Here is a 72089-nt window from a genome sequence, read left to right on the forward strand (position 1 = left end):
AACGAAAGCCTCTAGCTGGGCTTGTGTCATGCTAATTCTTCCAGACATGATCTTCATAGTAAAAATAATGTAAGTGAGAGTGGTTCGCGAGTAGGGCGATGACAGAAAAGAGTAAGCACGTAGGTGTTCCCAAGCAATAACAAGTAGTGAGCAAAGTAATGTAAGCATACTACGAGCAAAGTTCTATGCAGTTCTAGCAAGCAGGTAATAAACATAAACCTTATTACCTAGGATGTCGAGTCTTGCACGTGGAGCGAAGCGTCGTTGTGGATCGTTGAGAGCACTGTTCTGGTTATAGTCTGGTTTTAATAAAAACGTTTTCCCATATTAAAACCAAGTTCTCTATAACCAATGGCTCTGATACCAATCTGTCACACCCCCGAAATCCACCTGCGGAGTATCACCGCTTGGGAGCGTGACTGACCGGGATCAAGCCACCAATCATATCGAACATGTAGTTAATGTCAAGCATAATAAATGTAAACCAATTATTCAATACGATTGATGTTTCAACAAAACATAATTTAAGTAGCGGAAGCGTAATAATGATATCCAATGTGTGTAAATAGTTCAAGTGTTGTAAGTTTATCAAAACATCCACGATCCATGCACCACAACGACCTGCTCCTCCCTGTGCAAGCTCCATATGTACCTAATGTCCTGCAAGGCATGCAGCAGAAAGTCAACAACTAGTTGAGCGAGTTCACAGTTAACAGTTCAGTAATAGTATGGCGTGAGCAGTAGTATGTTCGTTCGTTATGTCAGGTATCGTATTAGTTTCCATCGCGGCCTCCCAGGCAGGTATGCGAAGATATTAGGGGATATCCATCCCAAGTATTCTAGACTAGGTTTATCTGTATCGCGGCCGACCAGGCAGGTGTGCGAAGTTTAGTAAATTACAGTTCGCGGCCTTCCAAAGGCAGGTGTGCGAAGTTAGTCATAATATCGCGGCCAACCCTTGGCAGGTGTGCGAAGATCAGTTCAATAAGTGTTACTAGTCTAGTCGTAGTTCAATCAGCGGAGTATGTACCATAATTCATCAAATCACATCACTACGTTCCAATATAGATAAGTACCAGTAAACAATCAAATCCCATTCCCACCCTGGGAACCCCATGCCTTGGCTGTGTGAACTCACCTTGGTTTGCTCGGTATGCTATGCTCTAGGGTTTATCAAATGTCTAAGTCCGTTACACACGACCTAGGATATAATGCACATGATACGATATGAGTGTTTGTATCCAGTTAGGGTTTTGCAAGTCATTGATATTCAAGCGATTGTGTATAGTGTGCATATTGTGTACAGGATGATATCACATAGACCGATTCATACATGTAAGATCATACAGTTGTATTCAGTATCATACAATTATATACACGGAATCCTACATCATGTAAACAGTTAATCGTATTCATATATCTCATGCGTCGCGTCTTGTATTCCACAGTTTAGTCTAACGTGAAAATTAACCTAATGGCCAACGTTAACATACTTATCATCTTCACATCGTTATCAAGCTTAATCAAAGTTTGCGGCTAAACACAGTAGTATAAACATCTAACAGATCCAATCATGACTTAAACATACAACACAGGGCCTCATATTAATCATACACAAAATAGACAGGGCCTTGCCCTTCTTAGAAGCTCGGACAAGTGTTGGGGGGGGGGGGGGGTTTCCCCTGTTTAAAAGTCGGCTCATGAGTAACCAGTCACCAAACTCAGACAATGACACACCCCTCTTGTGAAACTCGGACATGTGAGTGGGTTTTAAAGAAAATTGGATATGGATGACATGGGATAAACTCGGACCAATATAGCTATATATATATAAAGATCGGACAAAAGACTTATGGTCACAGAACTCGGACCATAAGGGCATAGGGTTAAAACTCGGGCCCTAGATCAACAAACTCGGACCTGATCAACAAACTCGGACCTGATTCATAAACTCAAAGACTTGTTTCATAAACTCGGACCTTGCTTATCTCACATATTCGGACATAATAACATATAAATAACCTCGGACATGCAAACTCTATAAACTTCGGACCCTTAATTATAACCTAAACTCTGGCATGATATATGGTTCATAAAGGTCGGACATGGGCCTGTTAAAAGAAATCGAACTATCGGGCCGAAGCCCTCAACCTATGGCTTTTGGTTAGCCACCCAACCTAACCAATCAAGATACTTGGCCGCCCCAAAGTCACATGACTTCTTGCAAACATCTGACAATTGACTTTGAACCCTACACCACCAAATACTTACCAGCCGACAATCACATGCACATTCACATAATCACAAGCAAATTCAAAAAGATGATGGCTGACATATGTAAACCCCTCAAAAGCTTATTGGACCAAATTATGGACATGCATTATTTATTAAACAAATTTCGATACTCATCACTGAATATTGGCACATGTATAACATCACAACATTCAAGAATAATTTACATATTGGCCGACAATTGAAGATAAGTTTCAAGTTGCTATTTGACCAACATCAATCCCTATTATAATTCTATAGGACCGAATTAATGGATATGACACAGTTGGCTTCACTATGCAACAACTATTAAATAATATTGTAGAGTACAATTATCATGACAATACCAAAGCAAGAGATGCTATTTGACCGAAAGCATCAATGAGTTCACATGTGAATTGGATAGTTAAAATATCATCACTGTACTTGTTCATCGATTAGAATAATTATATGAAACCAATATATAAAAATCATCACTGTATAATCTAATTATTTAACATCGAACCATCTTCGATTAGAACAATTATTAACAAGAAGAACATGCTAACATCACATATACTCCACATCAACAGTTAATTGACAAATAAAGAATAACACTAACCAATAATGGTGATCCCAACCGGGGGTTTTTGCTACTGCCGTTCACCTCTTGCCTAGGGTTTGCGAAAATATGATAGGAGTTGTGTATTACTCCTCTAATGTACGTATACATAAACACAAAGAAACAGTTGGGCCGATTCCAATGATGTTGAGGGGATTGGCCCGATTCTAGGGACTTATTCTATGCTATACTAGGCCCGATTTGATCCGGGCCTATGCAGGTAAGTTGGGCTCGACTAAGTTTGTTCGGGTCGGAATAAAGTGTAACAAAATTGCTAACATGGCCCGATAATTTGCGGCCCATACGCAATGCTAATAATATTAGTTCGGTAAAATTGTCACGCACACTAAGCAGATTAATAGGCAAACATAAACGCGGAACATATAACACATCCGGAGTGGAATAATAAAGAATGTTATTTAGAAAATTAGACGTTACTAACCTTAAAGGTTCGGGTTGTCACATTATCCCCAACTTGAAAGAAATTTCGTCCCGAAATTTAGTACGCACTCACTGAGGAAGCTAGGTAAGCTGAATTGTTCACTGGTTTTCCTGGGGTGTCACAAGGAAAAAGCAACACTTTAATTTTGTGTGAAAGACAGCTTGCTTGCTGCAGTCTCTATAATATATCAACACTCTTCCATACACTGTTTGAAAGACACCATGCTTGAAAGACAACATGCTTGCTTCAGTCTCTATAAATAATTCAGAGATATCTACACTCTACTCACACTTTACAAACTCTCAACTACACTCAACTGAAAGACTCAGACATGTAATTGAGAGATGAACACAACTACGGGTAAAGCCATGGCTGCAACACACGGTTGCAAAGTGAGAACTATGCAACCTGGATATTGCCCCGCCAAGATGCTACTCGGATCTTCTATGTACCCTCAAAATACAATCATCATCACAGTCTATTGTGTTATGTAACCCCGCTTTAAAGCATGATGTACAAGAGTAATTTTCCACTAAACTTAAACAACCTTTAAAGCATGATGTACAAGTGTTTTAAGCACAAGAAACACATATGTAACCTCACAGGCTCAGCTTATGCATCATAGCCTTAACAGTTTCAGTTCAGACATATTAAGAACAAAGCTCAGCTTATGCATCATAGAGTCGACAGGCTCAGCTTATGCATCATAGCCTCACAGGCTCAGCTTATGCATCATAGCCTCACAGGCTCAGCTTATGCATCATAGAACACTTGGGAAATGAAAAAGTATATCAAAACATCCCACAGAACAAACTAAAATCAAAAGTACATAACAATCTATCTTTTCACTATTCCATATCTAAAATTGACCTAACTATCATAATTTTCATTGAACTACAACACTTATCATCCCCAAAAATGACCTAAATATCATAATTATCACAAAACCATGACACTTATCAGTCCCAAAATTAAAGGAAAAGATCAAAATATAACAGAACAAAGTAAAATCAAAACTACAAAAACAATTTATCCTTTCACTATGTCATATCTGAAATTAACCTAACTATCATCACCAAAAATACAAATTCAAATATCACAAAACTTTCAACCTAATTTGAAATAACCGCATCTACTAACAAATCCACATCAAGATTAAAGATAAATCAACATTTAGAACCTAACCTGAGTCGATTCATCACAAAACACATGCGAAAATCCTTCGTAAACCTCAGCTTTCGTCCTTCGAACATCCGTCAAACATATGTGAAGGACAAGATGGTAATTGAACAAGGTGTTGAAAAAACACTTAATGCACAATGTACAACTGTTAAGGCACAAGAAAACACAAACCCTTTTACCCTTTACAAGGGTATACATCTGCCGTCCAAATGTTTTACTTTCTCACACGGATAAATTGAGAGATGAACACAACTACGGGTAAAGCCATGGCTGCAACACACGGTTGCAAAGTGAGAACTATGCAACCTGGATATTGCCCCGCCAAGATGCTACTCGGATCTTCTATGTACCCTCAACATACAATCATCATCACAGTCTATTATGTTATGTAACCCCGCTTTAAAGCATGATGTACAAGAGTAATTTTCCACTAAACTTAAACAACCTTTAAAGCATGATGTACATCATGCTTTAAAGGTTGTTTAACTTTCTCACACGGATCAACATCGGGACCGTCCATTTGACTTCACACGGATCACCATATGCTTTGTCTCTCAATGCTCACACATCTCACAAAACAACATCAGATCTTCTCCATTGATCATCATCACAGTGAGGAAGAGCTTGACGGATGTTCAATTACCATCTTGTCCTGGATCATCATCACAGTCTATTATGCATCATAGCCTCACAGGCTCAGCTTATGCATCATAGAACACTTGGGAAACATCCAAGTGATATATCGTATAGTACTTTATAGAGACTGCAGCAAGCAAGCTGTCTTTCAGACATGTACTTTTAGATCTGTGAATCTGTGATAATACTTTTACAACTGGAAGACTCAGACATGTAATTGAGAGATGAACACAACTACGGGTAAAGCCATGGCTGCAACACACGGTTGCAAAGTGAGAACTATGCAACCTGGATATTGCCCCGCCAAGATGCTACTCGGATCTTCTATGTACCCTCAAAATACAATCATCATCACAGTCTATTGTGTTATGTAACCCCGCTTTAAAGCATGATGTACAAGAGTAATTTTCCACTAAACTTAAACAACCTTTAAAGCATGATGTACAAGTGTTTTAAGCACAAGAAACACATATGTAACCTCACAGGCTCAGCTTATGCATCATAGCCTTAAAGATAAATCAACATTTAGAACCTAACCTGAGTCGATTCATCACAAAACACATGCGAAAATCCTTCGTAAACCTCAGATTTTCACAAAACCATGACACTTATCAGTCCCAAAAATGAAGGAAAAGATCAAAATATAACAGAATAAAGTAAAATCAAAACTACAAAAACAATTTATCCTTTCACTATGTCATATCTGAAATTAACCTAACTATCATCACCAAAAATACAAATTCAAATATCACAAAACTTTCAACCTAATTTGAAATAACCGCATCTACTAACAAATCCACATCAAGATTAAAGATAAATCAACATCTGTCTTTCAGACATGTACTTTTAGATCTGTGAATCTGTGATAATACTTTTACAACTGGAAGACTCAGACATGTAATTGAGAGATGAACACAACTACGGGTAAAGCCATGGCTGCAACACACGGTTGCAAAGTGAGAACTATGCAACCTGGATATTGCCCCGCCAAGATGCTACTCGGATCTTCTATGTACCCTCAAAATACAATCATCATCACAGTCTATTGTGTTATGTAACCCCGCTTTAAAGCATGATGTACAAGAGTAATTTTCCACTAAACTTAAACAACCTTTAAAGCATGATGTACAAGTGTTTTAAGCACAAGAAACACATATGTAACCTCACAGGCTCAGCTTATGCATCATAGCCTTAACAGTTTCAGTTCAGACATATTAAGAACACAAGCTCAGCTTATGCATCATAGAGTCGACAGGCTCAGCTTATGCATCATAGCCTCATAGGCTCAGCTTATGCATCATACCCTCACAGGCTCAGCTTATCCAAGCCATCTAGGTCGTATAACTTAGGACCTTAGTCCGACAACCATCAAACTCTGCCATCTGTCCGGCCCTTAGAAACACCTTTGTCTTACTAATCTGCATGTGACATATAAACAAACAAGTAAACATAAAAAAAATTAAAAAGGTAAATCCTAACTAAAACATCGGATGTAGGAAATAACCGCATCTACTAACAAATCCACATCAAACGGATCCCTTGTTCAAATCTGTGGATCCCTTGCCAGATAAAGCTCGTGATACATCTCATGAAACCCTAGATCTGCTCATCGAGCATCCCACAGAACAAACTAAAATCAAAAATACATAACAATCTATCTTTTCACTATTCCATATCTAAATGACCTAAATATCATAATTATCACACAACCATGACACTTATCAGTCCCAAAAATGAAGGAAAAGATCAAAATATAACAGAATAAAGTAAAATCAAAACTACAAAAACAATTTATCCTTTCACTATGTCATATCTGAAATTAACCTAACTATCATCACCAAAAATACAAATTCAAATATCACAAAACTTTCAACATAATTTGAAATAACCGCATCTATCTACTAACAAATCCACATCAAGATTAAAGAAAAATCAACATTTAGAACCTAACCTGAGTCGATTCATCACAAAACACATGCGAAAATCCTTCGTAAACCTCAGATTTTCACAAAACCATGACACATATCAGTCCCAAAAATGAAGGAAAAGATCAAAATATAACAGAACAAAGTAAAATCAAAACTACAAAAACAATTTATCCTTTCACTATGTCATATCTGAAATTAACCTAACTATCATCACCAAAAATACAAATTCAAATATCACAAAACTTTCAACCTAATTTGAAATAACCGCATCTATCTACTAACAAATCCACATCAAGATTAAAGATAAACCTAACCTGAGTCGATTCATCACAAAACACATGCGAAAATCCTTCGTAAACCTCAGATTTCGTCGTTCGAACATCCGTCAACCGCTTCACCAGAAAAGTAAGAATCACAAAAGAACATGGTAAGATATATAACACTCATTGCAACAACATCAGAACATCAAACGGATCCCTTGCCAGATAAAGCTTGTGATAGATCTCATGAAACCCTAGATCTGCTCATGAAACGGATCTGGTGATAGATTCAAACGGATCTGGTGATAGATCTCATGAAACCCTAGATCGCCGAGAAGAGAGAGAGAAGAGAGAGAGAAGAAGATCTGATGTTGTTTTGTGAGATGTGTGAGCATTGAGAGAGAAAGCATATGGTGATCCGTGTGAAGTCAAATGGACGGTCCCGATGTTGATCCGTGTGAGAAAGTAAAACATTTGGACGGCAGATGTATACCCTTGTAAAGGGTAAAAGGGTTTGTGTTTTCTTGTGCCTTAACAGTTGTACATTGTGCATTAAGTGTTTTTTCAACACCTTGTTCAATTACCATCTTGTCCTTCACATATCCTTATTAAAGTAGTATAGATATATATAGGGGCCCGCTAGAATGAGAACCACCTCGAGTTGTAAGAACCGCGAGAACTACTTGATCCGGGGCGAGGTGGACCAATTTTTTTTTCAAAAACGTAGATGCATGTATTATAAACACATTCGTAAAAAAATTAAAAAAAAATGCCATGCGTAAAAAACTACACGCACGGCATTTTTTTTTTAATTTTTTTTACGAATGTGTTTATAATACATGCATCTACGTTTTTGAAAAAAAAATTTGGTCCACCTCGCCCCGTACGGTGTGGTTCTCGCGATTCTTACAACTCGAGGTGGTTCTCATTCTAGCGGTCCCCATATATATATATATATATATATATATAGGTAGAGGATCCTGTAAAAAGTGCTTAAAGTGTGAGAAGTGTATTATAACACTATATATAATACTATATAACACCATATAAACATCGTATAACAATATGTAACACCATATAATACCATATAACACTATGTAACACTATATATCATTATATAACAAATATAACACTATAGTTTGTCTGATAGCATGTCTATGATAGATGTATAGTGTTATATTTGTTATATAATGTTATATAGTGTTACATAGTGTTATATGGTATTATGGTGTTACATATTGTTATACGGTGTTTATATGGTGTTATATAGCATTATATATAGTGTTATAATACACTTCTCACACTTTAGGCCCTTTTTACACTATCCTTACCCTATATATATATATATAGGTAGAGGATCCTGTACAAAGTCCATCTTTTGTAAGAAGTGTAAGAAATAATTTGGGAATGACAAGTGTCCCTCATTTTAATTAATTCAAAAGGATATATTAGTAATTGTACATTCTTGTCAATTAATTGATTTCCAATATAACTGAAAAAAATAGCTAGCGATGAGAATGTTTAAGGATTGATTCGAATTTTGTATTTTTTTTGCAAGATCCAATACGATTGTTATCTACGTATCATTCTTCATCAATTATAAATACAAGAAGTCTTATGAAATCGCTAGAGACAATACAGTTGTTTAACTTTTGCGCCCTTCTTCGATTCTGGTGTTTTAAAGGGTTATATACATACAACTTCGATCTTGAATTGGTGTTTTAATGTTTTTTGGATTCCAGATAATACACCATGACTTGAATCATAGTCATGGTGTTTTAAAATCTGGGAATGTTTCGTATTGATTGTCCAGATGTTAAAACACCATGGATGTAATCACAATACAATGTTTTCTGGATTCCAGATAAAACACCATGACTTGAATCATAGTCAATGTCTCCAGATTTTTAAAACACCACGCCATGAATAATGTCTCTAGATAAAACACCATGACTTGAATCATAGTCAATTTATCCAGCTGTTTTAAAACACCACACCATGAATCTGATTATACAATGTCTCCACATAAAACACCATGACTTGAATCATAGATGTTTAAAACACCACACCATGAACAATGTCTCTAGATAAAACACCATGACTTGAATCATAGTCATGGTGTTTTATAATCTGGGAATGTTTTGTATTGATAAAACACCACGCCATAAACAATGTCTCCAGATAAAACACCATGACTTGAATCATAGATGTTTAAAACACCACGCCATGAACAATGTCTCCAGATAAAACACCATAACTTGAATCATAGTCAATTTATCCTGTTGTTTTAGAACACCACGCTATGAATCTGATTATAGATCTCTTTATGATAACGTATGAAGAATATGCAACCAAAGACCTCCCTACAATTAAGGTGAATCATTAATTCCGATATTTAAGGAAAAAGGAGTGAATGTAGGTGTTTTTGGTTGTGTAGGTTATGTAGCTTACGGTTACCATATTTCAAACATTGAAAAAGACACTATTGCCCTTCAATTTTACATAAGGTCTCTCTAATTAAAACACAATTTACATTTTTATACCCTATTGATCTCAACCATTAGATCAAATATCCAATGGTTTAAACACTTCTTACCCTTCTCACATTTTAAACACTTTTTACCATATCCCTACCCTATATATATATAGGGTAAGGTTAGATAGAAAACCCTAAAAATTTGAGAAAACCCTAGAAAATCCAACCTCCCGACTTTTTTTTTTTTTTTTTTTTTTGAAAAAAATAACACATGTAATATACATGTTTTTAAGAGTTTTGAGCCAAAAAAATCAAAAAAGCACCGAGTGTTTTTTTTTTAAAATAAACAAGTTTCAGCAACTTTTTGTCTAACACATGTTAGTGAAAAAGTTGTTGAAAATTGTTTATTTTTTAAAAAAAAAAAAACACTCGGCGCTTTTTTGATTTTTTTGGCTCAAAACTCTTAAAAACATGTATATTACATGTGTTATTTTTTTCAAAAAAAAGTCGGGAGGTTGGGTTTTCTAGAGTTTTCTCAAAATGGAGGGTTTTCTACCTAACATTTTCCTATATATATATATATATATATATATATATATATATATATATATATATATATAAGTAGCACATTTGAATTATATTAGCACATCAAAACTAATCAAGATAATTGATTTTAGCACATATGTGAATGACTTTCTTTATGAAGAATTATATCAACACATTGAAAACAAAACGATGATTCAAATAAAGAATTGATTGCTTGTTAATATAATTATAGGAGTTAATTACATAGTTAGTCCCTGTGATTTGCATAAAATAACATACTTATGTACTAATAGTTTAAAATCACCTTCTAGGGTATTAACTTTTCATTTTGTAACGTTTGGAGGTATTAACTTCTAGGGTATTAACATAGTTAGTCCTTGTGGTTTGCACAAAATAACATATTTAGATACTAATAAAATGTGATTTTAAACCTACAAATAACGTTAATACCTCCAAACGTTACAAAATGAAAAGTTAATACCCTAGAATGTGATTTTAAACTATTAGTACCTAAGTATGTTATTTTGTGAGGTTTGCACAAAATAACATATTTAGGTACTAATAAAATGTGATTTTAAACCTACAAATAACGTTAATACCTCCAAACGTTACAAAATGAAAAGTTAATACCCTAGAATGTGATTTTAAACTATTAGTACCTAAGTATGTTATTTTGTGAAAACCACAGGGACTAACTATTTAATTAACTCTAATTATAGGGAATTTAATATAATTGATATTATTTAGGTTATTATTTTACCATTTCTCTATAATTGGTTGGAGGTTACATGACACTTTTTAAATGGTTCTTACAATTTGTATACGAAATGTGATTTATATTTGATCCTACTCCCTAACTTATACCACTTACGAATGGTGCACCCGGCAACACTTTCACTAGTACCAATGTTATTTGGTCGGAATCGAATCGGTTCATCATGATGTTTCGAAGAAACATTGAGTAAAGCATAAAAATGAATAGCTATGTTTTCTGTATGGTGTCAGTATGATAAATTAAACTTATTTAAAATTGAACCAAAAATGTATAACTTGATTATAATTTAACTAAAAGAAAAATATTTAGTTTAATTTTTCAAGATTTGAACACTTAATTGAAACATAAAAAAATTATGACAGCACTATTTATGGTTATTGGTTTATTCATCATGAGTTTGTATTCATATCTATCTTATCTAATAAATAAAGAACTTGGGTTTGCCATGTGGCACCCTTGACAATTCATGTTTTTGGAGGGAAACAATTCTACAATATTCACATTTATTCTTTACTTAATTTTAGGAATCAATAATTTAATTTTATTACTTTTTACTTATAATTATGTAAACCAAATAATACATATAAAATTCGAAAATCATGTTTCACTTCTGACTTTTTCTATTTTTCAAAGCCAACTTTTACTTTGACTCAACTTTCCTTTTGAAGTCCTTTTTAATAGGAGAGTTAGGGTGAAGAATCGCTTCTTTAATCGTAAATCTAATAGTAAAACTGAATCATGCACTCGATTTCTTCTGATTAAAATGTTCCTTTTTTTCATTGTTTTTGGTTCTATATAGATTTTGGATTTCAAATTAAATTGCGAGTATTAGCTTAATTTAGGTTAGGTTTTTTTTAATCAGCTTTCAGATCATTTTTTTTTCGTTGGGTGTTACAACCGGGGAGTATAATCTCGAAACCTTATATTTATTGTTATTTGGACTGAGAGTTACATATTGAAAGGGATCTAGAGATGCATGTTTGCTGATTTGGGTCATGGTTGTGGGTTTAAGTTTGTTTTTCTTTGGTTTATATTGTTATAATTGAATAGATAACTCATCTGTTAAAGGGGAATTATTCAGATTAATTAAGTAAGACATAATTCTCCTTTTGTAAAAGTACCTTTTTAACTGTTAAAGTTTAACATGCCTATTTTTCTAAAACCTATTAATTTATCTTTTGGTACTAAATGATTTGAAGATTTAATTGTAAAGCTTCTAAATGATGATGCTAAACGTCATACACATTCATGTATATACATGATGCTAAATATTTAATAAATAAAGATTCATGCTATTCAATAATCTAAGGAGATAAATGATTCACGCTTATAAATGATGCTAAAAGGTCATACATGCAGATTCATTCCAATCCATATTAAAAGGGATCTAGAGATATATGTTTTGGTGATTTGGGTCTTCTTATACCTAATTGCCATAATCACATTTTGATTGTAGGATAATATAAGATCGGTAGTTTTCTAAATGAGTCATGTTTGTTTGTTGCGAGTTTTAGATACAACGTCATTTTTGTGACTTCTTGAAATTAAGTAATCTGGCATTTTAAGTTTGTTATATTATGTATGTTTAGTTTTTAAATAAAGATGGTAAAGTTACCAATAGAACATCAAATGTTTGTTATATTATGTATGTTTAGTTTTTAGATAAAGATGGTAAGGTTACCAATAGAACATCAAATGTTGTATATAAAGAAGTCTTTTGAGATTTTGAGTTATATGTATATACTTTTACTTTTCAATCTTATTGGTTTATTAATAGAAGTTTTTATTTATGCCAATTTTGAGTAGTATCAAATCTCATTTTTTAACGACAAATTTCTTTTTAGTCTTGCCGTTTGTGAGACTTGAACCCACGACCTTCCTCTCTTAAAATGTTTAAAGGCTTTGTCTTTGCCAATGAACCACCATCCCATTGGTTGTATCAAATCTCATAATTTTGTTTTACATTACCTATGTTTAATATGTCATTTATTGTTCAATCCGTGTAATACACGGGTTACTAACCTAGTTATATATATATATAGTGTGAGGTTTAATGGGGAACACTAAAAAAGTGGAAAACCTGGTAACATTCTTAAAAATTTATCTTAACATTTTAAAAATCATTTTTTTAAAAAAAAAATTCGGCACTTTTCCTTATAAATACTTGTAGAAGCATTTTTATTAAAAAATTCAAAAAATAAAAATATAAAAAAACTATTAAAAAATGGCTTAATTTTTTTTTTACAAAAATGGTTTTCTTATTGGAATAGTTTCTACCCATTTTTATAAGGAAAAACACTGAAAACTTATTTAAAAAATTAATTTTTAACATGTTAAGTTAATTTTATAAGATATATTTTTAATTGTTTTTAAACAGTTTTTTTTTTATATTTTTTAGTTTTTGATTTTTTTATTAAAAATGTTTTTGCATGTATTTATAAGGAAAAGTGCCGAAAATTTTTTAGAAAAAAATGATCTTTAACATGTTAAGTTAAATTTTTAAGAGTGTTCCCTGGTTTCCCACTTTTTTAGTGTTCCCCAATGAACCCTCCCATATATATATATATATATATATATATATATATATATATATATATATATATATAGGGGGCTGCTAGAATGAAAACCACCTCGAGTTGTAAGAACCGCGAGAACTACACCCCACGGGTGGGCGTTCACCACGATTTTTTTTTTACAACTAGATGTGTAAATTATAAACACAGCCGTAAAAAAAAAAATTTTAAACGTCGCGGCCGAGGGGGTAGTTTTTTACACCACAAGTTTGGTGTTTTTAATTTTTTTTCCTTTTTCTTTTTTTTTTTCACCAAACTTGTGGTGTAAAAAACTACCCCCCGGCCGCGGCGTTTAATTTTTTTTTTACGGCTGTGTTTATAATTTACACATCTAGTTGTAAAAAAAAATCATGGTGAACGCCCACCCATGGGGTGTAGTTCTCGCGGTTCTTACAACTCGAGGTGGTTTTCATTCTAGCGGCTCCCTATATATATATATATATATATATATATATATATATATATATATATATATATATATATATATATATATATATATATAGAGAGAGAGAGAGAGAGAGAGAGAGTTGAGAAACGGGATCAGGAGAAAACGCTCAAAAGTGTGAGAACGGTGAGAACACTTCCTGGCCTAACACGTGTCACGCCGCTTAGAGAAAGGCGGAGGGGCTTTTTTGTCCTTTCATATTTCTTTTTTTAATGCCTGTCACTTCATCTTTCCAATTTTTTGGCGTTTAATAAGTACGCGACGTTTTTATTGTTTTTAGATCAGAATCATAGTAAATGTTTTGGCGTTTTAAGTATTGTTTTGGCATTTATATTGATTTTTAGATCAAGTGTTTTGCTATTTAGGATACAGGCCTATAATGTGACAGACAATTATGACGTTTTGAAAAGATAAATAAATTTCAATTTTCCATGTAGTGGCATTAATATAACTATAATGTTTGGCAATAATGATACCCTCTCTTTATTTTACTGTTTCTTTCAATTTTCATATGTCAATTAGTGTTGATTTTTCCAGTAATACTTTGTTTGCGTTTTTGGCGTTTTATATAGCAACCTCGTATTTTGCTAGCATTCGTTCTCACAGTTTTCAAACTTTTAGGTGTTTTGGTGTTTGTAGTTTTTGGCGTTTTATACTCAATTTTTTTTAAAATAGTAGAGAATTAGATTATAAACAACAGAGAATTACATAACAAACAATAGAAAATGAAAAAAAAATTAAAAAATATAATCTAATTTCTCATTCAAATCTTCACTGTTATCAGCCTCTTCTACATTAACCTTTTTGGCGTTTTGAACCTGTTTTTGAATGCCTTATGTAGATCCTTATTTTCCTACATAATGACCGTCTTTAGAAGATGCTTATTTTTTGTGGCATCCTTTATGGTGGGTGGATATATACTTGTTTGATGACATGTTGAAGACCAACGCATGCTCTAATGTATTGATCTATTCATGCCATCAATATATCCATCAAGTACAAAGTGACATGATGTCATATCAGTGTCATCAGTCTCTTTATCTTGAGTATTTATCCATCTCATTCAGCAAAAGATTATAGAGATACCCAACTCAGAGAAGAATCCATTCAGTGAAACTTCATTCAGATCAATACTTCAATATAGCAGAATCGAGGTTCTGCATTGGCTTTTTTAAGTATTTTTTGGCGTTTTGAAAGTGAATGGTTTCTAGGAAATATGACGTTTGTTTCTGGTTTTGTGTTAAATTGTTTGTGCAGATAAGTCTCTCTTTATAGGATGTTTTTGGCGCGTAGTTTAGGCGGGATTTTATTTATAATAAATGATATTAATAAAGTAGCCGTCTTTTTCGGTTACTGTGTATTTTTACTGTTTTTGTTTTGCTTTTTATGAGTTTTTAAGGTCATAGACTTTCCATCTCCCAAGTTTGGCGTTTTTGAATGGGTTTAAGTAGTTTTTGGCGTTTTCTTTTTTCCATTTTTAGCTTTTATTAGTTAATACTTCTGCAAATTACTTTCATTATAGTTTGGGAGTTTTTGGCGTTTTTACTCCATTTATGGCGTTTCATATGCATTATGACTGTTTGACGTTTTATTAAGATAATGTATTTTTTTATTCTAAGTTGAAAAATACATAGCAAACAACAGAAAAAAAATTAAAAAAATAAAAATAAAAACAATTCATCTTACAAATCTTCACTGTCATCAGTCTCTTTCTTCATTGAATCATGTTCGCTGGTGGTTTGGCTTAGCCATGCTTGTGTTTTTGTGGCCGTTTTGAAAGGCAAAATGACATGAGTTTTTTTTTTTTTTTTTTTTTTTTGAATATGTATTTTCAAACAACTCATTAGTGTCATTCGTATTTTCATGCCATTAAAATATTCATCAAGAACAAAACACAGAAAATGACATAAGTCTGACCCCAGTATCTTTTTGTTTATGATTTGTCCATCTCATGCAGCAAAATGTTATTTGAGTCACAGCACCTTAAGGAAGAATGCATTATCCGAAACTTTGGCGTAGAACAATATTTGAATATAAAAGAAACGATATTTGGCATTTTTGGCGTTTTACTGAGGAAATTGTGTATCTGAAAGAACCGTCGATTTTTTTGGAATCTTTGTTGTGATGAATGGTATATAGTAGAAAATATGACGTTTTTTGAGTAGTTGTGTTTGATGTTTTGGGGTTTTTGGCGTTTGTAAGTTGAATGGTATATAGTAGAAAATATGGCGTTTCAGGTTCTGGGGGGTGTGTTTTTATGTCTGGGATGTTTTTATTTATATAGCGATGTGTTTTAGTCCGTAATGGCGTTTTATTCACTAGTATGGCGTTTTGGTATAGAGGTGTAAAGACGCTTTTACCCTTAATGAGGCGCGTCCACGTAATAAAATTGATGTTATTTACGAAAACGCCACCGCGCCAATCTAGTCCATAGATTGTTTTAATCGGACAATTGATAAGCGTTCTCACCATTCTCACACTTTCTACCGTTTTCTACAAATCCCGACCCTATATATATATAGTGGAGGGTTCAAATGAGAAGAAAAATTATGTAAGAATAAAAAGAATAAGTTTTAAACCAATAGAAATACTCCATTTACTTCATTTAATATGTGCATTTAATGTTATTGAAAAGGGCATATAGGTAAATTTATAATTGTAATTAATTAGCTAACTAATTAAACTTGTAACTCACTTTTAAATATATTTTTTCAAAATAAAATAATTTATGATGAAGGACAATTTTCGACATGTGTAGGATAAATTTCAGTATGTGTAGGATAAATTTTGAAATGTGTAGGATAAATTTCGATGTGTGTAGAGTAAATTCCGGTAAGTGTAAGATATATATAGATTAAATTTGAAATGTGTAGGATAAATAGTTATTGTTTTTATTAATGAGAGATAACATATTTAATGAGAGGAGTTATAAACTATTTGATGTTTTACCATTATGTCCTTTCTTCTTTTTCTTCTCACATTAAATTTCTTCTCAAATGAACCTTCCCCTATATATATATATATATATATATATATATATATATATATATATATATATATATATATATATATATATAGGGTGGGAGTTGGCTACAAAGTCCATTTTTCCTACAAAGTGTACAAAGTCATAAAACACCACAATTTCGGCCATAAAACACACATAAAACCCACAAATAATAAAGTGAAGATTACTAAAACGCCATATTTGTGGGTTTTGTGGTGTGTTTTGGATCATAAGGCTTTGATTTTCGAATGACTAACATTAGTGTGTTTTATGTTGATTATCATGTTATGTTTTATATTCATAGTTCTACGATGGTGTGTTTGATGTTTTTATGGACTGTTAGGGTTTGGATATTGTGTTTTAGTGATCTTCACTTTGTTATTTGTGGGTTTTGAGTGTGTTTTATGGCTGAATTTGTAGTGTTTTATGACTTTGTACACTTTGTAGGAAAAATAGACTTTGTAGCCGAACCCCACCCTATATATATATATATATATATATATATATGTATATATATATATGTGGGAGTTCATTGGGGAACACTAAAAAATTGGGAAACCGGGGAACACTCTTAAAAATTATACTTAACATGTTAAAAATTATTTTTTTCTAAATTTTTTTCGGCGCGTTTACTAATAAATACAAGTAGAAACATTTTTAATAAAAAAATCAAAAACTTAAAATATATAAAAAATGTTTAAAAAACAGTTATATCTTATAGAATTAACTTAACATGTTGAACATTAATTTTTTAAAAATATTTTCAGTGATTTTCTTTATAAAAAGAAGGAGAAACTAGTCGAATAAAAAAATATTTTTTCTAAAAATAAATTTTAGCCTTTTTTAATTGTTTTTTAAATATTTTTAGTTTTTAGTTTTTGGCAAATTGGATTTAAATAATCCCAACTCACTGTTATTGGTCAATAATAATCCCAACTTATTTAATCACCAATAATAATCCGAACTATTCACTTTTGTTTGTAAAATACTCCCAGTTAAAAAAACACTAACTAGGTTAAAAATATGCTGATGTGGCATTTGATGTGGCCCTTTTAGCTGATGTGTCATATGACGTGGCAGTTGATGTGGCATTTTTTGATGACGTGGTAGCTGATGTGGCAGTCTACGTGGCATTTTTGATGACGTGGCAGTTGATGTGGCATTTTTTGATGATGTGTCAACTGATGTGGCAGGTGACGTGGCAAGCCACATCAGCATATTTTTAACCTAGTTAGTGTTTTTTTAACTGGGAGTATTTTACAAACAAAAGTGAATAGTTCGGATTATTATTGGTGATTAAATGAGTTGGGATTATTATTGGCCAATAACAGTGAGTTGGGATTATTTAAATCCAATTTGCCTTAATTTTTTTATTAAAAATGCTTCTACAAGTATACATAAGGAGAAGCGCCGAAAAAGATGTTTAAAAATTAATTTTTAACACGCTAAATTAAATTTTTAAGAGTGTTCCCCGGTTCCCCACTTTTTTAGTGTTCCCCAATGAACCTCACACTATATATATATATATATATATATATGTATGTATGTATGTATGTATGTATGTATGTATGTATGTATGTATGTATGTATGTATGTATGTATGTATGTATGTATGTATGTATGTATGTATGTATGTATGTATGTATGTATGTATAATATAATTATTTTCAATTTTGTAATTTAATTTGAATTTTTAAAATTTGTAAGAATTTCCATCATTTATATTATGTTCTAAATTATCAAAGAAATAAATTTAAACATTAATTTATTTTTTAGCTAAGTTATAACATCATGTATTATAGAGGTTAAATAAATGTGATTTTATATATTAAATAATAAAACAATATATCTTTAAAAACCTCATTTTTACGTTTATTACACTGGTTAAATAAATGTAATTTTCTATATTAAATAATAAAAATTTATATTTTTAAGAACCCCGTGTACGTATTGTACCTTTCGAATAAATGTAATTTTATATACCAAATAATAAAAAAGTTATATTTTTTAAAAACCATGTGTATTACAAGGGTTACATAAATGTAATTTTGTATACTAAATAATAAAAAAAAGTTATATCTTTAAAAGCTCTACGTATTACACGGGTTGAATAAATATAATTTTGTATAGTAAGTCATAAAAATGTGAGATCTTTAAAAAAGCCACGTGTATTATATGGGTTGAATAAATCTAATTTTATATACCAAATAATAAAAAAGTTATATTTTTAAAAATACTAACGGATATACTCGATACGTGATGGATAAGGTGGTTGCGGAGATGGTTCTTGAAAAGAAGATACGTTATTCAAAAAGCAAATCAGCAACCATTTGAGTGATAAAATGTTGGTACCAATTCGAACAATTTGATTTATAAATTATGTAATAAAATCGATACTATAATTTTTTAACAATGAAAACGAAAATAAAAAATATATTAATACAAAGTTTGGTTTTTGGGATCTTTATTTTTTTTAAAAATATCTTAAACTAATAATTTAAAATTGAGGATAATATTTTATGTGAGAATAGAAGGATTGTATTCGAAATTCAATGTAGGATAAGATTTAATATTAATTTATTTAATTAATTAATATAAGATAAGTAGGAAAGAGAGGCGGGAAAATTAAAAAGTAGATGCTTTCAATGATTTACAAGTGTCACACATTGATTTCTTTTATTATATGTTAGATTAGATATAGATTGAAATCAATACTGTCGATGGATTCACTACTAGAAAACTGCTATTTTTCCTACCAAAATTTCCTACGCATTTCCTACGAACGAAAATGGCTACACATTTCCTACGAAATTCCGACGTATTAAAAAGGGTCTTAGTTTTGTGACAAAAAAAGCGACAAAAGAACGACAAATTGGTTTGCGTAGGAAAAGTGTAGGAAAATTCAGACCGATCTCCGACGGAATCCGTTTTCATTTTAACCATTAGTCGGAAATTCGTAGGAATTGTTATGCGTAGGAAAAGTGTAGGAAAATTCCGACCGATCTCCTACGGAATCCAATTTATTATTAAAAAAAATCATAATAAAATGAAATTACTGATATTAAAACACAAAGTTTTATTATTTATATCAATATATGATATTTTTAAAATAAATTTATTTATATCCGTAGAAAAAGTGTAGGAAAATACCAACACAATTCCTACGAAATATGTTTCATTTCCTATCCGTAGGAAGTGTGTCAGAAATTATCGACAAATTGCTCACGAAATATGTTTCATTTCCTATCCGTAGGTTTTTAATTAATATCCGTAGGAAATGTGTAGGAAAATATTGACTCAAATAGTATATATATAGAATTAAATCTAAGATATATCAGCTCCTGTACAGGAGGATAAACTGGTTAAGACACTTCGGTTATAACGTATAGGTCTCGAGTTCGATCCCAGGCACACACCGATCCAGGGGGAATTTCCCCTTTTTGGACGATTTTTTTTCCGTAGGAATTGTGTAAGAAAATTAAAATATATAAATATTATATAATAAATATAAATATAATTGTTTTAAGCACAAAATTTTAAAAAATAAATATTCCGTAGGAAATGCGTCGGAAAGTTAAGAAAATTAATTCCGTGAGAAATAAGTAGAAGAATTCTAACGAAACATTTGTGTGGGAAAGGAGTAGGAAATTCCGTAGGAAATGCGTCAGAAAAAAATTACCCACGAGCAAAATTCCCACAGCCCATTTTCGTGGGAAATCCGTGGGTAAACGCAGTTACCCACGGATTTCCTACGGAAATTGACGTGGGAAAAGTAGCAGTTTTCTAGTAGTGATTACTGAATGAAATATCGTCGGTCATATCTTAAAAATAATATATGCTTCACTGATGAAGACTTGTTAGCCACCGGAGAAGGTGTCACACCCTCAATTTCCACTTACGGAGTACTACCACGAGGCGTGTGACTGGCCAGTATCATGCCACCAATCATATTGAACAATAAATATAATAAAACAAACTTATATCACAACCAATACGATTAGTGACTAAAATCCAAAGTTCAAGGTTCGAAAGTAATAATTAAAGTCAACAGCGGAAGCAAAAAGTTTAATAATTCAAACATTATTTAAAAAGTCCATGAATAATTTTAAGAACCCAACAAGGTTCAACGCAACCACTACACTCCTCCGCTGCAAGCTCCGAGCTGTTCCTAAGCACCTGCAAAGCATGCAGTAGGGTGTCAACATAAAGTTGGCGAGTTCACGGTTTTTCCAGTTTTAGTTCCAAAAATGTATGTTGTTAAATTACTCATTTATATTCACATCATGGGGAGCTACCCATCTGTAAGCTACTAAACTCTGTAATACCGAACACTTGCGACTTCTGTATCGTTGTTGCCCTGTTTGTCAATGTCTATCGTCATTGACGGTTTGCCAAGGCCTATTAGTTCACGCCCGCCCTCTTAAGGCACAGTGTGAGGTTAGTGAAACCTAAGTGGTGCTATCAACTAATATCCCGTTCGCCAGGCCAGGCGATTAATCAGTATAGTAATTGGGGACTTCATGATAGAGTTTCGTTTAATACACTAGTTCATGAAATATAAATAGCATTTAACAGTATTCCAAACTAGGAATACTATGCAATCCCAAACCAGGGAAAGTGTTGTCCGTTCCGTTCCCAACCACCGGGAATACATGCTTTTAGTAAAGTGTGTGAACTCACCTTTGTTTTGCTCGGCAGATAGTTTTCTTGTTTTAAAGTTGGGCAACCACGTCCTATTATGGTTACCAATATTAATTAGGTTCGTATGCAAGTAATTCACGTATTTGTCCATGTATCTAACATGTAGCACACAAGTATCACATATCAAGATAATAGTCATGCGGACCACATATGAATTCTTAACTCAAGTCCAACATGTAAACAATACTTAGGCAATCCAAGAGTAAACACAATAGTGTGTGGCCCAAAGGAAGATAGTGCCCAATTGTGTACAAGTGTGCGGTCTAGAATGAGATGTGCAGTCCAGTTTAAGTGTGCGGTCATGCATTTAGACAGCTGTACAATGTGAAATAGGAACTTGTAAAATAAGAAGTATACGACTCTGCATGGTCAAGTTGTACATGGTGCATTAGGTGGTTGTACTGTAGAAATGTGTAGTCACGAGAGTGTGCTACCTTGCACTATACTTTTTGTACGTTGTGCACCATGGGTTGTACATCCGCTAGTGTGCGGTACACGTGGCACTTCCAGTGTGCGGTCTGTTGTGCCAGGTTATACGATATGCAGGTCATGTTGTACGTCTCACGAGAGTGCGATGCACTTTAATCCAAACAGTAAAATTCAGTGGCGGATCTAGAAAAAACCTAAAGGGGCAACGTTTCTATAAAAAGGGGCAGCGAAATCGGAAAAACGTCAAATTGGAAAAATTTACACTAATTTTACACTACCGTCGGAGCGTCAAGGGGCAACGGGGGTTGCCCCTTGTTCTATGCTAGGTCCGCCCCTGGTAACATTCATGTGCATATGATTAAATCAAACAAAGCACAAATTTTTATACTAATACTTATGAATTCTAATATCATTTTTAAATAACAAGCTGATACATATCAACAACATCTATGATCATCCTAGCATACGTCGTCTGATGAACAATATCATAATCATTTAAACAACAATCAGACATATCCAGATTCTACACCATTGATAGATCTAAGCTATAAATTGTTAAATAATCCGTGAGCATTACCATGTACATTATCTTTAAAGAAAAGCTAATATTGTACAAAATCACTTAACATCTTGCAACTTACAACACCTTGGTTTCATCTATCATTACTCCTAATCTTAGAAAAAAATGTCATTAGAATCATTTACTCCTATATGTGCATCTCCTTAGATCATTATCCTAATGCTAACATCAATATATACAGAATCAGTTTTAGCCTGGCATCAAATCACAAGAAATCCATCATCTAGTGTCAAACTCTAAACATCAATTTGAAATGGTGGGGATTTCACTAAACCGGAAGTGAATGTGTAGATGAAGAAGAGAAATAGAGCTTCCAAAAGGATTAAACACTTGTACGATCTTGATTTGATGTCGCCATCCGTTTTCAAAAAGGAAAGGAATAGAATAGAATATTCTAGGGTTTCTAAAAGGAGAATGTTTGTGAAAAGAGGGGGAATGTTTCTCTGCCGTCACAATGATTGGAATAATCCTCCTCGGGTTTGGCCACACTTGTATTTATACTCATGTGAAAGGTATCGTACACCTGAAAGTGTGCACCCCTAGTGAGTGTGCGAATTTATTAGGGTTTGTTGTGGGCTTGAGACTGGGCCTGGACTTATTAGTGTGCGACCAGAAATAAAGGCGCACAATGTGTGTGTTGTTACATTTGACGTGTGCGACTGCACACTATATTTTATATAATATGCGACTGACATTATTAATATCACATTTATCAATTACACACATAACATTCATGTATATACACCAATCAAAGTAAACTCACATATTTTCAAATAAAAGCCAATTAATCATAATAAATCATGTTTATTAACCTTACAAGGTTACAACGTTAGTGGAACGTGAAGGGGAAACCCGAATTGTCACAGAAGGACCCATCGGTAATCCCTTGGTAAATTTTATGTAGACTTTCCCTTCGTTAACCGTTGGGTAATTAAACTACCCAAGCCTATATAACCGACAAACTCTCACTTACAGATACTCGTCGATAATGCTCTAACCAATGGCGTTTTAACAGAAGTGTCTATCGATGATAATGATTTATGCCTTCGGTTTGAACTACTTTACAAAGAAGGTTGTTTATCTATACAATAGTATAATGCATGGGAGAGTGGTATTTTAAGATACCCAAAAGTAAAGAACTTTTTTTAGTTTAATGCATAAGCTACAACCTTAAAAAGAGGGTAACTTAGTCTTTCAAACACTAGTTACACTTTAATTCCCTGATATTGAGGGTGCTTGAGATTGAGTTTGGAAATGATTTATTGACTTACTAGTTTAAGAACCCGCGAGGTTCGCGGGTGGACTAAAACACAAATGAATAAGTTTAATTTATTGAAGCAATCGTTTGAATTATATTTGCACTTTTAGGTCCAAGAAAACCTCAACGGATTATATTTGCACTTTTAGGTCCGTAACATCAAGATTATGACCACTTTCTAGCGGGACTCACTTTTCCACCTGAAAAAAAAAAGATTTATTAATTTAGAATAAGTTTTATCTCTTATAGAGTAACCGGTCGAATGATTTATTAATTTGACACACTCCTTAAATTTGCTTCAGACATGTGAATCCGAACACATGACCCGTTTAACCCGATTTTTTTATTCATATTTTGAAATTATAAAACTTATCATATTTAGAAACGTATATAAAACAACTATGCTTTGGTTGAGGTATGTCTTAATTATTGAAGAGGTCCCTTCTTTTTTTTACCATTAACAAATAATAGTTTTGTTGAAACAATAAATAAATGAGATTCAATGCCGTTGGTTAAAAAGAATTATCTCGATAATAATTTAATATATAAAATAAATCAACATAGTATTTATTATTAATATATATAAATAAATAATTCAATATAGTATTTATTAGTTTTATTAATTCTAAGAAAGCATACACTAAAAATGCCCAAGTAAACCGCTAATTAGTATTGTATCAAAAATTATCGAATTGAAATTGTCCTTCAAAAATCTCTAATGGAGACATCATTTCATTGAAATAACTACCTAAGATAGAAGTATTTACAAACGATTTGCAACTCAAATACATGACTGAAGAAGGAAAATGCAACGAAATGAAATAACGTATGAATTAAGCTTTTTACATGTAACATCATATTTCCATACATTTTGGTTATTCGAATGTTTCTTTTTATGGTTTATCAAAGTTGGTTTAGTTCAATAATAATGAATGTGCCTTCGAGTTGCAATTTCATGTTAAAATCAAGGTGTGTGTTTATATTTATGGCTGTAAGGGAGGGGTCCTTGGAAGCCTGGAAGATACTCAACTCTTCCTCCTGAATTTTTGCTGAAGTTGAGGTTGAAGCATGAGAAGATTATGAGGATGGAGCCTGGAAGCACATTAATTCCAAGAGCAATCCCAGTGACCCTATATCGATCTGATATCCATGGTGATATTCCTTCTTTATTGTGCTTTATCGGGTCCCATTTTGATTTGCCATGAACTTCCTTTAGGCAGTGGTTTTCATCCTTGAGATCTTGCAACTGTCGAAGAACGTAGAACATTTCATCATCTACAAAACACATAACCAATATCTAAAGATAATAAAACCGTACCTCGGTCTCCAAGATTTTAATCCTATGCATTGCTTCTTCATGTTCATCTTCAAGTTCTCCTAACATCATTTCCATCATTTCATGCTCTTTAATCGCAACTCGTATATGTTCTTCAAGTTCCTTTCTATCCCATATAAGAGAGTCCAATCTATCTCGTAACTCATATAGCTGTGCTCGCAGCTGCGCATAATCTTTCCCACTGTTAACATCACATTAACATTATTACTAAACCTAAATGTTATTAATGTTATTATGATACTAATCACCTGTTTCTCGTGGTGTAATGCAGCCAAAGCACGTACTGGTAGAGTTATTAATGATACGATCCAAAGCACAGATCTCCAAAACATGCTTACATTGAAATAGATAAAAGCGCACACCCTTTCAACCCACGCGTTTATAGCTATAGCAGTTCCTCTCACACCAGCCATACAAGATAGTTTAATAAGTGAAAAAGGCTTTATTAACATAACCAACATCGTACCCACGAATTCAGGAACACGTATTTATCAACTACATTATTGATCTATCAACTATTTAAATGTATACCATAGGTAAAAAACATAAATATATATAAGAAGATGACCCCTAAAATATATTTAATTTATAATCAGTAGAACAAATCAACTACTTTCTTTCTTCCAATGGCCAGTGTGATATTGGCATTTATCTAACTCATAATGTCCATCTATATATCGTCAATCAACCAAGTATTTTACAACCTTATTTGTAGGGATGAGCAAATGGTACCCGGTATCAGTACCGAATTTACCGAACCGGGTACACTTTCGGTACCGATTCGGTACCCACTTTTGAGATTTTCAGTACCGGTCCGGTACCCACTTTTGAGGATTTTCGGTTCTGGTACTTTACCGGTATTGGTACTGGTTCGGTACCAGTCGATACCGAGCTCATCCCCACTTCACCAATAATTAATTTCATCACTATACTATATAACTCAATATGCACATACTCAATTTAGGCATAAATGATAAATGATCTATCAACCCAACTAATACAGAACAATAAAAACCACCACCATCATCATCAACAACATAACATAAACATGTACTCAAACACCTTCCCGCAACACATAGTAAACCCTAATTAGTTTCTTTACCTTTTCAAAATTATTTCCACGATGTCCGACGGCAAAGAATCTACCCTTTCCGCCATGGAGAAAGGCAATCTTGCTTTGAGTATCTCCACAAATCCTAAAGTCCATTTAGCACAAAAGGTATGTTACAAAAACACATTAAATATCACACGAATCGGAAAACATCAAATGACGGGTTTTATAAGCGAAACATGTTTCAATAGTTTCAAAACTCACCAAATCGATTGTCAATGGTGTTTTCAAGTATTTCCTCGAGAGTTTCTGAACCCAACGGGGCATCGTTGCTGAAAAAGCATACTCTGCCTCTGTGGCGGAAGTTTTTCAAGGATCGTTTCCACATCTTCCTCAAAACCAACCGCAAGCATTTGATTGGCCTCATCAAGAACCAAGAACTGAACTTCTCCTAATTTAAGAACATTACTGTTGACCAGGTCAATGAGTCTTCCGGGAGCGCCAACCACTATATTAACGCCGCGTGACAGTTGATTTTTCTGTAAAGTGTCAGAGACACCGATATAGACACAAACAGTGCGTAGGTACGGGGCGGACTCTTTGATTTCTGTTTCTACTTGCTTTGCCAGTTCTCGGGTCGGTGCAAGCACTAAAACTCCTGGAAGGCGTCCTGCGATACTTTAAAGAAACAGAGATCAACCCCTCTTTAGATCATACAATATATTATTCAAAAGGAAGATGTGAAGATTTTTTTTTTGTATAGGTACCTGTTTCGGTTGTCTTCATCCTCTTCAGTGAGTTGTTTAATTATAGGAATTGCAAAGGCTAATGTCTTCCCAGTTCTCGTTTTTGCACGCCCGATGATACCTCGGCCTTCTAGTGCAGGAACCATAATGCCGGTAGGAGATATTACTACAAAAAGTAAAAAGTAATAAATTGTTCTACTAAAAAAAAAACGGTTAAGATGGTTCAGTTGGGTAGATAGAATAAATTGTTCTAAAAAAACGGCATGTAAGATATTCGAAAGGAGATATACAATATATTGAAGTTTTAAGTGTGTGTGTGTGTGTGTGTGTGTGTGAAATTCTAGCTAAAACCAAAACTTAATATGTACCTTTGAAATTAGTGAAGTGAGATATGCTCCCTTGTCATACTCTTCTTCTGCTCCCGATAACATAAACTGTAGAGAAAGATATAATAGCATAATTAATACTTACTTGTGTATAACATACAGATATCTTAATATAACCTGATCAAGAACTAATATGGCTGTAGATTCAGGTAGTTCCGCAAGATTAGCTAGGGATTCAACTTGGGGGGGGGGGGATAGTGCACGGTCCTCCCAACCGCCGGAGTGATCTCACTCCGGGAGCCGCTACCCGACCAAGCTAGCTCCGCGGTGACTTCCCCTTGCCGAGTTCTTACCCTGGGCGACATATGCCACTCCCAAGACTCGAACCCGGTACCTCTGGGAAGAGGTGGGTGTCGGTGGCCAACTGGGCTACCCCAGTTGGTTTAGGGATTCAACTTCGATCTGCAAAAGAACAAATACAAATATTATAAAGCCAAATGTCAACTCCCCCAAGCATATTTTCCAACAAAAAGACAAAACAGAAAACTAAATCAGGGGATAACATTACATCATATCGAGTAGCAATACCGAGTCGTAAAACTCCAAGTAACCTATCTCTAACAGCCACTGGTAGCAGCTTCATGGGGATCAGCAACTATAGGATCCGAAATATAAGCAGAAAAGAATATCAAAGTGTAAGTACCAGATATATTATTCTTTTGAAAAAGGACATCAATATCTAACAAACCTTTTGAACAGTGTCGTCACGGTAGCCATTGAAAGAACTCATGACTGACTCATAATTTTGAGGCTTGTAGTTATTTAAAATCTCACGAAACTGAGTGATTTGCGAATCTTCATAAACCCTTTTCCGTTTCTTGTCCATGGGCCTTGCAACTTCAACCTATTATCATATCTCATATTTGTTTGTTATTCTTATGTAAATAACTTATTAAATACCAACAGTTGCTTACAGTACCTGTAGAGGATTTAGTGCGACTGTTTCAAAACCCTAGAATACGAACTTATATGGACCATAAGAAAATTAACATACATTACAATGTAATCATCAACGGATTATAGATTAACATACCTGATGTTGCTTGATTCCTTCAGATTCAGAGGTAGGGTTTTGGTAAAGAGATGGAGAAAGACGGTAACGGGTGAGATCGTTGTTCCGATAGATGAGACAGGAAAAGAAAAGGAGAAAGAAAGCAACATGGTTTCTGAGGAAAAGAAAACGTGACGGGATGAGATTTAGGGTTTGAAGGGGAGCGGATGAAAGAACAGAGCGTGTGAGGGAAAAGATAGTAGAACAATTGCCGCTCAAATCAATATTGAGAGGAGTATTAAATTGCCAGGTGTCAATTAGTGGATTAAAATTATGCCAAGTGGCCAAAATTGTTTTGTTTTAATATAGATAATAGATTAGCTTCATTTCCAAAAGCTAGGATTTGGGGCTTTCCAAATGACTTATTGATTTATTGGCTCCAATAAGTTAATAAGCCAATTCCAAACTCAATCCCAAATACCCCCTTTAAGTACACTTTAATCCATTATCTTTAACCAAATTTTGGTTAACTAATTAGTAGTTACACTTTATCTCTTATAGAAAAACAAAATACCCCCAAGATTTTGAACGAACAAAACTTTTTCGTACGTTAATAATTTAAAAAAAATATAACATAAAAACAATCATTTTAGTCTCTTTAATTTAGGTATAGTATTGCTATAGTTTTTTAATTAAAAAACTAATATGTTACGGGATTAGTAGTGTATGTTTAGGGGTGAGTAGTAAATGAACCATCAACAAAATCCGAATAAAAAACAAACGAAACTGAATCGAAATCAACAAAAAACTGAATAAACTAAAACTATTTAACCGAAAAAAAACTGAATTAACCAAAATACGGTTATCGGTATTTATTGTACCCTTGTTTAACCAAAAATAACTAAATCGAATTATTGATATTTTCATATATTTCTAGCTTTTATACCTTCCGTTCATGTATTTCATATTTTATACTTCAATTCATGTACTTATACATCCATTTCATATATTTATACCTCAATTTCATGTAATTCTAAACAAAAGTTTTAACCCAAATTTGGTTTTGGCTATTAATAGAAATTAAACAAACCAAACCAAAAACTGTCAATTTAACCAAATAAACCAATTTGATTGACCAAAAACAGATTGGTTAATAAACTAGACTAACCAATAACTTCGGTTCCTGCTACGGTTAAGGATAATAAACGAATTGACCAAACCATGCACACCCTGACAATCTTTGTGTTTCCCGCCGCATCGTGCGGGCACACAACTAATAATACTCAAATTGATGAACAATAAGATAAATTCTTTTTATTATTGTAGTTAATTTTAAGCATATTTTGTTTTTCTTGTATAATACTTTATAAAATTCTGAGTATTTTGTTGCGACATGATTATTTTTATCTATGTGATCGATAACATCGGTGTCGGTATTTGTATTCGTTATTATAGTTTTCTCAGTGTTCCTATCAGTGTTGTGACGAACCAAAAAATAACATTTGATACCAGTATTTGTTTTATTGGTTTTAGATCAATGTATCTCCTTCTGTTGCTATCATATTGTGTAGTAGCAAATCAAAGGATAATATTCAAATGCCCATATCACGCACGAGAAATTCCTGGTTAATATTTTCATGAGAGTATTGTTTTTGTTTGCCTTCTTTTGGATACAATTAGGATGTAGGATTAATTTAGTCTAAGTGCATGAATTTAGGTCATGCATGATTAGATATTTCAAATACAATGTTTTAGCTAGGGGACGCAAGAGGGTTTTTTTTTATTTTTTATTTATTTTTTATTTTTTATGTTTGTGTGTGCCTAAAACCATAAGTACAAGTGTGGTTTCGTTTAATGGATAACTATAATCATAATCAATCAGTTATGATAGTTTTTTTTAATGACAAATTTGAATCACTAACGTACCATTAGAGTATTATCGTGGCACAAGCGGAACCACCTGATCATATCCATCTCCAGTACGCAATAATGCCTATACACAAATCCAGGAGAAAACCCAATAAATAAGGAAAACCTTCTTGTGGGAATCGAACCCAGGACCAGGACCTAATGGTCCATATGCCTTATCCAACCCCCAAGATGCCACTAGACTGTAATTAGTGGGGGACATAGAAATATTTTCTTGAGGGTGCGATATATTTTTAAAGATTATAGGCCCCTAGCTATATAAAAAATCGGTTCATATATGGTCTGAGCCATGTAAAACAAAAGAATATCAAACTAAATTTTATATAATCATAAAATTTATATAATCGGGTCGGGTCGGAAGATGATTCAACCCCTTTACTTTTGAGAAATCGCGCCATAACTTCCCTGCATATGGTTCCTAGCTTCCTATCAAATATAAAACAACAAAAACCATTTAAAACAACACTAAACACTTAAAGTCTTAAACAATTATCAACCATACTTCATAATTTTCAAGCCCTAATTTTAATTGTTGATTACTTGTAACTAAAAATTTTAGAGTTTTTTTTTTTTTTTTTTTCCTAAAGTAGTGTATTTATAAAAAAAATATTTATCTTTTTGGGTACTTTAAAAAATATTTTTTTTAACGTCCAACATAAGAATCGATGGGTACTCGGTACGCGGCACCCATTGGCCGAAAGATAGCCCTCAACAGCCCAACCTGTACGCACGGAGCCCCTAGCCCACCATGCCACCAGTTCCGGGGAAAACCCGACCCTGCACCCGCCCAAGGGCACGACAATGCAGAGCCGATAAAACCCGGGTGGATCAGGAATCGAACTCAAGACCTTTCGGTCAGGAGTCTTCCCTCATTTCCATAACCACTGAGCTATAAGCTCAGGGTTTACTTTAAAAAATATTTACCTAGGTACTTTTGTTTATCTCTTTTTTAATTCTTTTTTAATTTGTTTGTCTCTCTCCTAATCTAATTGGTTAAATCCTAAATTAATGATACCTAAATAAAACATAGTATTTTTATTTAATAAATTAACTTTTTCTAAATTATTATATTTTTTTATCTTACGTTTTTTAATTATAATTAATATATGTCTGTTTTTAATTTGTAATAAAAATACTTTAAGTTTAAAAGTAAAAACATTTACTAAAACCGCAAAATCACCATACTAAAGTCAACCAAAAAACATCAAAACACATAAAATTTCAAATCATTTTAACATCTCTATTTCTCCTGGAAATCCAAATAAAACAACATAAATAAATGAAACATATCAGTGTGATTTCAGTTCCGGTGATTGCAGGTGGTTTGGTGGCCGGAATTTCGGTTTTCCTGTGAAAAAAGGTTGTCGTCGATGCTGTTTGCGTCGTTGGGGGATCAGAGTGAGAGCGGGAGCCGAGAATTGGAAAAGGCGGTTAGGTTGGGTTCTTTTATTTACTTCAAATTTGATTGGGTTAGGTTTGGCTTGGGTTAATTACAATGGATTGTTTATTGGGTTAAATTGTTAAGTGAAGGTGATTGGGTTAAATTGTTAAGTGAAAGTGGTTTAAGAATAATTTATAAATTAGGTTATATTTTAATAAAAATCAATCTTTATAATTTTTTTTTAGAAATTCATAAGATTTTTTTTCTAAGGGGTGCAGTTCAAAATTTCTATGGAGTGCGGTCAGAATTTTCCGTGGAATTTAAGACTAAAAACTTTATTTTTTCAAGGGATGCGCCCGTCCACCCACACATAAGGGTGGGTACGCCCATGACTATAATGCCATGGATATAGTGGGTCGATTATGAATTGATTAAATCTTTAATCAGATAAACTTAAAATAGCTAAATGTAAAAAATTATGGACTGTTAGTTTAGAACTTTGGCAAAATATGCTTTGTTCTATCACCTTTGATGTATCCTTCCTTTAGTTGAGCAATGCATGCTGCGTTGTCTTCATGTAAGATTGTCGGTCCCTCATCTCCCGAAGAAAAACCACAAGATCCACGAATGTGTTGTATTACAGTCCTTAACCAAATGCATTCTTGACTAGCTTCATGTATCGCCAATATTTCTGCATGATTAGATGATGTGGCTGTGATTGTTTGCTTTACTAAACGCCATGAAATTGTAATACCTCTACTTGTAAATAAATATCCAGTTTGAGATCGCCCAGTGTGAGGGTCAGACAAATACCCTGCATCTGCAAAACTAACAAAACTTGTTTTCGATTGATTTGTAAAATACAAACCCATATCTTTTGTACCTTGAAGGTATCTAAATATTTGTTTTACCCCATTCCAATGCCTCTTTGTTGGTCATGAACTATATCTTGCCAATAAATTTAAAGAAAATGATATATCAGGTCGCGTATGACTAGCAAGAAACATTAGTACACCAATTGCACTTAAATATGGTACTTCTGGACCAAGGATTTCCTCTCCATCTTTAGGAGGTCGGAATGGGTCTTTTTCCACATCAAGCGGCCTTACAACCATTGGAGTACTCAATGGATGTGATTTTTCCAAATAAAATCTTTTTAGTAGTTTCTCTATGTAAGTTTCTTGATGCACAAGAATTCCACCCTTAAGGTGTTCAATTTGTAATTCAAGACAAAACTTTGTCTTTCCAAGGTCTTTCCTTTCAAATTCTCTTTTCAAGTATTCAACTGCCTTTTGAAGCTCCCCTGGAGTTCCAATTATATTCATGTCATCAACATATACGACAATTATAACGTATTCAGATCCTGACCTTTTTATAAAAATACACAGGCATACAAAATCATTTTTATAGCCTTCTTTCGACAAATACTCACTAAGGAGATTATACCACATACGGCCAGACTGTTTTAGCCCATATAATGATTTGTTTAGTTTGATTGAAAGATGTTCTCGAGAACTAGATTTACATGAGTTTGGCAATTTGAATCCTTCAGGAAGTTTCATGTAAATATCAGTATCAAGTGAGCCATAGAGGTAGGCTGTCACAACATCCATTAGACGCAAATCGATCCCTTCTTGTATTACCAGACTAATAAGAAAACGAAAAGTTGTCGCATCCACCACTGGAGAATATGTCTCCTCATAATCAATTCCAGGTCTTTGCGAAAATCCTTGTGCTACTAATCTTGCCTTGTATCGTACAATTTCATTTTTCTCATTACGTTTTCGCACAAAGACCCATCTATATCCAACAGGTATTACACCTTCAGGTGTATGGGCCACAGGTCCAAAAACTTCTCGTTTATTTAGGGAATTCAATTCTGCCTCTATCGCTTCTTTCCATTTTGGCCAATCATTTCTTTGTTTACATTCCTCAACTGATTTTGGTTCTTGATCCTCATTGTTTTCCATTACTAGTAGCGCTACATTATATGAAAAACTATCATCGACGTCAATTTCGCTTCGGTTCCATACCTTTCTAGACATGATATAATTAATTGAGATCTTTTCGTTTTCAGGTACCTGAGGTTCTTCTAGAACCATCATGTCTAGTGTCTCTTCTGGACACTCTTTTTCTTGCGTTACTGTTACCTCGACTTCATCATCTACATTATTTGCTCCCTTTTTCTTTCGAGGATTTTTATCTTTTGAACCGATTGGTCTACCACATTTTAGGCGTGCATTAGAATCATTACCAACATGTGGTTGTCCTTGTGGGACACTTATTTTTACCGGAGCATTAACAGCTGGTATATGTGACTTAGTCACTCTCTTTGGGTCAGTGAATGCGTCTGGTAATTGATTTACTAATCCTTGTAAATGAATTATCCTTTGAACTTCTAGTTCACATTGTTTAGTTCGAGGATCAAGATGAGATAATGATAATTCATTCCAAATAATACTATTATCCAGCTGCTTTTTGTCTCCCCCTAATGTTGGGAATGTTGATTCAACAAAATGACAATCACTAAATCTAGCTGTAAATAAATCACCTGTTGTAGGTTCTAAATACTTAATGATCGATGGTGATTCATACCCCACATATATTCCTAACCTCCTTTGAGGCCCCATCTGTGTGCGTTGTGGTGGAGCGATTGGAACATATACAGCACAACCAAAAATCCTTAGATGGGAAATATTTGGTTCCTGACCAAGAACCAACTTTAATGGGGAGGAAGTATGATAACTCGTTGGCCTGATGCGAATTAGTGTTGCTGCATGTAAAATTGCATGTCCCCAAGCAGATGCTGGTAGTTTTGATTTCATAATCATTGTTCTTGCAACCATTTTAAGTCGCTTGATAAGCGATTCAGCAAGCCCATTTTGTGTATGTACATGAGGTACAGGATGCTCTACATTTATCCCAATAGACATGCAATAATCATTAAATGTTTGGGATGTAAATTCAACAGCATTGTCTAATCGAATATTCTTGATGGGGTAATCGGGAAAATGTGCTCTTAGCCTTATGAATTGAGCAAGTAGTCGTGCAAATTCCATATTACGACTTGATAGTAGGCACACATGTGACCATCTAGTTGATGCATCAATTAAGACCATAAAATATCTAAATGGTCAACTAGAAGGATGTATAGGTCCACAAATATCCTCATGTATTCTTTCCAAAAAAATCAGGGATTCAGTCCCCACCTTCATTGGTGATGGGCGAGTAATCAACTTCCCTTGTGAACATGCAACACATGTAATATCCTTGGACTAAAGAATCTTCTGGTTCTTCAAAGAATGCCCAACAGAATTTTCTATAATTTTTCGCATCATTGTTGATCCGGGATGGCTAACTGGTCATGCCATATGATAAAATTTTCTTGGTCTATAAACTTCTTGTTTACGACTGCATTTGATTCGATTGCATTAATTTTAGTATAATATAAACCAGAGGCAAGTGCGGGCAACTTTTCTAACACATGCTTTTTACCCGAACTTATATTTGTGATATGAAGGTACTCATCATGTCCCTCAGATGTAGTCTCAAGATGATATCCATTTAAACGAACATCTTTAAAACTAATTAGATTTCTTTGAGACATTGGGGAAAATAACGCATTGGTTATTTTAAATGGTGTTCCACCTGGCAATACTACATAAGCTTCTCCAAAGCCTTCAATTAATTTTGATTTACCAGATATAGTACCAACATTTGCCTTTTTCATGGTTAAAGTAGAGAAATAATTCTTTTTCTTAAGAATTGTATGCGTTGATGCGCTGTCAATTAGACATATGTCTTCTCCATTAATAGGGATCTTAGTTACACACTCAATATGCTTCAAAAGAAAACAAAATCATATGAATAAAATGTCTAACATGCTTCAAACATAACAAATCCCAAAATGTTTCATACGCATCAAAACAAAACAAAACAAAATCTCAAAATGTCTTAAAGAAATGAAGGAAATAACATCACTTAAAAACTAATAATTCATATGTAAGGAAAATTGCAAGCATCCAACTGGGTTGTATCAGCCACGATATCACCAGAATCCAAGTTAGTTGGCTCAATAAGGAAATCATCATAATCCAGATTAGTTGTATTATGATCTTTATGACCATCAGTGACATCAACATTTGCAACCTCATATGTAAAATTTGTTTCTATTCCTTTTGCTTTGTCTTTGATGGATTTTTGATAAAGTTCCACCAAGTGTTTGGCCGTACGACAAGTCTTCGACCAATGATTGTTACTTCCACATCGGTAACATGTATTCGATGAAGATCCCACCTTCTTTTTATTTTTTTCATCACTGGATTTATTTTCATTATTATGCCACTTTTGGTGGGTCTCTTTGTTTTTAAACTGAATACTATGATAATTTCCTCGGCCACGTCCACGACCACGGCCATAACCACGACCACGATGATAACCTCGACCACGTCCATAACTTTCACTTTGGCCATTATATGTTGCCACATTAGCTTCAGGGATTGGGGTTGCTCCAACTGGACGAGTCTCATGATTTTTCATTAAGAGCTCATTGTTTTGCTCGACCACAAGCAAACATGATATTAACTCACTATCTTTGGTGAAACCCCTTTCACGATATTGTTGTTGCAGTATCACATTCGAGGGGTGAAATGTTAAGAATGTTTTTTCCTACATTTCCTTATCAGTAATATTTTCACCACATAGAATCAACTGTGATGTGATTCTAAACATTGCCGAGTTGTACTCGCTTATAGACTTAAAGTCTTGCAACCTTAAATTGATCCACTCGTAACGAGCTCTCGGTAATATTACCATTTTCTGGTGGTCATACCTTTCTTTCAGGTTGGTCCAAAGGACAAGTGGATCCTTGATAGTGAGATACTCACTTTTCAAAGCCTCATGAATATGATGGCGTAAAAAGATCATGGCTTTTGCCTTATCTTGGGTACTTGCTTTATTTCCTTCTTTAATAGTTTCATCCAGATTATTGGCATTCAAATGTATTTTAGCATCCAATACCCATGACAAATAGTTTTTCCCAGTAATATCTAAAGCCATAAATTCAAGCTTTACAAGATTTGTCATGGTAGAACTTATGATGTGTGATCCAAAGCAAACACGCTGATAACGTGTTATGAACAAGCCTAATAGCAAGAAGATGAGAAGAATAATTGGGAGAGAAGGAGATGTTTATTATTAATGGTGCATCTTTTACATTAGAATACATTGAGTATTTATAAGGGGAAAAGACTTGGAGAAGAAGTTGGACTATATTAGGAATTGATAATCATAATATCATTAATTATTTATAACAGATTAGCTTTGAAAAGAGATGTTTCGTTTCCTATAAATGCATGCATAAATTTACTTGTTGAGTACAACATCAGCTCTCTAGTTCAAATAACCATGTCTAGTTTCGAAGGCTACTTATTTCTCATACTTATATGCCTGATCTCCACCATCTTCATCCTAATATTCTTCAAATCTACTCGTGCAAAATCTAATCTTCCACCAAGCCCGTTTCGCCTTCCCATCATCGGACATCTCCATCTCCTCACTCCACTCCCTCATCAAGCTTTTCACCGTCTTTCTCTCCGATATGGGCTGATATTTCAGTTATTTATGGGCTCTGAACCTTGCGTTGTTGCTTGTTCACCAGAAACAGCCGTAGAGTTACTTAAAACCTCTTTAGATCGACCTCAAAACACAGCTGTTACTCACATAACTTGCGGATTAAAGGACTTCGCCTTTGCTCCATACAGAACACATTGGAAGTCCATGAAGAAAATAGTCATGTCACAACTCCTAAATGGTAAAGCAATTGACTTGCTCCAACCAGATAGGCGTGATGAGATTACTCGTTTTTTAAAAACTTTATCTGAAAAGGCCAATGTTGGTAAAGCGGTAAATCTTGAAGCAGAACTCGTGAAGGTAACTAATAATTTGATAACAAGAATAACTTTGGGCCAAAGATGTTCAGAAAATGCTGGTGAGGCAGATGATATAAGGAAACTAATTTACGAAATAACTGAGGTGATTGGTATCTTCAACCTCTCAGATAGCATACGCCTGCTTAAGAGACTAGACTTGCAGGGACTTCTGAAAAGGGCTAAGGACATTCATAGAAGATATGATGCATTGATAGAGAAGATCATGAAAGAGCATGAAGAGGCAAGAAAGAAAGGGACACAATCTGAAGGGAAGGACTTGCTTAACCTACTACTAGATATGGCAGAAGATAAAAGCATGGAGATAGATTTGACCAAAGAAAACATCAAAGCCTTCATTCTGGTAATATAAAACCAGTTATATATCTCTTTGTTTTTGTTTTCTTTAGTTTTCTTTAAAAATGGCTTCTTTGAAATAGGGTTTCATATGAAGTTATTATCTTAGTTTTGAGGTCTAACAACACATCCATTTATTTCCCATCATGGGTTTTGAAAATAACCCATTTTATGATGAACTTCATTTTTGTTTTGGTGTTTAATTGTATATGCAAATACTAACTTAGGTATCTTTTCATTTCAGAATATATTTGTTACGGGAACAGACAATTCAACGATTACCACAGAATGGGCTTTATCAGAACTCATTAATCATCCAAAGGTTATGAAAAAATCTATCGAAGAAATCGACCATGTTGTTGGCAAAAACAGACTTTTACAAGAATCAGATATACCAAACCTTCCCTACCTCCAAGCAATTATCAAGGAAACGTTACGTCTCCATCCACCAGTTCCAATGATTCCAAGAAGATCAATAGAAGATGGCACAGTGGCAGGCTACAACATTCAAGCAAACACTACTGTTTTTATCAATGTGTGGGCTGTTGGCCGAGACCCGAACTACTGGGAAAGCCCACTTGAATTCAGACCTGAAAGATTTCAAGAGAACCGGTTGGATGTAAGAGGACAACACTCTGAGTTTTTACCATTTGGAAGTGGGGGAAGGATGTGTCCAGGGACTTCATTAGGGTGGAAGATAGTTCATGCAACATTCGGTGCAATGCTTCAGTGCTTTGAGTGGAAGGCTGGGAAAGATGGGAACCTTCCTAGAGTTGATATGGACGAGGGTATTGGCTTAAGCAATCCTAGAGCAAACCGTTTGGTTTGTGTTCCTGTTGTGCGACTTGATCCAACACTATTATCAATAAATTAGTTTATGGGTTGTTTTTGTTAAGATTAATATTCATAGAAGTTGTCGTTGCATAACCTTTGGAGTCTTGTTTGAGTCATGTGATAGATTTTTAATAATGCTATTTGTTAGCAAAGTTTGTTATTTCATTTTGTTGTTCGATCTGTAAGCTTATCCACATAAGCAACCCATTTACTTGGAATAATAATCATCTAGTTAATTGTCAGATTCTCTCTTTGTTAAGCTTTTATTCTTCGAGTTTACGGAAATTTTTGTGTGAGGTATTGTTACGGAGGCGGGTATGGGTTTCGGAGTATCTGTGTCAAGACCGTGCTTCGTTCTCAAGATCTGTGGTACTGCATTGCCAAAGGCTACAATGCAGAGGATATTGATATTACAAGTCTGCATGAGAGCAAAAAGAAAGATGCACGAGTGTTGTGTTAGGTTTGAAGACCTTTGCTTATTGGGAATGGTGAAGGCTTAGAAGACTTTAGGCTTGTTTTGATCAATCATTGTTTCCATGGGACCTAAGTTACTTAACATAATAATATCTCTACATATACATATGTCATGTATTGTAATCTTTGGAGTGTGTTCAATAAAATACCTAGTTACTACCTGTGGACTTTAACGTCCGCCAAAAACAGATATTAGAAAAAACTGACCCGTTTTGAAAACCGGGTCCGAGCGGCAAAAAATATAAATGTGAATTTTTGCCATCTCTTATTATTTCGAACATTATCCTTTTTCTAAATAACATTACCATTTACCAAACGATATCCTCTACCAAGCAACACCACACTACCTAAACGACAGCTCCCCTTTTCTTGTGTCCAAATGACATCACCACTAACATCCCAAACGATGCCCCCAACATTCTTCTAAATGACATCCCATATCCACACACCAGTTCCAATCCAAACAATATCCATGTCGTTTGGTGATGTTGGGTCAAAACACGATGCATTTTGTAGTAGTTGGCGTTAATTCTGAGTGTGTTAACACGTTAATTCATATGGGATTTTATACTTATAGTGTGTTTGGTGTTTTTGGCTTAACAGGTGTTAAAAAGGTAAACAAGAGAAACCGAGTTGAAAAATGGGTCTGATGGGTAAACATGGGAGCTGTAGCAGAAAAAGCCCACCTGGGTATCCCAGGCCGCGACAACTGTCCTATACTCTCCCGCGACGTGCGGGAGAGGTCAGTTACGGGAAAAAGTATAAATTAACCTAATTTGGGTTTTAGGTTATCATTCTCCTTCCAGCCATCCCATACGAATTAAAAGACGATTTGTCACACCCCAACTGATGGCGGAAACATCGGGGCGCGCCACTGAGCGAAACAGATTGTCCAGGAGAAATCCATAACAACTAAAATTACCAGATATTTAACATTATGTCCCATACCATAATATATCAAATAAAGCAACTATTACAGACATTGTTTTCTCAAAGACATATCAAATGTTCCGACAACTCAGATATTATTAGATTTGTTTCTAGACTCCATCCTAGCTTGATTCCAGCAAATAACAAGCAAGCATCCTAAACACATGTCACATATGTTAAAATAGAGGTCAATACACATAGTGTAAAGGTGAGCATACAAGTTTAATAGTATAATACATAGCGAAAACGTTTTACGCATAACCAGCATGTAACATGTAGCAAAGTGAAGTTAGTAGGTTATCGCCAATGAAATATGCACAGACGTGACTACGAGTTGTAGAATGCGCAACACATACCCCACTGTGACACATGAAGTAAAGCCCTTAACAACCCCTGTCCATGACATGTGCTGAGTCCAAACTATAGTACTATCGTTGCTAAGGCGTCAGGCAACAATCACTGTGTAAGCATAACATACAAGCATTCATCGAGTAACACGTATAACATGTAATAACGGTCAGCGTATAAAAGTGTTTGCGTTGTATGTCGTTTGTGATTTAAATAAGTAACGTATGTAACACCTAAAAGTTCGTAAAGCAAAAAGGGTTCGAGTATACTCACAGATCATGTTTAGTAAATAAACACTCTCTTGGATTGAAGGGAGAGCTGGGAGATTAGCCTGAACAGTTAACGATAGCATAAGCGAAGAGCGGCGCGTTAAACGATGAAAAGTGGACCAAGTGACGAATGGTCATCCGATCGGATGGTCATCCGGTCGGATGGCCATTTGGTCGGATTGACATTCATTTGGGATGGATGTGTTTGTGTATGATGGCTTTGAAGTCTTCGTTGTAGCATTTAAAAATTAGAGAAGTATCTCTACCCTTTCAGGTCGTTCGATCGGATGGTGATCCGTCCAGCGAGACATTTCTCAGAGAACAAGTTCACAGCAAGATGGTCATTCGATCGGATGGTCTTCCGATCAGATGACAATCCGTTAGAACTGATATGCCTTTAAAGTTTGTAAAACTTCAAGTGTTGAAGACCAAGTGGCAATCCGATCAGATTTTCGTTCGATCGGATGGCAATCCGATCGGACGGCAATCCGTTCGACGTCATGATCCTTTTAAAATTTGAAATATTTATTAAGTTTGAAAGTTTGTGGTTTGACCGAGACGGTATGACGACGTGTTAAACAACGGAAACTCCACCAAGACACAGGTTACCCGATCGAACGGGAATCACCCCAATCCGATTAGTTAACTGTTTGTGACGGTTGTTCATGTTCAACTCGCCAACTCGACTGCCTCATTTGATAGAAACCAGATCTCAAACCGATACATCACTAGAGAAGAGTGGAAGGCCTGAATGAGTTCCGATTTTATCGGTTTCGAGTGCATTAAGTGTAAAAGAGTTGAAAGAAAGTTATGAAAACATCTTTCAATCCTTCAAACTCTGAAAATGTTTAGATCTATGTAAGAATAGTGTTCAATCATGTGGAAATTACTTAGATCTGAGTTGTTCTTGTTGGAATGAGGCCAAACCTTGAAGTCCATAAGAACTCCATGATGATATCACCCTAGAACACCTCAAATATGCTGATTTCACGGGTAAAAGTTAAGATTCAAAGGTGAATATGATGAAGAAGTGTGTGTAGATTATAGAAGTACAAGATTTGAGTTGAAAATTTACAAGAATCGCGAGAAATCGAGAGAAAAGTGGGCTGGAGGCGCTGGTCGAATGAGAGTGCTGTCATATAACTGTTTGTGATGTGACAGGGGGGTATTTATAGGTTGCTAAAAGAGGAAAGTGTGCATAAGTGTCGGATCGTTTTGCAAACCGATCGGATGGCCATCCGATCGGATGGTCATCCGTACGGATGACCATCCGTACGGATGACCATCCGATCGAAGGTTGCCTCGAGTTGGTTTTTGATGTTTCGATTCGCGTGCTGAGCGTTGCGATGTGTTTGAGCGAGTGTCGATTAAGCGATGCGATAGATTTAGTTAATAGTCACACAAATACTATATCTAACATACAATCAACATAAATAACTTGCGTTTAGCGTTTGCGATTCGATTGCGTTGCGATAGAGTTGCGATTGCGTTTCGATTAATCACCACAAACATAATATAAACATGCACAAGTAACACATAGATAGCACACACACGTAAAACAATATACAGAATCTACCATTCGAGTTGCGAATGCGATTTCGATGTGATTGGCGATAGATTAGCGGTTAACATGTGATTAAACCTCGATTGTTATAGATACTCCACATAATACAACTAAACCAAACAGATAATAGAATTCGATTACAAGTCAAGGTGTATAATCAATAGTTAAGCAAGGAGTGACAGATCGCAATTAGCAATCTTTTCTTCCTTTGACTTTGACTTTGACTTGTACTTTGACTTTCGGAACACGGGGTGTTACACGATTCCCAGGAATTTTGACCAGAACTTTCATCCGTTTAAGCCGATTTTCATGTCCAATCCATCACCAATCAAGATTGAAGCTACAATGACAACCATGAGCGGCTAAACGCGCTGTGACTTCCGCTCGGATGAATAATTACTTGTTTTTTTATATGAATACTTGTTTCTGATTCTTTTAAACTGGTAAAGCTTGACTACTTGTGTTGATTTTGTGCAACGGTTATTATATTTGAATTATTTGTCGTTTTTAAGCGTATTGGCGATATACTTGCATCATTAGCGGGTTAATAAATTGGTGGGTAATTGATATAATCAAACAGGTTGTTAAGTTGTATGGTGAAGAATCTTAAAAACTATCCTTAATAATTAATCAAAATCATAAATCCAAGGACATGTCTATGTGGTGTTTTGAATCAGTAAACAGGTGTTTATGTTAAAAATGGATAATTGGGATTCCGGGTGGAGGTTACTTTTTGTCTTATTAATCACAACTTTCTTAACAATTTTCGTGTTCTTTCAAACAATCATTAAAACCCCCGATTTTAGAACTGATTAGATTATAATTTAAACCTAACATTAACCACAAATTTCCCGTGGATACGATACCCTACTTACATTATATACGTAGTTAATTTAGGTTTTTGATTGACCCTGACGATAGTCATCAAAATGGCGCTGTTGTTGGGGAATTCGTGCGCTTAGTGTTAGTTTATTTAGTTGTTTTTATTGCTTTCTAAAAAAGCCCAAAAATATTTAATTTGCTTATTTTTGTTTCGTTTGGTATTACGCTCAGTTTCTTGTTTACTTGTGTGCAGGTGATTTCGTATTGCATGCATACCAGGTTTTTAGGATGGTCATCACTACTTTTGTTCGACCCCGAAATCGAAAAGACCGCACGACAACTGACAAAACTTGCTCAGTTCCTGTTTTGACTTCTTTGACTCGTAGATTAGTCTATTTTATTTCGCTTTAGTTGTATTATGTGGAGTATCTATTAATAATCGCATGGTAATCGCTATTTATCGCATGTTTAATCGCATTATCGCTATCGCACTCGCAACTCGAATTACGCATTTTGATTATTGTTATACGTGTGTGTGTGTGCCTTATGTGTTACTTGTGCATGTTTAATTTATGTTACGTATGATAATCAATTGAAACGCGATCGAATTCAATCGCAATCGAAACGGTATGATAATTAGTGGAGAAGAGATAGTGCAAGATATGAGTAGTTGGGATTAAAAGTAATTTGACTAGGAAACTCTCTCGCATCGCAATGCTCGCAATCAAAATTGAAACGGCAAAACTCGTCGCACCGAGCACTCGAACCAAGCGACTGATCGATCAGGCGACCAGCCGTTCGATCGGACTGCTGTCCGATCGGACAGGCTGTCCGATCGAGCTACCTAACCGATCGACCAACCCTTTCCTCTTTGGGTAACCCTATAAATACCCCTTGTCACTTTCATACTTTCTACTTTTGGCAACTGACGACCGACCAGCGCTCTCCCCTTGCTTTTTCTCTGATTTCTCGCAATCCCGGTAAGATCTCGTCCTAAATCTTGTACTTCCTTGATCTACACGCACTCCTACACCTTTCTATCTTTTGAATCTTAACTTTTAACCGTGAAATCATGAAGATTCAAGGTGTTCTAGGAGGACGTCATCATGTGTTCTTGAAGAACTTCATGTTTTGGCCTCAATCCACCAAGAATAACTTGGACCTAACCGATTTCCACATAAACAAACATAGATCTCTCATAGATCTAAACATATTCACTACAGAAAGGATTGAAAGATGATTTTCCAACTTTCTTTCAACTCTTTTACACTCAATGCACTCAAAACCGATAGAATCGGAGCTTGTGCCGACTTACTACCCATTCTTGTGGTTGTGTTGGTGCAAGATTTGTATTCTATCCACGAGACTACCGATTTTGGGTCAAACATGGAACACCGTCACGAATAGTTAACTGACCGGATTTGGATGGTTCCTGTCTGATCGGGAGTACCAAGTATTGACGAGTTTTCTGTTGTTTGGCACAATATCACATCATCTCGATAACACGACAAACAATCAAAACAACCAAGTGTAAGACGAACAGGTCGACCAGAACGGACTACTGTCCGAATGACCGGTCAACCGAACGACTTGCACCTTGGTCCCACCTAAATTTTCAAATCAACTCTCATGGGTTTTGGAACACCGAACGGATTGTCGTCCGATCGAGCTACCACTCGATCGACCGACCATCTGACTATGTGATGTTTCGAAACTTCAAACACTTAAAATTTTTTTCAACATGTTCAATGCACAAAGGATGCCATCCGATCGAACGACCGTCCGATCGTGTGATAACCTGCTACGAACTTGTTTTCACTGAAGTGCCCAACCAATCGGGTTGCTGTCCGATCTAACGACCGTTCGATTGACCAACCTGAAAGGTAGAGATACTTCAATGTTTTCAAAATGCTACAACAAAAACTTCAAAAGTCAAGCCATCATACACAAACACATCTTTCCCAAAGGAAGAGACAATCCACTCGAATGACCATCCGACCGGACGACCGTCCGAGCGGACTACCACCCGCACGACTAGCTGTCCGATCGGATTACCATCCAATCGAACTGCTGTCCGACTCACTTGTACTCTGCACCATTTTACGCGTCGCTTATCGTTATGCTATCAATCTGTTCAGGCTAACCCTACTCTCTAGCGCTCCCTTCAATCCATCAATCGCTGTGAATATACTCGATCCCTTTTTGCTTTACGCACTTTTGGGTGTTAAATACGTTACTAATAAAAAATCACAACGAACACACTATGCAATACTTTAAACGCTAACCTCTATCGCATGTATACGTGACTAAATGAATGCTTGTTTGTTATGTTTACACATGGAATGCAGTCTACCTGCCTTATCAACGGTAGTACTATTAGTTTGGACTTAGCACCCGTTCACTCGGGGGTTGTTAAGGACAATTACCTACGTGGCTCACAGTGGTGAGTATGTATCGCAAACTTCCTTGGGCAGTCAACCCGCAGTCATTGGTATCGATAGGTTCATGTCGATAACTAACATGCCTCATTTCACTCTGTGTACGTGCTGGTTATGCGTAACGCTTTCGAACTCTATATGCTATTATTAAACTTGTATGCTCGCCTTTACACTATGTGTATTGACTTTTACTTTAACGTATGTGACAGGTGCTTAAGTTGCTAGGATGCTTAGGTGCGTGGTGATGAAATCAAGGCTAGGGAAGGTCTAGAAACAATAAACAATCATCTGTAATAAAAATCTGAGTTGTCAGAACAGAACAATTTGCCTAGATCTTTTCTGTAATAATTGTATTATCTTATATGACATGGTATGGGACGTGTTGCTTTAAATATATGGTAAACATAGTCGTTATGGAAACTTCTGGACGATCTGTTTCGCTCAGTGCCGCGCCCCGATGTTTCCACCATCGGTTGGGGTGTGACAGATTGGTATCAGAGCCGTAAGTGTAGGGAATTAGGCAAGACTCGACCTAGTCCGGGTCGATGTCTTAGAGACCTAGTCTATAGTTAGGACCCAATAGACCGACTCATGCATATCCAGTAGGGATTATGTGTGAGCTTACTGCTATCCCACGCTGTTCTCGCCTACGCTACACTATCACTGCACTCGAATTTTCAATTGTGAATAAGCGATTAAGTCGAGATTAGGTGTTGAAACCGCAAACTCTCAATTAAATTGCTTATTTGATCTGTATTTATCTATAAAGCATGAGAATTCGCGTTGAACCAGGAGTGAAATCTATACTTTAACGCAGATTTTCGTCGCTAATTTATCAAAATGGGAACGAAGTTGTTAAGCCAGGGGTGAAACCTTAACCTTGACGACTTGTTCCGACTTTTACTTGGTTTTCCAAAACTCTCACCAAAGTCTCGACGGACTCCAACGACCTGAAGTCATGGTATGACTAAAGGGACACGTGCCGAACACCCAAGAATCGAGGCAGAAGCACGATCCTGAAAGTCAAAATGTGTACGACAAGTCCTTGAGAATAGTCGAATCACTTTGGATAGTCAATGTCTAATAGCCACAGTCAATCTATTTCTCGATTTTTATGTGTTTCGATTCTGAGCCCGCAACTGCTGACTCTGATGATTCGTCGATTTTATGTGTTTAGGTGTATTTACCTGTGTATGTGTTTAAATTTTGGAGAGTTATTCGATTTTTGCTTTCACTTCGACCGACACGCACGACTCACACTGCACTTCTATCTCAAAACGCTGACAAATCGCTAAATTATGGGCGACCCTATGATACGCTTATACTATACTAATCGCTATGCTAAACGCGATCGCTAAATTCGAACGAACGCGGACTTTGAATGATAGGTTTCTGTATTCTGACTGCATCTTGTGATTACATGAGTATGTGCTTCTGTGCTTCTGTGCCCTACGTGCTTATGTGTTTATGTGTCTCTACATGAATATGTGCTTATGTGCCTATATGTTTATGTGATACATGTTTCACTGTGTTCCTGAGCTTTAGTAAGTATTAGACGTGCGAGGTGAGATTCGATTATGACGTGTCTGAGACCCATGACGATGTCTGTTGCAGACAATGTCAACTGGACCATCATCTGGACCTCGTCACCCACGACTCACTCGCCAAGAACAGAGGGACAAACGCCTTGCTGCCATCCTCGCTAAACAAGTGGCCAAGGTTGTGCCTCAGATCGTGAGTGAAATTTATGAGAATGTTAGCAAATCGTCTGAGGAGTCCAGAACCGAAGCTCATAAAGTTGCTACCAAGACTGCTTTCAGCTTCAAGCAGTTCGAGGCTTGCGGTCCAAAGGACTCCAAGCCTGTCGCTTCTGCGCTCACTGCAATATGTACGGCCACTTCACTGCTAACTGCCGTACTGGTCCCCGTGAAGCGCTATCTCAAGCCACTGCTCATCAAGCTCTGCTCCCAGCCCCACAAGGCCAACTAGCAGCCCAGACACCCGCGGTTGCCAACCACTTTGCGAACATGTGCCCGAACAGGGTTGTGAAATAAGAGCCCTAGCAGCAGCAGCCTCATCAGCAGCAGCAGCCTCAGCAACAGCAACAAGCCGCATGCGCCAGAACTTTCAACATCAATGTGCGCCAAGCCCAGGCTGACAACAATGTGGTCAATGGTACGTTCCTTGTGAATGGTATTTATGCTTCATGTTTGTTTGATACTGGAGCGGGTAACTGCTTTGTGTCGTTTGAATTCTAGAAGCTCCTTAGTCGTAAGCGCTTCCATGTCCCCTCGACGTTCGATGTAGAAGTCACCACCGGAAGTAATGTCGCCGTTAATTCTGTTCTTCGTGATTGTACTCTTGAGCTCAACAATCACATCTTCCCAATCGACCTTATCTCGATGCAACTCGGAAGTTTTGACGTCATAGTAGGCATGGAATTTCTTTGTGAAAACCATGCTGAAGTTGTGCGCTTCGATAAGATGATTCGATTCTCGCTCACAAATGGTGATCTGTTGTGTGTTTATGGCGAAACTGCTTCGAAGGGTCTCAAACTCATGTCATGTGTCCAAGCTAGCAAGTATCTCCGCAAGGAATACAGAGCTTTCTTGGCTAACATTGTAGTAGCGGAGAAGGAAAAGAAAGGAAAGACAGAGGTGAAAGACGTTCCTGTGGTTCGTGAATTTCCTAATGTGTTCCCTGACGATCTTCCCGGCCTACCGCCAAGTCGTGATATCAACTTTCGTATCGACCTCATTCCTGGAACCAACCCTGTTGCCAAAGCTCCTTACCGACTCGCACCATCCGAAATGCATGAACTCTCGAATCAACTCCAGGAATTACTTGAGAAAGGCTTCATTCGCCCGAGCACCTCTCCTTGGGGCGCACCAGTCCTTTTCGTCAAAAAGAAGGATGGGTCGTTTCGGATGTGCATCGACTATCGGGAATTGGATAAGTTAACCATCAAGAACCACTATCCCTTGCCTCGCATTGATGATTTGTTTGATTAGCTACAAGGTGCTACATGTTTTTCAAAGATCGATCTACGCTCAGGCTACCACTAGCTACGCATACAATAGGAGGATATACCCAAAACCGCTTTTCGCACTCGTTATGGCCATTATGAATTCGTTGTTATGCCTTTCGGTTTAACCAACACACCCGCGGTTTTCATGGATCTGATGAATCGCGTGTGTAAACCATATCTTGACCGTTTCGTTATCGTGTTCATCGAAGATGTCTTGATCTATTCAAATCGAAAGCCGAACACGTGCAGCATCTACGTTTGGTTCTCGAGCTACTCCAGGGGAATCAACTCTATGCCAAGTTCTCCAAGTGTGAATTCTGGCTAGAGGAGGTTCAGTTTCTGGGTCACATTGTCAATAGCCAAGGTATTTATGTCGATCCCGCGAAGATTGAAGCAGTCAAGAGTTGGATTACGCCGAAGAACCCGTCTGAAGTCCGTTCTTTTCTCGGATTAGCGGGCTATTATCGACGATTCATCGAAGGATTCTCAAAGATCGCTGTGCCGCTTACCGCTCTCACGCATAAAGTCAAACCTTTTGTTTGGGGAACCGAATAAGAGTCTGCTTTCCAAACCCTCAAGCATATGCTTTGCAATGCTCCTGTTCTCACATTGCCCGACGGAAACGACGACTTCATTGTCTATTGTGATGCTTCCAACCTTGGTCTTGGTTGTGTCCTTATGCAACGGGACAAGGTTATAGGTTACGAATCTCGTCAGCTCAAAATCCACGAGAAGAACTATACAACCCACGATCTCGAGCTAGGCGCGGTTGTTTTTGCGTTGAAGATTTGGCGACACTACCTGTATGGTACCAAGTGTACGATCTTCACCGATTATTGGATCCTACAACATATCTTTGATCAGAAAGAACTTAATATGCGTCAACGCCGATGGGTAGAACTTCTCAACGATTACGACTGTGAGATTCGTTATCACCCAGGCAAAGCAAATGTCGTAGCCGACGTTCTCAGCAGACGGAGTTATTTGCTCAGCATTCGTAATGTCCAAGCCCAATACGATCTCGAAACCCTCATTCGCGAAGCCCAGCATGCCTTTTTAATGAACGCACTCTGAAGAAGGAGAGAATCTATCACGATGGAGCTCAGCTTGTGAATAAGTCAAATGGGATATTCCACTTCCTGGACCGAATTTGGATCCCTAAACGGACCAATTTGCGACAGATATTGATGGACGAAGCCCACAAATCCCGGTATTCTATTCATCCCGGTGCCGATAAAATGTACCAGGATCTTCGCTACAAGTACTGGTGGCAGGGCATGAAAAGGGATATTGCTCTCTACGTTGGGAAGTGCCTGACTTGTGCAAAGGTCAAGGCTGAACACCAAAGACCCTCTAGCTTACTCTAATAACCACCGATCCCTATGTGGAAGTGGGAGAGTATAGCTATGGACTTCATAACAAAGCTTCCGCACACGTCATCAAGTCACGACAACATCTGGGTTGTTGTTGACCGTTTGACCAAATCTGCTCACTTTTTGCCAATACAAGAAGACTAATAGGTAGAACGATTAGCCCGAATCTACACCAATTAGATCATTTGTAATCATGGGACGCCTCGCGACATCATCTCTGACCGTGACGCTCGGTTTACCTCGCGACTGTGGGAAACGTTTCAAGCGGCTCTCGGTACTACGCTTAATCTGAGTACCGCATTCCATCCTCAAACCGACGGTCAGACTGAAAGAAAGATCCGTACTCTTGAAGACATGCTCCGTTTGTGTGTCATAGACTTCGGTGGTAATTGGGACACTTACCTGCCATTAGTGGAATTCTCGTATAACAACAGTTATCATTCCAGCATACAAATGGCACCATTCACGGCTTTATACGGAAGAAAATGTCGATTGCCTATTGTGTGGGAGGAGATCGGTCACTGATGTGCACAAAACACAACATATAAATTACATCAATGATGGCATAAAACTAACCCTTTTTAGTACTAATGTATGAAAAAGTATGTTTTTGTCTTCCTTTTGTATTTTCAGGATTAAATGAGCTCAAATGAATAAAAGAAGCAAAAAGGCAGCTAAATCTAACATGAATATAAGAAAAGGAACAAACGTGGCATGCCCGGCCTCCCCGACAGCATCTTCCCAAGAAAAACAAGAGAACAGAAGGCTGAACACGCCCTGTACTCGATGAGCACGGGGGCGTGCCCAAGTGTCAGCAGAAAAGACAAAGTTGTAGAAGCTGCTATCGCCCACCACGGGGTCGTGCTCAGCGGACACGGGGCCGTGGTCAACTCTAAGATTCGCAGGATCTAGGGAAGTCTTGATAGTACAGATACGCTTCTACACACGGGGTCGTGCTCAGCGGACACGGGGGCGTGGTCAACTAATGTAGACAAACTGCATTTAATGAAGAATGAGAGAAGGATAGACACGGGGTCGTGCCCAATGGACACGGGGCCATGCCCGAGCTTCTGTTCAGCCTATAAATAGGAGTGCTTGGATCACTTGCAACTCATCCCTTGGCACACCACCTCTCTCATACTTCACCCACCACCCACCACCATCACAACACCATCATCTATCACCATCATCCATTGTCCATCATAGAGTGTGTGAGTCGTCTCGAGATCCAAGATTGATCGTAAGAGTTCTTGACAATCAAAGGCCATGGTTGTCTAAGTCTCTTACATCACTTGGTGAAGACAAGTGTTTAGTGTAATACTTTTTATTTTTAATCTTTTCGCACTTTTTATTTGGTTTTGTATTAACGACTTTAATAGCTAGTTTCTTATGTTGAAGGTGATTCTTCCTTATCGTTTGTCCGTGGTGTCTTGGCATTAATATACGGTCTATATAAAATAAAAGATTTTCACCATTCATATATCCGCGGTCTATATGGAGATATGTTGGCTACCTGGTCGGGGGTTAAGGGAACGGTTTGGTAAGAGTCTTGCCGTTGTTCAGTGTATAGATCCTGCAAAGGACCTGGGTCAAATTTAGTAGGACCTCCTTCAATACCCACCGGTATTGGATGGCGGGGGTCCAAACTCTTTGATCCCCTCATAAGTTAAACTACTATTAAAACTTTAACCCGGCTACTGTAACACCTCGAATTTTTGCGTCCAATGATGTGTTAACACGTGTCATTTGATTACACGTGGCATTGATATTAAATAAAGGACTATTATTGACAAACCTTGAATGTATGTAAATTCGAGGGTTATAAATGTCAAACAAAGGTAAATATACTGTATAGTAACCCTAAGTGGTGCTTGTACCTTCAAACGAATAAATCATGGATCGTACGGAAGCGAAACGCGGAAGAAAGTGAGAGATTACAAGCTACAGGGTTAACTGTGTCAACATGTTTAATTATACCTCTAAGTGACCCTTTAACGCTCCCGAGGCTTTGTAACAGTATTATACGCTCACTAGAATATACTGTATAAATTCCGCGAAGTTCCGTTTTAAAACGAGAAAGTTATGATCGAATTCGTATGAGAAGGGTTAAAAGCGTCAACAATGAAAGTTAAGGCTTTCAGAATAATTAAATAAACTAACCAGGGACTTAACTAAGCGGGTAAATAACACGAGGCCCTTAGTTGTAAATAATCGAGGGCCAAATCGCAAAGTTACCCCTTCAAACCCGAAAGGTCAGGTTAATAATTACGAAAGATTTCGTTATTAATTACCAGATTCTGATCATCATTGCAAAAGATTTAAAATTTCAGAAAATCAAGCCTCTCGCGACCCGCGTTAAGTTATGGGCTAAGTTGAGGCGGGCCGCGAGCCACCTCTTAAACGCGCCTGATGTTTAAATCTCAGGCGGCCCGCGTACAAATGCACGAAAACTCCCATGCGGGCCGCGTGGGACGCCCAGATGCAGAAACTTTGGCTTTTTATGCCTTTTGAGCTTGTGAACGATCAAACTATCAATTAATGAAGCATGGGCGCCCCCTACTCGACCCATAGCACCATGGGACACCTGCCCATCATCCATGATCAGTATAGACCAATGTGTAATGATCTTGGAGCCTATTTTGCACTATAAATAGACATGTTGTGTTCATAACTTTCATCACAACTCAAAACACTTCTCTGGTCACTTCTAAGAGCTCTCAAGCATTCTTCTTTGTTCTCTAAGCAAGTCTCAACTTCTGTAAGTCGTTTAGATCCTTTGTAGTCCAATTTTTCACTAGATTTAGCTTATAAACCAAACCGTCGTAACTAACGGTTGTCATGGCGATAATTCACAAATGGTCCAGTGAATTGTCGGATCAAAAGTAGTTATGAGTTGGTATTTATGTGGGTAATAAACCCCTAAAAAGGTTCCCTCTGATCACCACTCTAACTATGTCGAATGTCGAGTCAAACGTGCACTTAAAAAGTCAACAGAAAGTCATTTTGCCATTTTATACATAATCTGTAATGTATATGCTATGAAACCTGTTTTGGCACTCATAAAACATGATATTAAGTATATAAACTTGTCTAAACTCGTTTGAATCGACCATTTGCTATATTGACCCGGTTCGGAGCCGAATGTCGCAAAAGTTTGACTTTTGCTTTGACTTCAGTTCTGACCCGTTTTAGTGAGGTATAGATATGCCTTAGGACCCTATTAGGACCAGGTTACATGATGGTATAAACCTCTGTGACCGGTTCATGATTTGTCCGAGTCTTTTACGCATTTCCGTTAATCGCCTAAAAGTTGACCGTAACGGCCTTTTTAAAATAAAACGAGTATTTCGGACACATGAACGGACCATAACCTTGCTTACTAAATTATAAGCATGTCCTTAAAGTTTCACGTCAATCCGAGGTCTAGAATGAGAGTTATGCTAAATGGCGCACTTATAAGAAAACTTTTGTAATAAACGGCGCAATTAGCATAACGCCTATCTAAACCAAGATTTCGTCACCAAAACTTTTACCCACTGTTATTAAATAATATTTTGAGAATTTTAAAGACTTTTAATAATTTTTACCCTGCTCATAACCTGCGGTTATAGCTACGGTTCGGTTAATACCGAATATGCCCTTTTCGGCCAAAACTTGAGTTCTACAAGGTCTTTTGACCCGATTCCAGTTGCTACTGATTTTAAATAATAAATAAAGTATTTTAGACTTTACAAACTGTTCGGGAAACTCAGATTTCCTGTAGAACTCGAAAAGCTCTTTAAAAGTCTTTAAAATGACCGAAAAACCCCTACGGGGCAATATATTAACTAAAACTCGTTACGGGCATCGCGGGAGGTATCCTACTGATACCCCAACCTCTTTAAGGCATATTGACTTAGGAAATAAGCGTAGGACTCTCATGGTTAACCGTTTCGCCTATTGTGCGCACGGTTCGGCTTATGAAACTAGTTTTCATAAATTAGCCGATATGGGTCAAACCATATTATTTTGACCCCGAAATCCAGAGTGTGAACCTTAAACCCATATGAAACAAGTCTCTAAACTTGTTGGGTCAGAATCACACTCCATTCTCGGTTTTCGCCTTTTCGCGCGATTAAACCGTATTTATATTTCGGAACCAACCGGTCTAGGCTACGGCCAATATAAAGACCCGTTAGGACTCTAATAGGTTAATTAAAAACTTCGTTCCAGAATAGGAGCCCCAGTAAAAGCTATCGGTGATTTAATCAAATTAAGGAATATACTTGCAAAGGTAAATACTTTAACTTATTTTCCCGCTTGATTGGGCATCATAGGTGGTTAATTGAATAATGTGATACAGTATATTAATACCGCTTGATTGGGCATCATATCTTCCATCGCTTAGGTGGTTAATTGAATAATGTGATCAGCTCATTTAAACAGTCTTGTTACTTAAAACCTTTGGGGGGGTTAATGACTGTTGTCCCGGATATCCTTGGCATCATTTTACGAAATGGCCACGACCTCGACATCCCGGTGTAGGCGTACACCCGGTATATTATGTCGACATTATTATTAAAAGACGTAGCCGTTGGTTTTTACACTACGGTTTTACGCATTGTGGTGTGTCTATTAATCTTTAACCCGGACAGGATCCGAGCTACTGAACGCATAAAAGGACATGTAATTCGTTCACAAGATTTTAATAATTTTCCCAAGTTATAAAAGAGTTTGTGCCTCGTGCATTCAAATCAATTTTAATAAACATTTTTTTTAATGTGTCAGTTGAACGTATTTACCAGTGTAAACTGACGTATTTTCCCAAAAAGATTAAGTGCAGGTACTACACGAAATTTGGCTGGTAGTAGCTTCCTAGCATCGTGATAAGTCTCGCAAGCTTGATGCTGTATCTGACTGAACAATACTTTATTATTAATTTGATCCCCTGTGGATACAATTCGACTTCTGTAATACACTTGATATTACATTCAAAAGGTTGAATTATATTTATCTTTTTGCTTCCGCTGTGCATTCATATAATTGTGTGGTTTGACTATATTGTTGCCAACTACGTCACGGAAATCCCCCACCGGGCCCACCGGTGAGACACGTGGAAATCGGGGTGTGACAGGTTGGTATCAGAGCCAACATTGAGTGAATTAAACACTATCCTAATGTGTTTAATCTCAGTGACACAATTGCACATACTTGAGTCTAGACAAGAACTTAGGACAAATTCGAATTGTTATTCCAATTTTGTCTTTTTCTTTTATTATTGGTATTTAAAGTTTTATAAAGCAGGAAACATGCCGCCAGTGATATTCCGAGGAAGAGGAAGGGGAAGAAGAGGCGGAGGAGAGATCGTTACTCATCACGATCACGAAGCCGGACCTTCAGGTACGCGAGCTCCTTCAACTACAAGGAGTGAAGAACCGCAGAGGCGAAGAGACCTTTACGAACCTGCGAGGCATTCCACCTCGCACAGCTCGACGCCATCATACCGGCACTCATTCGGGCCAAATTCAGAGAATGATCCCAACAACCCGCAACCCTCCTTTATACCGCTACAACGTTCGGTATCGCACCGGAATTATGACGACCCTACTCCATACTTCATAGGTCAGTTTAATCCAGCTGACTACATACAGGAACCTTCAGGCTTTGTTCCATTAGGGCCAGAAGATCACTTCTCCGAAGATCATATGGATGAAGATACTGATCCAACAGAACCTGCTCGTGGTACGCCCACACATCCGATAGAAGTCTCTGACGGGTCATCCTTCCATGGCACACCCTATCAGGGACCAGATAGTTTCCAAGCGTTGTTCGACCGACATGAGTGGTACTACACACCACCTCAACAGACATCACAACAACCGCGACATCCGCAGGATCCCTTCGAGGATTCACGCTTTGTGGCAGTTACGCCACCACCTCCGCCACCGGCGCAACCAGTAATGCCTGATCCGCCAAGGCGTAGGAGGACAAATGCTCGTATGTCCACATGAGGAGGAGGGGGTATCCACTTCAGCACCCCTCGACACTCTAGTAGTAGCCACTATCCGCCACTACAAGAAGAAGGACCTTCAAGTCCTATACAGGAGGCGAACTCCGCACCAGCTGCACCAAATTCGCCACCAATTGGGTACGACCAACCCATACCTGCTTACACGGGTCCAACGGCTTACAACCCGTTCGAACCGTCACAAGCACATTACAACTACAATTACGAGCACGACCCATATGTGGTGTCGGCTAGATATAATGCACGCTATCCTGACGGAGCTCATGGGAACATGGGAGCATCGGACTACTCAGCTCATGGGTATCCAATACCTCCCAGACCTCCAGTTCCGCAACAAGCGCCACAACCACGTTTCTCTCCTCCTGAACCAGAAGAGATACTCCATCGACTAGATCGTGTGGAGAGAGAGTTCGAGGAAGAGAAAAAGAGCCACCGAGGATTTCTCAAGGGCTTGGCGAACCTACTAAAGGGCAAAAAGAAGAAACGTGACCACTAGCCCTTAATAGTTGTACTAATGTAATTTCTACTTTGAAAGAAGTCCCTGCGTGGACATTTATCGTATTTCAGTCCCTACGTGGACTTATTTCTTTAGTCCTTGCATGGACACCTATCTTATATTAGTCCCTGCGTGGACTTGTCACTTATTTTAAACCTCTATGTAGGTATGTACTATTTAAAAGTCCCGTTTAGGGCAGTGTGTAATCGTATTAAAATTTTGGAATGCTATATTATGAATTTCATTTTTGGTATCGCTATATATGAAATAAATCAAAAACCATTCCTTTTAAATTGATCTGCCAAAATAAAGAATCTTAAGGGTGAAACCTAGCCTGGTGTCTTTTAAGATCCGGCCAAGATGGTAAGACCTAATTGAAAAGATTCTGATTTCCTGTTAACCTCTGCAAGCATGTTGACGATCATGGCAGATGTGATTCGTTAAAATCACACAAGTCATTCTTATGCAATGATCCTTTAGAGGATTTCAAAGACCCAACTAAATGATTTATAAATCATGGGTTAAAGTCACCACTAAAGGTGATCAAATTATTAAAACATCCATTAGAGATGTAGTGCCTACGGGCCAACCATAGTAAAACATCCATTAGTGGTGTAGTGCCTATGGGCCGTAATAATTGTCTTATAAGGACAGAAGACAGTGGTGGTCTATGACTCCCTGTCAGAAAGGGGTAAAATAACTACAGTTCAAACCTCTATGCCTTTGATTCTCTGAAATCTCGGCTAATATTATAAAACATCCTCGTGATTAGGCTTTACGCCGCCAATATTATTGTTATAGCTAAAATAGGATATATTCAAATCCTAAGATTAAATGAGTAATAAGTTAACCAAATATGGTCTCTGTTACCATGGTTGACAAATTGTCATAAAAGACAATTATATAATAATCTCCTGAATAAAATTTTGTTATCTTCCGTAACAGATTCAAGTTACAATGGCGGATCCCAATGGAGAGAATAGCCATACAAATGAAGATGACTACGACAATGCGCCAGTGCATCTGACAGGCGCACAGTTAAAGGCTCTGATTGACAACGCTGTTCAGGCAGCTCTGGATCGTCAATATACTGAGTCCCAAGGCAGAACCGTATCAAAACCACCCTCCAAACCAAAGTCACAATCCAAACCACTCTCCAAACCCAAGAAAGATGACGATAATCACTCGTCCGCTGAGAATAGTATTCGTCGTGAACGAGAATATACCGATGCGTCCGGTGCCAAGGGTTGCACCTACAAGTACTTCGTGTCTTGTAAGCCCCGGGAATTCACAAGGGAGAAGGGTGCTGTGGATTGTATCACCTGGCTGGATGAGATGGACACTATTGTGGACATCAGTGGGTGTGCGGAGAAGGATGTGGTGAAATTTGTGTCACAATCATTTAAGGGCGAGGCCCTAGCATGGTGGAGAGCGTTGGTACAGGCATCCGGTAAGTCTGCTCTATACAAGATGACATGGGAGGAATTTATTGCTCTCATTAAGGAAAACTACTGTCCTCAGCATGAGGTAGAGAAGATCGAGTCTGAATTTGTGTCACTGGTGATGACAAACCTGGACTGCCAGGCCTATTTGACGAGCTTCAATACGATGTCTCGCCTGGTCCCATACCTTGTGACACCAGAGTCCAGAAGAATCGCCCGTTTCATTGGGGGCTTAGAGCCTGCGATAAAGAGTGTAAAGGCCTCTCGGTCGACGACCTTCAGGTCAGTAACTGACCTCTCCTTGTCTCTCACTTTAGACGCTGTCCGTCTGAGGACGCTAAGGAACAAGGAGGCGGAAAAGAGGAAACGTGAGGACGACACCTCGCGTAGGTTAGGAAAGAAACACCGTGGAAACGGTGAAGGCAAGAGAGGGACTGAAGCAAAGAAAGATGGGCAAGCTGGAGAAAGGCCCAAATGCAAAGTCTGCCAGAAACCCCATTCTGGAAAATGTAGGTTTGGGTCAAATTCACAGTCCCAGCCAAAGTCTTTTGCCTGTGGGCTATGCAAGTCCAAGGACCATAAGACGGTGGACTGCAAGAAAATCAAGGATGCAACATGCTATGGTTGCAACGAAAAGGGGCGTATCAAGATCAACTGCCCTAAGAATGCAGGAAACCGGAAGAGAACAAGAAGACAAATGCGAGAGTCTTCCGCATGGATGCAAAGGAGGCAGTGCTGAACGACAATGTTCTTACAGGTACTTTTCTCGTAAATAATATATTTGCAAGAGTACTTTTCAATTCCGGCGCTGATAAGTCCTTTGTAGACCAAAAATTTTGCGAACTGCTGAATATGCCTACCAAAACCCTAGACGTAAAATACGAGGTAGAGTTAGCAGACGGCACGATAGAAACCGTCTCCACTGTTCTAGAGGGATGTGAAATGTCCATTAAGAACCACTCTTTTCCTCTATCTCTACTTCCTTTCAAACTAGCGGGTTTCGACATAGTTCTAGGCATGGACAGGTTATCCCGTAATCAGGCCCAAATCGTTTGCAACAAAAGGCTTATAGTGCTAAAGACCCCGAGTGGTGAATCGCTTACCATTCGAGGAGACACGCAGTATGGATTACCCGAGGACGTATCTATGCTCAAAGCTTCTAGATGTTTGAAGAGAGGCTGTGTCATTTACATGGCTCAGGTGATAATTGAAGAACCCAAGCCGAAGATAGAGGATCTTCCTGTCATTTCTGAATATCCCGAGGTCTTCCCCGAAGAACTACCTGGTTTGCCACCAGATAGACAAGTGGAATTCAAAATAGATATCATACCAGGAGCAGCTCCTATAGCTAGAGCACCTTACAGGCTAGCTCCTATTGAAATGAAGGAACTAAGAACCCAGTTGGATGAACTGTTGGCAAAAGGTTTTATCAGACCTAGTTCGTCTCCCTGGGGAGCACCTGTCCTATTTGTAAAGAAGAAGGACGGGTCGATGCGGTTGTGCATCGATTATCGTGAGCTGAGCAAAGTTACCATAAAGAATAGATATCCTTTGCCAAGGATCGACGACCTGTTCAATCAACTGCAAGGAGCGAGCTACTTCTCGAAGATCGACTTAAGGTCAGGCTATCATCAGCTAAAGGTCAGAGATGAAGACGTGCACAAGACAGCATTTAGGACTCGCTACGGCCATTACGAGTTTCTAGTGATGCCTTTTGGGCTCACAAATGCACCGGCTGCGTTCATGGATCTCATGAATCGCGTCTGCAAGCCGTACTTGGACAAATTTGTCATCATCTTCATCGACGATATCCTTATATATTCCAAGAACCAAGCTGACCACGAGAAACACCTCCGTTGTATTCTCGAATTGCTACAGCGTGAGAAACTCTACGCCAAATTCTCTAAATGCGAATTTTGGCTACGAGAGGTTCAATTTTTGGGTCATGTTGTAAGTGAGCGTGGTATCCAGGTGGATCCCGCTAAGGTGGAGGCAGTCATGAACTGGCAAGAGCCAAAGACGCCTACCGAAATTCGTAGTTTCCTGGGGTTAGCAGGATACTACAGGAGATTTATTGAGAATTTTTCAAGGATTGCTGCGCCCTTGACTTCCCTAACCAAGAAGAAGGTAAAGTTCATTTGGGGCCCAAAGCAGCAAGAATCCTTCGAAATCCTGAAGCAAAAGCTGAGCAACGCACCTGTGTTGACCTTACCTGAGGGTACAGAAGAATTCGTAGTTTACTGCGATGCATCACACACAGGCATGGGGTGTGTGCTTATGCAGAAGGGCAAGGTTATTGCCTACGCTTCACGACAATTAAAGGTGCACGAAAAGAATTACACCACCCATGACTTGGAGTTGGGTGCCGTTGTATTTGCACTGAAATTGTGGAGGCATTACCTCTATGGTATTAACTTTGTGATTTATTCTGATCACAAAAGCCTTCAACATCTGTTCAACCAGAAAGAGTTGAACATGAGGCAACGTCGTTGGATGGAAACATTGAATGATTATGATTGTGAGATCAGGTACCATCCCGGCAAAGCGAATGTAGTCGCTGATGCCTTGAGCAGGAAAGAAAGGGTAAAACCTATTCGAATCAATGCCAAGAGCATTGAAGTCAAGAACAATTTGATTGAGAGGATATTAGCTGCACAGCGAGAGGCTGTGTTGGAAGCTAATTATCCTAAGGAAAAGTTAGGAGTAACTGAAGAACAGTTGACTCTTAGCAAGGATGGAATCCTTAGATTAAACGGACGAATATGGGTTCCAATCTATGGAGGACTACGAGATGTTATCCTCCAGGAAGCCTATAGTTCCAAATATTCGGTCCATCCGGGAGCAGATAAAATGTATCAAGACTTAAAGGCAAACTATTGGTGGATAGGCTTGAAAAAGTCTGTAGCCGCCCATGTAGCAAAGTGCTTGACTTGTGCTCAAGTCAAAGCCGAGCACCAAAAGCCGTCTGGCTTGCTACAACAGCCTGAACTTCCTGAGTGGAAGTGGGAATGCGTAACTATGGACTTCATAACCAAGTTACCCAAAACCAGGAAAGGAAACGATACAATATGGGTTATAGTCGATAGGCTGACTAAATCAGCTCATTTTCTACCCATCAAGGAGACGTATAGCTCCGATATGCTAGCCCAACTTTATGTTGATAAGATTGTAGCCTTACACGGCATACCTGTGTCTATTATCTCCGACAGGGATACTAGATACACGTCTCATTTTTGGAAGAGTTTCCAGCAATCTTTGGGCACGCGTTTGAACTTCAGTACGGCTTACCATCCACAGACGGACGGTCAGAGTGAGCGTACCATTCAAACGTTAGAGGACATGCTACGCGCGTGTGCTATAGATTTAGGTGGTAACTGGGATAAGAACCTACCCCTAATTGAATTCTCCTACAATAATAGCTACCATACCAGCATAAAGGCTGCGCCTTTCGAGGCATTATACGGTAGGAAATGTAGATCGCCTGTTTGTTGGGCGGAAGTAGGAGAGGTCCAATTATCAGGACCAGAGATAGTTTTCCAGACAACGGACAAGATTGTCCAGATTCGGGAACGTCTCAAGGTTGCCAGAGATAGGCAGAAAAGTTACGCTGATCCGAAGCGTAAGGATTTTCACTTCGAAGTGGGTGAAAAAGTATTGCTTAAAGTATCACCGTGGAAAGGGGTGATGCGTTTCGGCAAGAAAGGCAAACTAAGTCCGAGATACATAGGACCTTTTGAGGTCATTGAACGTGTCGGATCAGTCGCCTATAAGTTGAACTTGCCTGAAGAGCTCAATGGAATTCACAATGTGTTCCACATCTGCAATCTCAAGAAGTGCTTCGCCGATGAATCATTGGTGATCCCACACACAGATGTGCATATAGATGAGAGCTTAAAGTTTGTAGAAAAGCCTTTGTCGATTGAAGATCGACAGGTGAAGAAGCTTCAGAAAGCACGTACCGATTGTAAAGGTCAAATGGGATGCTCGTAGAGGTCCCGAGTACACGTGGGAAGTCGAAGCCACAATGAAAGAAAAGTACCCCTATTTATTTGAGTAAATCTCGGGTCGAGATTTATTTTAAGGGGGTGAGGATGTAACACCTCGAATTTTTGTGTCCAATGATGTGTTAACACGTATCATTTGATTACACGTGGCATTGATATTAAATAAAGGACTAATATTGACAAACCTTGAATGTATGTAAATTCGAGGGTTATAAATGTCAAACAAAGGTAAATATACTGTATAGTAACCCTAAGTGGTGCTTGTACCTTCAAACGAATAAATCATGGATCGTACGGAAGCGAAACGCGGAAGAAAGTGAGAGATTACAAGCTACAGGGGTTAACTGTGTCAACATGTTTAATTATACCTCTGAGTGACCCTTTAACGCTCCCGAGGCTTTGTAACAGTATTATACGCTCACTAGAATATACTGTATAAATTCCGTGAAGTTCCGTTTTAAAACGAGAAAGTTATGATCGAATTCGTATGAGAAGGGTTAAAAGCGTCAACAATGAAAGTTAAGGCTTTCAGAATAATTAAATAAACTAACCAGGGACTTAACTAAGCGGGTAAATAACACGAGGCCCTTAGTTGTAAATAATCGAGGGCCAAATCGCAAAGTTACCCCTTCAAACCCGAAAGGTCAGGTTAATAATTACGAAAGATTTCGTTATTAATTACCAGATTCTGATCATCATTGTAAAAGATTTAAAATTTCAGAAAATCAAGCCTCTCGCGACCCGCGTTAAGTTATGGGCTAAGTTGAGGCGGGCCGCGAGCCACCTCTTAAACGCGCCTGATGTTTAAATCTCAGGCGGCCCGCGTACAAATGCACGAAAACTCCCACGCGGGCTGCGTGGGACGCCCAGATGCAGAAACTTTGGCTTTTTATGCCTTTTGAGCTTGTGAACGATCAAACCATCAATTAATGAAGCATGGGCGCCCCCTACTCGACCCATAGCACCATGGGACACCTGCCCATCATCCATGATCAGTATAGACCAATGTGTAATGATCTTGGAGCCTATTTTGCACTATAAATAGACATGTTGTGTTCATAACTTTCATCACAACTCAAAACACTTCTCTGGTCACTTCTAAGAGCTCTCAAGCATTCTTCTTTGTTCTCTAAGCAAGTCTCAACTTCTGTAAGTCGTTTAGATCCTTTGTAGTCCAATTTTTCACTAGATTTAGCTTATAAACCAAACCGTCGTAACTAACGGTTGTCATGGCGATAATTCACAAATGGTCCAGTGAATTGTCGGATCAAAAGTAGTTATGAGTTGGTATTTATGTGGGTAATAAACCCCTAAAAAGGTTCCCTCTGATCACCACTCTAACTATGTCGAATGTCGAGTCAAACGTGCACTTAAAAAGTCAACAGAAAGTCATTTTGCCATTTTATACATAATCTGCAATGTACATGCTATGAAACCTGTTTTGGCACTCATAAAACATGATATTAAGTATATAAACTTGTCTAAACTCGTTTGAATCGACCATTTGCTATATTGACCCGGTTCGGAGCCGAATGTCGCAAAAGTTTGACTTTTGCTTTGACTTCAGTTCTGACCCGTTTTAGTGAGGTATAGATATGCCTTAGGACCCTATTAGGACCAGGTTACATGATGGTATAAACCTCTGTGACCGGTTCATGATTTGTCCGAGTCTTTTACGCATTTCCGTTAATCGCCTAAAAGTTGACCGTAACGGCCTTTTTAAAATAAAACGAGTATTTCGGACACATGAACGGACCATGACCTTGCTTACTAAATTATAAGCATGTCCTTAAAGTTTCACGCTAATCCGAGGTCTAGAATGAGAGTTATGCTAAATGGCGCACTTATAAGAAAACTTTTGTAATAAACGGCGCAATTAGCATAACGCCTATCTAAACCAAGATTTCGTCACCAAAACTTTTACCCACTGTTATTAAATAATATTTTTAGAATTTTAAAGATTTTTAATAATTTTTACCCTGCTCATAACCTGCGGTTATGGCTACGGTTCGGTAAATACCGAATATGCCCTTTTCGGCCAAAACTTGAGTTCTACAAGGTCTTTTGACCCGATTCCAGTTGCTACTGATTTTAAATAATAAATAAAGTATTTTAGACTTTACAAACTGTTCGGGAAACTCAGATTTCCTGTAGAACTCGAAAAGCTCTTTAAAAGTCTTTAAAATGACCGAAAAACCCCTACGGGGCAATATATTAACTAAAACTCGTTACGGGCATCGCGGGAGGTATCCTACTGATACCCCAACCTCTTTAAGGCATATTGACTTAGGAAATAAGCGTAGGACTCTCATGGTTAACCGTTTCGCCTATTGTGCGCACGGTTCGACTTATGAAACTAGTTTTCATAAATTAGCCGATATGGGTCAAACCATATTATTTTGACCCCGAAATCCAGAGTGTGAACCTTAAACCCATATGAAACAAGTCTATGAACTTGTTGGGTCAGAATCACACTCCATTCTCGGTTTTCGCCTTTTCGCGCGATTAAACCGTATTTATATTTCGGAACCAACCGGTCTATGCTACGGCCAATATAAAGACCCGTTAGGACTCTAATAGGTTAATTAAAACCTTCGTTCCAGAATAGGAGCCCCAGTAAAAGCTATCGGTGATTTAATCAAATTAAGGAATATACTTGCAAAGGTAAATACTTTAACTTTTTTTCCCTTATACGGGCTTGGGATACGGTATATTAATACCGCTTGATTGGGCATCATATCTTCCATCGCTTAGGTGGTTAATTGAATAATGTGATCGGCTCATTTAAACAGTCTTGTTACTTAAAAGCCTTTGGGGGGGTTAATGACCGTTGTCCCGGATATCCTTGGCATCATTTTACGAAATGGCCACGACCTCGACATCCCGGTGTAGGCGTACACCCGGTATATTATGTCGACATTATTATTAAAAGACGTAGCCGTTGGTTTTTACACTACGGTTTTACGCATTGTGGTGTGTCTATTAATCTTTAACCCGGACAGGATCCGGGCTACTGAACACATAAAAGGACATGTAATTCGTTCACAAGATTTTAATAATTTTCCCAAGTTATAAAAGAGTTTATGTCTCGTGCATTCAAATCAATTTTAATAAACATTTTTTTAATGTGTCAGTTGAACGTATTTACCAGTGTAAACTGACGTATTTTCCCAAAAAGATTAAGTGCAGGTACTACACGAAATTTGGCTGGTAGTAGCTTCCTAGCATCGTGATAAGTCTCGCAAGCTTGATGCTGTATCTGACTGAACAATACTTTATTATTAATTTGATCCCCTGTGGATACAATTCGACTTCTGTAATACACTTGATATTACATTCAAAAGGTTGAATTATATTTATCTTTTTGCTTCCGCTGTGCATTCATATAATTGTGTGGTTTGACTATATTGTTGCCAACTACGTCACGGAAATCCCCCACCGGGCCCACCGGTGAGACACGTGGAAATCGGGGTGTGACAGCTACTTAGGACTGTATCCCTGCTGACTCAGACTACTTAGCCGAGGGTAACGTCACCTTCAAAAGAGGGGCCTACCACATTATGCATTAATAACTTAATTAATTATCTTTCTATAATCCGACCCTTTAGGATTGTATCCTTGCTGACTCAAACTACTGGGTTGAGGGTAATGTCACCTTCAAAAGAGGGGCCTACTACAATAACTAAGATAATCTCTTAAAAAGTGCAAAAGTGCGGAAATAATCAAAGGTTACACTACACACGAGTCGGATCCAAGTGATTCATCTTGTCTATCTGTTTTTATTTTTATTTTATTTTTTAGCATTTTAGTTAGTTTTATTTTTCTAGTTTAAAAACCTTTTTTCTAACTTTTGATTTGATTAGACGTTGAGGATAAACCGGTACTAAAAGCTCTTGTGTCCTTGGACGACCTCGGTATCTTACCAACACTATACTACGTTCACGATGGGTGCACTTGCCCATATGTATGTTTAGTGTTAGTAAATATCGTGTTTTATAAATTTAAAACTTGCCTAAAAGTGTAAAAGGGCTTAAAATATACACCTAAAATATATTACACTACACACACATCAAGTTTTTTAGCGCAATTGCCGGGGACACAAGGATTTTTAATCGTTTTTTTTTTAATTTTTCTGTTTTTTTAAGGATTTTCTTAATTTTTCAATTTCTGCAGAGATCAGCACGGGCCGTGCCTGGTCGGACACGGGCCGTGCCGAGCATTGTCACTGGCAGTTTTTATTTTCCGAGTTACAGAGAGCTGAACACGGGGCCGTGTCGGTGCAACACGGGGCCGTGTCCAACTCCCCAGTAACAGGGATCCGGAAAACATTTACTGTATCTCTGACCACGGGCCGTGTTCATCTGAGCACGGGGCCGTGGTGAACCTTCTGACCAACGTTCTTTTCTGTTTTTATTGCAGGACTAGGAACCCAGGCGCCACATCTGGACTTTCTACGTAGTGTATGAGCTCCAGTTCTAGTAGAGACATAAAAGAAGCTCTAGAAGAACCCGAACGCTTTCTCAGAAAAAGACTTAAAGCTAAAAACCAAGAGAAAGTTTCGGGGGACCCACTTCCAATGGCGGACCAACGTACCCTCATGGATTACCTATGACCCACCGTAGGTAATCTAGGCGCCGCTATCAATGCACCGAATGTCGAAGCCACAACTTCGAACTTCGGCCGCATTTGATACAAATGCTTCAAAACTCCGCAACCTTCCACGGGCTTGCGGACGAGGATCCTCATCTACATATTACTAACTTCTTAGAAATATGTGATACCTTTCGGATCAATGGAGCATCAAACGACGCCATCTGCCTTCGAATGTTTCCATTTTCATTAAAAGACCGAGCTAAGGCTTGGCTCAACGCCCTCCCTGTTGGCTCGGTAAACAACTGGGATGAACTAGCCCAAAAGTTTCTATATATGTATTTCCCTCCTGCTAAAACGGCTAAATTAATGACTGAAATTAATACATATTCACAAGAGGATGGGGAATCCTTATATGAAACTTGGGAAAGGTTCAAGGAGCTACTAAGAAAGTGTCCTCATCACGGTCTTGCGGTGTGGCAACAAGTATCCACTTTCTTCAATGGGTTGTTGCCACACACAAGACAAACGAAATATACAATCAAATTGAGGAAATTGCTCAAACCATTTTTCAGTGGCACACTCCCCGAGGCAATAAATCTATTACCCAGGCGCCCATAAGGTTGATGAAAGCACTTCTTTACAAGCCCAAAATTGAGGCCCTTTCTTCAAAAATCAAAATGTTAGAAATGACAAAAACGGTCTCGGTTATGGCTTGTGAGGGGTGTGGTGGGCCACATGAAAATTGAAGTTGTATGAAAGAAGTAGATGATCAAACCGAGTCGGTAAACTACGTTGACAATAGACCTAGGCCGTCGGGTCCTCCAACGGGTACCTACAACCAAGGATGGCGTAACCACCCTAACCTTGGTTGGAGAGAACCCGACAATAGTAGTAACCAACAAAATCTAAACCAATGAACAAACTTTCAACAACTAAGAAACGAGTTACAAAATTTCTCTCAACAACAAGGTGAACGAGAAAGGCTTGAAGATACTGTATCTCGCCTCATCTCCCACACTGAAAAGAAAAACTAGGATCGATTTCAACAATTGGAATCGAATTTTAGAAATCAACAAGCTAGTATACAAAACATTGAAAAACAATTAAATCAAATAGCTCAGAATTTCTCCGAGAGACCACAAGGCGCGTTACCAAGTAATACCGAAACCAACCCGAAAGCACAAGTCCATCTCATAACATTGAGAAACCGTACCGTGGGTTCCGAAGAGGCTCCATCACCGCCGACTGAAAGAAGCACAACTCCGCCCCAACAAGAGAAGGCTTCTCCACCAATTCAAGAGCCTACTAAGGTTCCTCCAGTTCCATACCCCGGTCGGTTAATTCGTCAAAAGACCGATGAGCGATTCGCAAAATTCGAAAATTTATTAAATCAATTGCATGTTAATATTCCATTTATCGAAGTCCTAAATCAAATGCCTAAATACTCAAAATTTATGAGGGACTTCCTCACTCATAAAAGGAAAATTGAATCATTGCAATTAGTTAACTTAGGCGAAGAATGCTCCGCCTTACTACTCAACAAACTCCCGCAAAAGAAGATTGATCCTGGAAGCTTCACGATTCCTTGCTCAATTGGGGAATCCCCCATTCGCAATGCACTAGCCGATCTTCGGGCTAGCATAAACCTCATGCCCGCATCAATGTTTAAACAACTCGGCCTAGGAAAAACGAGCCCTACAAAGATGAGCATACAACTTGCCGACAGATCCGTCAAATATCCACAAGGTGTCGTCGAAAATCTGTTGGTCAAAGTCGACAATTTTGTCTTCCCGTCTGACTTTGTCATACTAGATATGGAAGAAGATGCCGAAATCCCTCTCATCCTAGGGAGGCCATTTCTAGCCACAACGCAAGCAGTGGTAGACATGAATGACGGAACACTAACATTGAAGTTTGGGGAAGAGGAAGTGAAGTTTGGGGTTGGAAAAAGAGTAGAAGATGAAGACCCGGTCAACTACATGAAGGTCATCGACTTAAGCTTGGATGATGCTCTCCGACGGTGTAGCATGGGATGCAAAACATCCCACTTGGGTAACATATGACCAGGCTTTGGGTCTAGCCAAAGACCCTTATAAACGTGGCGCACCATGGAGGCATTCCGCGGAACTAGTTTAGTTTTAATTTTCAGGAATAAAACACACTCGGGATGGTGAAGAATAACAAGGGAAACTTGCACCAGCACCCCATGCACGAAAATAGGGCCATCCGACAAAATTTTCTTCATTACAGCAAGTTCAGCACGGGCCGTGCCCGCCCAACACGGCCCCGTGCTGCACAATCTGCAGAAAATGCCCAGTTCAGGTAACTGGACATGGGGCGTGCTCACTGAACACGCCCCCGTGTCTAGGCTTCTGTTTCTTTTTACAAATTATTGTTACTGGCGATCTGAACACGGTGCCGTGCCCAGACACCACGGGGCCGTGTCCAGACACCCAGTAACAGAAAATTTTGCTTTTTCACACCTTTTTGCACATTCAATCAACCTAAAAACTTATTTTTGGGACACATTGAGGACAATATATAATTTAAGTGTGGGGGGATGCTAAAACTTTGAATCTTCACAAGTTCTAAATACAAGCCTTACACAAAACTCTATTGGAACCGCTAATCACCCAAAATTTTTTCAAAATTTTTTCATTTTTTTTACTTGTCTAGGTTTAAGTTGGGAAATTCATGTTCTAAAAAGGTTATATTTTTACAAATTTACAACCGATAGCGTCGTGATAAAAAGAACCAACATAAGAAAATTATGAAACGGCATGACAAGCTTAGTTAAAATTTGATTATATATACTTGATCACATAAAAACCCATTCCCACAAAAGTGAGTTTTGAGCCTTTATTGAGCATACAAATATATATCTTTAAACTAAATGCTCATTTTTCGTTTCTTGTGTGAATAGCCGCTTGGTTCTTACGACTCTAGAACTTGCAACGACGATACATTCCTGGTCCTTACCAAATTAAACCCAAGTAAGTAAATGATGGAGGCATTAGGACTAACCCTTTTTATTTCTATACCATTATTTTTCTTTTTTTTTTTACCACCTACCCAAAATCCCCCTAGTTAACCCCCTTGAGCCTAAACCTTTTCATTTCTTAACCCAAACCAAACACCCTTTTTACGCACCAAAACCCTTTTTCATTTTAAAGCCTTTGTTTTAGTAACAAGCTCGGTTCTTCTTATGACTCTTGAAAAAAAAATAAGTTTATCAAAAACAACTTTGTTTGAAAGAAATGCTTCATCAAAATAAAAAGTTTTGAAAAATAACGAGTCTTATGAAAACCGACGCTTTTTACACCTTTCGCTCTTTTTACTAACCACTAACCCAACCACCCACCTTTAGCCCAAGCCTAACCCTTCACCCAAAAGTCCTCTTGATATTTACAAAGATGTATAGTTAAAAAGGAGGAGGATTGATTCCTTGGCAAGTTTATGGTAGAAATAAGTTCCATGCCGCTCTCGAGTGATTCACTAAAATACATCTTCGACCGAGTGTTGAGTGATTCCCCGTGAGGTATGAGAACTTGTATATAAATGAAATTTTAAAAAGGCATGTTATGCCCTAATAAGTAATTTATCTTATGAAATGTTTTTAAAAAATCATGACGAATAGGATTGTAAATAAGTAAGAATGAAACTTAATAAAGAATCTTGGAAATCCCGACACTCTATGACAAGCCCAAAAACCTTCTCTTCTACCCATTTCATTTGGGAGTGTAAAGCCACATTATAAAGAGTTTTGCTTGAGGACAAGCAAAGATTCAAGTGTGGGGGTATTTGATGTGCACAAAATGCAACATATAAATTACATTAATTGTGGCATAAAACTAACCCTTTTTTAGTACTAATGTTGGAAAAAGTATGTTTTTGTCTTCCTTTTGTATTTTCAGGATTAAATGAGCTCTAATGAACAAAAGAAGCAAAAAGGCAGCTAAATCTAACATGAATGCAAGAAAAGGAACAAACGTGGCATGCCCGGCCTCCCCGACAGCATCTTCCCAAGCAAAACAATAGAACAGAAGGCTGAACACGCCCCGTGCTCAAAGAGCACGGGGGCGTGCCCAAGTGTCAGCATAAAAGACAAAGTTGTAGAAGCTTCTATCGCCCACCACGGGGTCATGCTCAGCGGACACGGGGCCGTGGTCAACTCTAAGATTTGCAGGATCTAGGGAAATCTTGATAGTACAGATACGCTTCTACACACGAGGTCGTGCTCAGCGGACACGGGGGCGTGGTCAACTAATGTAGACAAACTGCATTTAATGAAGAAAGAGAGAAGGATGGACACGGGGCCGTGCCCGAGCTTCTGTTCAGCCAATAAATAGGAGTGCTTAGATCACTTGCAACTCATCTCTTGGCACACCACCTCTCTCAAACTTCCCCACCACCCACCACCATCACAACACCATCATCCACCACCATCATCCATTGTCCATCATAGAGTGTGTGAGTCGTCTCGGGATCCAAGATTGATCGTAAGAGTTCTTGACAATCAAAGGCCATGTTTGCCTAAGTCTCTTACATCACTTGGTGAAGACAAGTGTTTAGTGTAATACTTTTTATTTGTAATCTTTTCGCACTTTTTATTTGGTTATGTATTAATGACTTTAATAACTAGTTTCTTATGTTGAAGGTGATTCTTCCTTATCGTTTGTCCGTGGTGTCTTGGCATTATTTTACTGTCTATATAAAATAAAAGATTTTCACCATTCATATCTCCACGGTCTATATGGAGATATGTTGGCTACATGGTCGGGGGTTAAGGGAACAGTTTGGTAAGAGTCTTGCCATTGTTTAGTGTATAAATCCTGCAAAGGACCTGGGTAAAATTTAGTAGGACCTCCTTCAATACCCTCCGGTATTGGATGGCGGGGGTCCAAACTCTTTGATCCCCTCATAAGTTAAACTACTATTAAAACTTTAACTCGACTACTTAGGACTGTATCCCTGCTGAGTTAGACTACTTAGCCGAGGGTAACGTCACCTTCAAAAGAGGGGCCCTACCACATTATGCATTAATAACTTAATTAATAATCTTTCAATAATCCGACCCTTTAGGATTGTATCCTTGCTGACTCAAACTACTGGGTCGAGGGTAACGTCACCTTCAAAAGAGGGCCTACTACAATAACTAAGATAATCTCTTAAAAAGTGCAAAGTGCGGAAATAATCAAAGGTTACACTACACACGAGTCGGATCCAAGTGATTCATCTTGTCTATCTGTTTTTATT

General features: G+C 37.5%; 5 protein-coding genes and 1 non-coding gene across 6 annotated transcripts; 1 reads left to right on the top strand and 5 right to left on the bottom strand.

The window, feature by feature from the left end:
* Positions 1-24295: 24295 nt before the first annotated feature.
* On the bottom strand, positions 24296-27386 carry LOC110924534 (DEAD-box ATP-dependent RNA helicase 3, chloroplastic-like). The gene is made up of 6 exons (XM_035974268.1): positions 27262-27386; positions 26841-27172; positions 26546-26639; positions 25426-25624; positions 25210-25353; positions 24296-24307 (listed from the first exon to the last, which is right to left on the bottom strand). The coding sequence occupies exons 1-6, from the start codon at positions 27384-27386 to the stop codon at positions 24296-24298; spliced, it is 906 nt and encodes a 301-aa protein (XP_035830161.1).
* A 219-nt stretch (positions 27387-27605) lies between these two features.
* On the bottom strand, positions 27606-32799 carry LOC118479634. Its single transcript, XM_035974269.1, has 7 exons — positions 32426-32799; positions 28660-28891; positions 28546-28578; positions 28315-28470; positions 28135-28221; positions 27744-28028; positions 27606-27674 (listed from the first exon to the last, which is right to left on the bottom strand). The coding sequence occupies exons 1-6, from the start codon at positions 32797-32799 to the stop codon at positions 27996-27998; spliced, it is 915 nt and encodes a 304-aa protein (XP_035830162.1). The 3' UTR covers positions 27606-27674; positions 27744-27995.
* A 3124-nt stretch (positions 32800-35923) lies between these two features.
* On the bottom strand, positions 35924-36466 carry LOC110924535. The gene has a single exon (XM_022168537.1). The coding sequence runs from the start codon at positions 36464-36466 to the stop codon at positions 35924-35926; it is 543 nt and encodes a 180-aa protein (XP_022024229.1).
* A 129-nt stretch (positions 36467-36595) lies between these two features.
* On the bottom strand, positions 36596-37012 carry LOC110924536. The gene has a single exon (XM_022168538.1). The coding sequence runs from the start codon at positions 37010-37012 to the stop codon at positions 36596-36598; it is 417 nt and encodes a 138-aa protein (XP_022024230.1).
* Positions 37013-37333: 321 nt separating this feature from the next.
* On the top strand, positions 37334-39085 carry LOC110922103 (3,9-dihydroxypterocarpan 6A-monooxygenase). Its single transcript, XM_022166436.2, has 2 exons — positions 37334-38218; positions 38456-39085. Exons 1-2 carry the CDS (start codon positions 37334-37336, stop codon positions 39083-39085), a joined length of 1515 nt encoding a protein of 504 aa, XP_022022128.1.
* Positions 39086-67193: 28108 nt separating this feature from the next.
* On the bottom strand, positions 67194-67300 carry LOC118480121. The gene has a single exon (XR_004861757.1). It is a non-coding gene; the product is annotated as a small nucleolar RNA R71 (small nucleolar RNA).
* Between the last annotated feature and the right edge of the window lie 4789 nt (positions 67301-72089).

This window comes from Helianthus annuus, chromosome 6 (genome assembly GCF_002127325.2).
Source record: "Helianthus annuus cultivar XRQ/B chromosome 6, HanXRQr2.0-SUNRISE, whole genome shotgun sequence".
Taxonomy (NCBI): Eukaryota; Viridiplantae; Streptophyta; class Magnoliopsida; order Asterales; family Asteraceae; genus Helianthus; species Helianthus annuus.

What these genes read in the sequence shown, in the direction of transcription:
- LOC110922103 (XM_022166436.2), top strand. Translation starts at nt 37,334, where the DNA reads ATGTCTAGTTTCGAAGGCTACTTATTTCTCATACTTATATGCCTGATC. An exon ending in ACATCAAAGCCTTCATTCTG is followed by an intron (nt 38,219 to 38,455) that starts GTAATATAAAAC and finishes TTTTCATTTCAG; the next exon opens with AATATATTTGTTACGGGAAC.
- LOC110924535 (XM_022168537.1), bottom strand. Translation starts at nt 36,466, where the DNA reads ATGAAAAATCATGAGACTCGTCCAGTTGGAGCAACCCCAATCCCTGAA.
- LOC118479634 (XM_035974269.1), bottom strand. Translation starts at nt 32,799, where the DNA reads ATGGGTTTGTATTTTACAAATCAATCGAAAACAAGTTTTGTTAGTTTT. An exon ending in ACAAAGCATATTTTGCCAAA is followed by an intron (nt 28,892 to 32,425) that starts GTTCTAAACTAA and finishes TATTGATTTGAG; the next exon opens with CGGCAATTGTTCTACTATCT. An exon ending in TCGCACTAAATCCTCTACAG is followed by an intron (nt 28,471 to 28,545) that starts GTACTGTAAGCA and finishes ATATGATAATAG; the next exon opens with GTTGAAGTTGCAAGGCCCAT.
- LOC110924534 (XM_035974268.1), bottom strand. Translation starts at nt 27,386, where the DNA reads ATGGTTCCTGCACTAGAAGGCCGAGGTATCATCGGGCGTGCAAAAACG. An exon ending in ACTTCCGCCACAGAGGCAGA is followed by an intron (nt 26,640 to 26,840) that starts GTATGCTTTTTC and finishes AATGGACTTTAG; the next exon opens with GATTTGTGGAGATACTCAAA. An exon ending in GTGGAAATAATTTTGAAAAG is followed by an intron (nt 25,625 to 26,545) that starts GTAAAGAAACTA and finishes TGATGTTAACAG; the next exon opens with TGGGAAAGATTATGCGCAGC.
- LOC110924536 (XM_022168538.1), bottom strand. Translation starts at nt 37,012, where the DNA reads ATGACAAATCTTGTAAAGCTTGAATTTATGGCTTTAGATATTACTGGG.